The 71379-nt window shown below is 38.9% G+C and overlaps 4 protein-coding genes and 1 pseudogene across 10 annotated transcripts in view; 4 read left to right on the top strand and 1 right to left on the bottom strand.

Annotated features, from left to right (window-relative positions):
• The window catches only part of LOC146466420 (uncharacterized), a 12921-nt gene extending 615 nt beyond the window's left edge, over window positions 1–12306 (top strand). For 2 of the 3 annotated variants that reach the window (XM_085127380.1, XM_085127378.1), the window contains 6 exons: window positions 212–282; window positions 1165–1215; window positions 4377–4429; window positions 5741–5812; window positions 7150–10320; window positions 10862–12306. In XM_085127380.1, the coding sequence (XP_084983506.1) occupies window positions 7210–10311 (3102 nt within the window). In that variant the 5' untranslated portion in view covers window positions 212–282; window positions 1165–1215; window positions 4377–4429; window positions 5741–5812; window positions 7150–7209 and the 3' untranslated portion in view covers window positions 10312–10320; window positions 10862–12306. Of the gene's footprint in view, window positions 1–211; window positions 283–1164; window positions 1216–4376; window positions 4430–5740; window positions 10321–10861 lie in introns of all 3 variants that reach the window. The other variant, XM_085127379.1, reaches the window with a different exon arrangement.
• A 12288-nt stretch (window positions 12307–24594) lies between these two features.
• On the top strand, window positions 24595–29943 carry LOC146466418 (uncharacterized). The gene is made up of 2 exons (XM_085127416.1): window positions 24595–27695; window positions 28381–29943. Exon 1 carries the CDS (start codon window positions 24595–24597, stop codon window positions 25552–25554), a length of 960 nt encoding a protein of 319 aa, XP_084983542.1. The 3' UTR covers window positions 25555–27695; window positions 28381–29943.
• Window positions 26144–28009, top strand: LOC146466419 (tetratricopeptide repeat protein 28-like; annotated as a pseudogene).
• A 4770-nt stretch (window positions 29944–34713) lies between the features above and the next one.
• On the top strand, window positions 34714–52780 carry LOC146466417 (uncharacterized). Of its 3 annotated transcripts, XM_085127377.1 has the most exons (8): window positions 34714–34788; window positions 34879–34921; window positions 38166–38236; window positions 39251–39299; window positions 44426–44478; window positions 47165–47403; window positions 47644–50903; window positions 51607–52780. In XM_085127377.1, coding segments are annotated over exons 6-8 (3495 nt in total). In that variant the 5' UTR covers window positions 34714–34788; window positions 34879–34921; window positions 38166–38236; window positions 39251–39299; window positions 44426–44478; window positions 47165–47169; the 3' UTR covers window positions 51608–52780. The 3 variants fall into 3 exon arrangements, with proteins under 3 accessions (XP_084983503.1, XP_084983501.1, XP_084983502.1); XM_085127375.1 differs by having other exon boundaries at window positions 47165–50903; XM_085127376.1 differs by having other exon boundaries at window positions 39251–39306; window positions 47165–50903.
• A 2154-nt stretch (window positions 52781–54934) lies between these two features.
• On the bottom strand, window positions 54935–68987 carry LOC146466416 (uncharacterized). Of its 3 annotated transcripts, none has more exons than XM_085127360.1 (4): window positions 68800–68987; window positions 62458–63535; window positions 59572–61355; window positions 54935–58129 (listed from the first exon to the last, which is right to left on the bottom strand). In XM_085127360.1, the coding sequence occupies exons 2-4, from the start codon at window positions 63409–63411 to the stop codon at window positions 58027–58029; spliced, it is 2841 nt and encodes a 946-aa protein (XP_084983486.1). In that variant the 5' UTR covers window positions 63412–63535; window positions 68800–68987; the 3' UTR covers window positions 54935–58026. The 3 variants fall into 3 exon arrangements, with proteins under 3 accessions (XP_084983486.1, XP_084983487.1, XP_084983488.1); XM_085127361.1 differs by lacking the exon at window positions 68800–68987 and adding an exon at window positions 68432–68566; XM_085127362.1 differs by lacking the exon at window positions 68800–68987 and adding an exon at window positions 68079–68260.
• Window positions 68988–71379: the final 2392 nt, after the last annotated feature.

Genomic DNA, 71379 nt, shown 5'->3' with positions numbered 1-71379 from the left:
TCATGTTTCACCAAAAAAATGGTCACAATCCTTGTGTATCATGTGTAGTGAACGTTACCATAATTATCGTAAAACTCAGGTTCAGATTTCTACCCAGCCCTTTTACTTTATGATATACGCGTCGCCTGGTGTGATTTTGGAAGGCGAGTTATAAGATAATGACTTTACGAGAAACTTTTCATTTGTTTTTCTTCGAATGACTTGTTTGCAGATTCGTCATTTCTGTTAATTACGCTGGTTGAACCAAGTCAAAGAAGGATCCAGTTAGTAAAGCAGTGAATGGTAAGTCATTGCCTTATGATAAGAGATACAAACTATAAACTTAATGTCAATATATGTTTGTTTGATTCTGCTGCTTTACTCTATGCGCTATATATCGAGGAACTCACACAATTCCTCAAAATAACATCATATTCCACTAAACTTAATCTTGGTTGGTTTTAATAATTCACTTGTTCAAGGCAACTGAAATGCAATGTGCCAACTAGTTCGAAATATATTTTTATTCTTGTGGGCCTACGTCATTTTAAAGTAATATGTTGTAACATGCTTTAAAAAGAGCTGACTCTACAGAAAATGTATGCTTTTTAACAGATTTGATAGATAATTTGGCCACCGTAGAGAGATTCGAGTACTGAAGTTTCGAGCGTTAACCCTTTGTCATAGTAAATCACAGAATTGTAGGTTGTATGTGGTTTGTATATTGAGCGGTGTAACTACGCTATTAGTGGAAGCGTGGTAAAGTAGGAAAAGCGGAATCAGCGAGCGCTTTTCATTCCACGAATTCAATCTTGCTTTCCACGTTACCATGCTCCCAGCAATAGCGTATCCCCACTGCTCACTGTATAAACCATTTACAATCCACAATTCACTGACTCGCTCTGACAATGGGCTAACGCAAGAAACATCAGCACTCAATTCTCTCTACGGTGATGAAATTTCCTTATCAACTTCGTTGATAAACCAAACAAAAGTTCAACATTGCCTTGATGTTGTTTTTATTAACGAAAACGAAATTAAGTTTTCCCTGAATATTTTGTCTGTTTAAATTTCTGCAGTGAAGGGAATTTTCAGTTGGGCAACCAGTTCTTTTTTCGGCTGTAATATTTTGCTGCTGCTTCTTTAAGTTAAATCATAATTTTTTTGTTTTACTTTTATTTGTAGCGAGTTTCTGCCAAGCTTTCGTGACATTACTTCAAGAGGCATTTTATAATGGTGAGTTCACTCACTAACGTGTTACGTCTCAAAATAGTAAGTTGCGAGGGTTATTGACCAAGTGAGGGTATTTTGGAATATATTTTCCTCATGCTGTGTCCAGTATCATGTCAACCGAAAGCTCGATACGAGGGGATTATGTGAAATACCCGTGAGAGATAAGTCGACAACATGTTCATTTTTACAGTTGGTGACTTTTTCCTGAGAAAAATTCTTCGCCAAAAAAAAAAATTTGTTGCCTCGTGAGAGACCGTCGCAATTATTCACGTAACTTCAGCAGCAGCGAAAAGAAATCCTTGGTGACCTGCTTGAGTTTTTAAGACATCACCATTGTCAAAAGCAACTTGCTCGCCTTACTGCCAAATGAGGTCCAGTTTGTAAGGAAGCCTAAATTCAGAGTCTTACAACTGTAGCAGTCATTCCTGACAAGAGTTTTAATCAATGACTTAATTACGAAGGATATCCATGCAACCCGAATATAGCACCCACTTTTCTAGCCAGTAACGAGGCCGTAAACGATACGCTAGCGGGATAATGTTCTCAAATAAGGTTGAAATTTTACTACCATTTCTTTAAAGTTTTTTGAAATCTTCGGTGACCCTTATGACTGAGTGTACATCTGTGAAACTGTAAATATTCGTTCCGCAACGATGGATGTATGGACCCTTTTCATAAATGGCGCCCAAATTTGAATAACAATACTTGATTCATCCTAAGCCTCATATTCATGTGAAAAATCCTTTGTCTGGAAACATAAACACGAGGCTTAGGATGTATCAAGTATTGTTAATTAAATTTGGGTGCCATTTATGCAAAGGGTCTATTGATTGTACTGAATCATTTTTAGCTCTTGCAACTAAACTCTACTCGCCTTCTACAAGAACGAACAACCTTTAATTGGGCTAGAGTTGCTGCCTTTAATCAAAGGCAACTGTTCATTTTGCTGGAAATCTCAGAAATCCAGATTTAGTCGTAAAGAAAATCTATAGTTTTCTTCGTCAAAATGTAAGCACAAAATTTCGTGACACTAGAAAACTAATTCCTTTCGTTTTCGAAGGGGCAAATATTAAAAATGCGGAAAAGGTCACCTGTTATTCTCGTTAAGCCAACAACAGCTAGTAAATTCAGAAAATATAATTCCGTTCCTAAACCTTTCTGCGATTACAATTTTCAGCTAAAGCATCTGAAAAGATCAAACAACATTGGCTTAGCATTCCGTTTTATTAGTTACGTGGGATGCCCGCACTGCGTCAAGTTTTCAGTCGGGGAAGTTTTTCTTCCTTCGTTGTAGCCGCAAATGTGCATATTGATTACGCTGAAGGCCTGGGCGGATTTCGGTCGAGTTTCTTTGTCGTCGTAGTCATCGTAGTCACAAATGTGGATATTAAATTATTCCTTAAACCTGGAGGTCCAATCAAAATCCATTTAGTGCGTGTATGTCAGAAGGGAAGGAACGGAGTTTTTCTACCAGTGTGACGTCACATAGCCATGAAATCAGCGGCCATATTGTTTACAAGTTTAAGAGTCAAATATGCCGTTTTCAGAAAAAAAATTAACCCTAGTCAAGTGGTAAATAGAAAGTATAAGTTCTAAGAATCGAAATACTTGACAGTTCACGTCGAAGAAATCGGGTGTTGACTAACCATATTGTGTTTCGCGATGTGGAGAGAAAAAGGTCAAGCTTAAGTTTAAAACATTACTTGCGCTGCAGACTTTGTCGAACTGATGTCTTAACGTTACCGGAAATCCACTTCATAAAAAAATTAAAGGTTCCATTGTCAATTTTTACTTAAAGTTTTCATTTAGGAAAGCTTTTTGTCTGTTTATCTTTTTCTTTTTTATGAAACGAGGACGCTTTGTAATCTTACACTTACTGACATTACGTAACCAGAATAGAAAACATGTGTCAGTTCGGTCATTAAGTTATCATAACACAATCCCGGTATATTTATCATCACGTGAAGTCGTGCAAAAGGTAAAATTTACAATGGAGGACTTGGGAAGCAGGAGCATACATTTATGTCAATTTAACCTTTTGCAAGACTTCACGTAATCATAGATATTCACAGCACGTGAACAGCAGTGAAGTAGATCCGGACAAACAAAATGAAACTATTGTTAGGAGAAAGCCAATAACGACTGAACGTTTACCAAGATTCAGCCTTCTTATCTAACACCGGCTTCGGTTCTTGAGCCTAAAACTTGTGGGAATATCGAAAAGAATTCTTACTCTAACCGCTTGTAATTTAAGAGAAAAATATGTGGGGGCATTTTAAAGATATCTCGATTTATGCAAAGTAGGAACTTTTTCATTCATCTGCGCTTTATTTTAACTGTTTTCAAACATAAATATCATAAAATCGGAGACACCCATGAAGCTCAATATACATTTAGAATGTTTTTCTATGAGGAAAGAGCTTTTAACAGAAAAGACAAAGTGTCAAGTTTTATTTTTCCAGAGATATCGGTGAAAAATGCGGCAATAAACAAAATCACCCCGTAAAAATTGATTCATTGTTTACTTGAAAACGCTTTAGCAGATTTTTTTCTAATTTCACCAACAAGTTGTCTAGATTGAGTAGTTTAAATCCCTAAAGTTTCGTCATTAAGTGTCCGACTAGATTTCGAGATAATCGACAATGTTTAAAATGAGAGGCTTTGCGCTACTCTTGCTATGGTAACAGTTTTTGCTTGGAAACAGACGAAAAAATAAACTTTAATCCTATGTTGAAATCATGATAATTTTATAATATGAAGGAGATCGAAGTTGATCTTCTATGCAAGATTGTAATTTCAAAACTTTCACCCCACGTCCAAAAAAAACTGCCGCGAGCCTCCTTAAAAGGTACAATTTGTATTGCTTGTAAAACCTATTATTTTAGACCCAGAAAACGCAAAAGTGGCAGCTCCGTAATTATTCCTTTTTCCTCGGCCGATGAAAATTAAGGTTCGATACAAATCTGGTGTTGTAGGTATGAACTTCAGAGGCAAGAGTAAGGGTTCCTTTGAAAATCATATGGACGTTAGTAGTATTGTCGATCCTGTGGCCTAGCTATATACTAGGCTAACAGCCAGTCTACACAGGGCTAATAGTGCCACTAGCATTGGGAATAAACTCAGTAAACTAGATAACAGTTTGTTTTCAAACTTCTTATTTGCAGAGAGAATTTCTATCAAGCTTTCCTGACGTAACGCCCACGGTATTTTGTAAGGGGTGAGTTACACTCGATTGTGTTCAGCTTTTAACAGAATAATTTGTGAGCGTTATTGACCAAGAGCAAGAGAATATGTGATGTACTTTCCTCGACTATATTTGTCGAACGACAGAAAAAGCTGAGTCACTACCTTTTAAACGTAACGTCATCTTATCACGCTATACTTAAAAAAAAACTCTCCCGACACATTGTCACGCTGCATGCCAAACAGGCTCATATCTCAGTGTACATTTTCTCACATGACAGTTATTGAGACGCTTTTGGCTGGAATAGTGGAGTGTTTTCCTGGTGCGTGTCATTGAAATTATCAGGAGATCCTAAAATTCACGTGACAGGTACCGTGTAGTCCAGCTCAGGCCCCTCCTTTGTCTGTCACGCAACTCGCGCCATCGTGTTAGTGATTTTACATTTGAACAATTTGCGAAGACACGTCAAATTCTATGATGCTAAATTCGTTCGGATTTTCTTAAAAAAAGTGTGCAGTAAACGATTTTCAGATTCCAGTTACATCTGTTTTATCTAAAGTGGGAGAAACGCCTGAGTTTATTCCGGGAGAGAGAATATTTGATTTTCAAAAGAAAGCAACAACACTTTTGAAACATAACGCCATTGTGCCATGCTGTAGACAACACATTGAAGACGTGATCTCGCTTCTTATATGTTATATGGTACCTAAATTTGACTACCAGGAGTAGGAGAGAGTCTTGTGTATTCATCTGTAGTGATGATGTGATTGTCTGAGTTCCAGGGGACGGGTAATGCTCAAAGTCGATGTACTTTCGATTGTGTCAAGAACAAACACTTTATAATCGTCCCAAAATTGAACTGAAATCGGTGCACTGAAAACCTAAAAGCGACGAAATAGAGCTTCGAAAACGACATTCCCGCAACTAGAAAGTGAAGCAACCGATACCGGAAGACAAAGTATACCTCGGAAATTCGAAAATGAATTACATCCTGAAACTCGACTGAAAACAAAGATCTCGTTTATTTTCATTCCTTCTTAAAGGTGAAGGATTATTGTTTCATTTTTTTTATTATTTTTTTTTTATAGTTTTGATACAGCGAAGAAAAAAAACACTTTCTATTCATTCATACATTTTAATTATTTCAAAGTAGCCACGAATTTGACATCTTTTAAGGTCTTTTGCTGATTGTTTAAAGTTTCTATTTTTATACTTAAAAAATAGCGTAGCGACAACTTTATTAAGCTGGGACATTATTACATTTCGCCTGCCTAAGTACCACCATCCCGTTTACCTTAGGTCCTTGCAGTTGTAATTGTTTGTCTCTAAATAACTTATTTGCAGAGTCATCATCTCTGTTTATGGAACTCACAGGAACTGATTCCAAGAAGCCCTCAATTTAGAAAAGCAGTTAAGGTATGGCCTGGTATATGGCACATGCAAATGATTTACCATCGGGGCACCAAAGGGTTGATTTCGGTGAATATCTGTTCGAAAGGTCTTAAATCGCCTTAGAAATTTGGATTTAGTTGTAAGAAAAAAATTTGCAGTTTTCTTCGGAAAAATGCCAGCACAAAGTTTCGTAATACTGGTAAAATTATTCTTTTCGTTTTCGAAGGAGCAAATATGTCGTAAAAACGAGAAAAGTATACATGTCAGCTAGCATTTTCGTAAGCTCGTAAATTTGAGAAAAAACATTCCATTTCCTAAAATTGTCAGGCAACAAAACGATCTGGGAACACATGAGACCGTATTTTAAATATTGTGCTTAAATGTTCTCGTTCGTTGCCCCTGGTATGAGACACTTGTAGCTTTTAAAAATAACTTGTTTAACTCTTCTGCTTTATCACTCTATTGCACTACACACAGAGCAACTCGCTCTATTGTTCAAAATTACGTCATGTTCCAATAAACTCAATTTGAGGCCTTACTAAAAAATTAGCAGTAATTCACAGTCTTACATAACCAGGCATTTCTGATAAGGCATATATTCGGGATTTTACTCAATTTTACCATTCTCATTTATTCACCAAGCTTAAAATTTTCCATCACGTTTATTCCATTGCACGTATGCCACACATGACATTCCAATCCTAGCAGTATGTAGGATGTGTGTCCCATGAACCTAGTTTAATGCCCTTACCTCTCACGAGTCTCCTGTGGCTCAGTGGTAGAGCATCCGGGCTAGTAATCGAAAGGTCATAGGCTAAACCCCTGATTAGAGCACCCAGATTTTTTCCGGGCATGCCTGTGTCACTTACTGAATAATACATCATTTTCATTTATTCACCAGGCTTAAAAAAAAAATTCAATCCCATTTATTCCAAAGCTCACTTAGTTAGTATGTTTGTCAAATAGTTACATTTAAAAGCTTTTGTTTTTAGTTTGTCTGTTTTATTTCCACTTTGAAAGTTTTCAGACGCAGACGGCTATTAAATTATGCCACGGATGGGTTTAAAATGTTAATCAGCCAATTTTTCTCTAAAATCAATGACACGAGTTGAAACAACAGAACGCGCCTACGTAAATTTTCTTTTCAACAAAACAGACAAAAATATATATACTGTGAATCACTAAAACCGTTTTTACAAGGATTGCGTGTCAGTAGAATTATTTTGCGAAAATTGATATGGATTAAAATCATATTAGAATCGGAAAAAATGGGAATTTACCTTCGCAACATATACTTTCTGTTCTTCTAAGCCGAAATGGGGAATTTTCCTTTACTACAAATATACTTTGTGTTCTTCTAGGGTCATCCTTGGTGAAACCCTAATACATTTAATAGGAACTCCGATCATCATTCTTGCGAAATGTCGGATAAGAAGTCAGACGATTTAGTGAAGCACATGGAAGAGCTTAAAATCGCCAAGCAAACTGGTGATAGGATGGGGGAAGGACAGGCCTGTTTCAACCTGGGTTTGGCTTATGACAGTCAGGGTAATTTTCGACAAGCCATAGAGTATTTCAACCAATGCCTTTGTATCGCTAAGGAAGAGGGATACAGGGACAGGGAGGGAGCAGCCTATTGCAATCTTGGACGTGTTTACCACCGTCTGGGTAATTTTCAGCAAGCTATAGAGTGCCACAAACTGTATCTTAATATTGCTAACGAATTAGGAGACAGATCTTGGAAGGCATTGGCCTGTTATAATCTGGGAGTCGTTAATGACAGTCTGCACAACTTTGAGCAATCCATAGAGTATTACAAAGAGTGCGCTAGTATCGCTAAGGAAGAGGGATACAGGCGTAAGGAGGGAGAAGCCTATCGCAATCTGGGATGGGCTTATCACCGTCTGAGTGATTTTCAGCAAGCTATCAAGTGCCACAAACTAGATCTTAGTATTGCTAAAGAATTAGGGGGCAGAACAGAGGAGGCAAAAGCCTGTTTTAATCTGGGCGTCCTTAATGACAGTCTGCACAACTTTGAGCAATCCATAAAGTATTACAAAGAGTGCGCGAGTATCGCTAAGGAAGAGGGATGCAGGCATGTGGAGGGAGACGCTTATTGCAATCTGGGAGGTGCTTTTCACCGTCTGGGTGATTTTAAGCAAGCTATAGAGTGCCACAAACTACATCTTAGTATTGCTAAAGAATTAGGAGACAGAGCTGACGAGGCACAGGCCTGTTTTAATCTGGGAGTCGTTAATGACAGTCTGCACAACTTTGAGCAATCCATAGAGTATTACAAAGAGTGCGCTAGTATCGCTAAGGAAGAAGGATGCAGGCATAGGGAGGGAGAAGCCTATCGCAATCTGGGAGGTGCTTATCACCGTCTGCACAACTTTGAGCAATCCATAGAGTGTTTTAAAGAATATGCTAGCATCGTTAAGGAGGAAGGGGATAGGGCAATGGAGGGAGACGCGTATTGCAATCTGGCTAGACTTTATCATCGTTCCTGTAATTTTAAACAAGCCATAGAGTACAACAAACGCCATCTTAGTATTGCTATAGAATTAGGGAACAAGTGTGACGAGAAAGAGGCTTATGACAATCTGGGCTTAGCTTATAATTCTCTGGGACATCTTCCAAAAGCAATCGAGTACTACAAATTGTCTCTTCGTATAACTAAAGAACTGGGGAACAAGTTAGAGGAGAAAGAGGCGTATCTCAACATAAGCAGCTGTTATGGACGTATGGGTAATCTTCAAAAAGGCATAGAGTCCTGTGAACAACTTCTAAGAATCACCAAAGACGAAGGGGACAGAATTACTGAGGGGAGAGCTTTTGCAGAGCTGGGTCTTTTTTATTCCAAATTGGGTGATTTTGACCGAGCCACAGAATACACAAAACAAGGTCTTGCCATATTCAAAGAAGTGGGTAATAGAAATTTAGAGGGAGTAGCTTATGGCTATTTGGGCAGTGTTTTTCTCAAACTTCGTAATTTTGAAGAAGCAATTAAGTACCACAAGCTACTGCTTACTATTGCAAAAGAGGCAGAGGACAAACTTGATGAGGCCGACGCATACTGTTCTTTAGGTCATGATTATGAATGGTCGGGTTCTTTTAGTGAAGCTCTTGACTATTATCGATCGAGCGTGGAAATTTATGATGACATAAGAGCTCTTCTTCAGTCAGAAGATACATTGAAAATAAGCTTTCGAGAAAGATACCGCTGTGCGTACACTTCTTTGTGGAGAACTCTTGTGAAGAATGGAGAGACTGACAAGGCTTTGTTTGTTGCTGACAGAGGGAGAGCACAGGCCTTGATGGATGCTTTGAAAGAGCAGTATGGTGTTGACTCACTACCGTCCGCGTCAGGTAAACCTAAGGAAATGATTTCCTGCATGTTAAACAATTTAACCACGCAAACAGTTTTTGTTGCACTTGATGAGTTCTCCTGTACAATTATGTTTTGGTTGCTGAGAGGAGGCAAAGAGATTATCTGTAAAAAAAAGGAAATCGAATACGAAAGTTGCAAGTCATTAATAGACACTACTTTGAGAGACATTGGCGCAGGTGTTCGAGTCAAGTGCGACGATCGGTCAATGGAGGAGCTAAGAGATGACCCGCCGTCCAACAGAGAAGCTGCTGAGGAAATAAAGCAGCCACCGACTTCCACTGCAAATCCTTTGCGCCCGCTGTATGACGTTATCATTGGACCCATTGCAGACTTGCTTGAAGGTGACCAGTTAATCGTTGTTCCAGATGGTCCATTGTGCTTGGCCCCTTATTCTGCGCTGAGTGAATCGACCAAAATTCGCATTGTTCCGTCGCTGAGCGCCTTAAAGCTGATCACGGGTGCGCCTGAGGATTTCCACTGTAAGAGTGGGGCGCTGCTCGTGGGAGATCCATGTTTAGAAGAAGTTACCAACCTGATGGGAGAACCCTTTTGGGAACCACTACCATTCGCCAGAAAGGAAGTAGAAATGATTGGAAACCTTCTGAAGACCACACCCCTCATCGGAAAGAATGCAACTAAGGGAGAGGTATTACGAAGGCTCACGTCGGTTGCTTTGGTGCACATTGCCGCACATGGATGTGCTAAAACTGGGGAAATTCTTTTGGCCCCAAACCCAGGCTGGACATCCCGCATCCCTGACAAAGAATATTACATTTTAACAATGTCAGATGTACAAGCCGTTTGTCTGCGAGCAAGACTGGTTGTGCTTAGCTGCTCTCACAGTGGCCAGGGAGAAGTCAAGGCTGAGGGCGTGGTCGGCATAGCGCGTGCTTTCTTGTGTGCTGGTGCTCGCTCTGTTCTGGTATCACTCTGGGCGATTGATGACCAGGCCACCATGGAGTTCATGAAACACTTCTACCAACACCTGGCAGATGGAAAGAGCGCGAGTGTGGCTCTTCACCAGTCTATGAAATCTCTGCGTGAGTCAGAGCAGTTCCGGTCCTTGAAATACTGGGCTCCATTTGTGCTGATCGGTGATGACGTGACGATTGAATTTGGAGAAAAGAAATAGAAGAAGATGGTAAGTTAAGATTGTCCTTTACTTTAAAGGAGTTACAAGGCGTATTTTTATGGAAAACAAAGACAGTTTGCTGAAAAAAAAACAATACTTTTGTATTGTTTTATAATCAGATTGTTGAGAGCGATCATCAAGCCGATAAAGATTGCCTTCAAGGAAAAAGGTCTTTAAACGCAAAGGCAAAAGCAGCTTCTCCCGATATTCCATATTTTCTCTCATGCAACACCTTGCCTTCGCGATCAGTTTTTAAAAATTTAACCATAAGACCTGGAACAGGTGTATTTGGTTACGGACGGTTGCGGAATTAAAAGACCAAAAGTAGAGCTTATTATTTAGTTGATATTGTAATTCAAAGTGAACTCTTGTTTTCTTGAAAAGCAGATATAACTGCACCCTCCCCTCTTCTCCCCCTCCCTACCTTTAATATTTTAACCTCTTCTTCTTTTTCTGACAATCAAATGGAGCGCTTGACCTTAACTACAAACAGTTGTAAGTCAGGGCCTGCAAACAAGCGAAAACTAATCCCAGATCTTTTTTTTCACAGATATACCGCATCATTCTCAGGACAAGAAGGACCTACTTGGTGAGAAACTGATGCATTGATAAAGTCCACTTGGCTTGATGCAAATTATCACTGCGACTTGTATATAGTGTAAAACAAAACGAGGAGAATGCATTAACTGTTTCCTTTGCTGATTTCAGTCCTGTTTAATGTGGAGAGAAGATGTAAATACTTTTATGAAGTTTTCAACTATAATTTTTGATATTTTTAATGTAACAATAGGAAAACTGGACACATGAACTTAACCTTACGTTTAATTTTTGTAGTTGCTTAGAAATAAGATGCTAATATTCTAGATACAGTGTAGTTAGAAGTCATTGTATATATGTTTGGAAGGCATTGCTCACTTTGAGACAATATTCTTAAAAGAGTGTCATTTCCAGTGTTTTCAGGTGCGGATGTAAACAATGTCATATTCCCCAAGTGATAGGGAATGTTTTTTTTTTTTTTTTTTATGATACATCTTAGTCACAATGATCGTGCATATCGTTGTATGGTCTGAGCCCCTCGTGGGTATACAAACTAAGTAAGTTAAGTAAGTGTAAGTAGATAAAAATCCTCTTTCAATTTAGTGTCGAGAGTAATCTAGGATATGCTCTATGATTGATTAGCAAAACTCCCGCCATTTTCTCATCCAATAACGAGCAAGAACAAAAACTCAGTAGTGACTGGCTCGCATTCGTTTTCCCGCGCTTAACGTCTGTTACATGTATTTGCTTAAAATTCTGATTGGTTCATTTGGCTTTTCACATATTTTATGATTGATCAGAGCAATTACCTTGGGATTGTTTTTACGACACTCAATTGATAACTGCTCTATAAAGTCATTATAGAGCAGTTGTGTTTACGCGATACCAGGATGACTTTCAAACCGGTGTATATTCGTTTCTATCCTAACGGATAGAGATTCTTATTTTTGTACGAAAACTCATTCCGGGCGGGGTCATGCAAATGTGACATCACTCTTTCATGTTTCTATTACCTTTCAACACCTCGATACAGGATGAATCCTATATCGTTATTAAGCCTGCCCTTCTTAGTGCGGTGTTAGCAGGCGTTCAAGTCGTTACCGGAATGGAGGTCTTACTGGTATCGTATAAACCGCCTCATTACAGAGCAATCAGTGTAGCGGAAAATAAGTGGGGACATTTGTAATAAAATAGTGAAATTTGTAAAACGAGTTTGATCTGATAACATTAGAATTGAACAATTTGTTAAGTTCTTGATGTTTTTCGTTGAAGACCTCCAAAGCCATAGTTAGATTTCCTCCTTAGACAGACTCGTACCCAGTCGCTGTTTTGTGCATGTGGGCCAAGAGAAGATTGGATGCGAGAGTGGATTGAGGCGCTTCTCAATCCACTTTTGATCCAGTCATCTCTCGTCCCACAAACAAATGAAAAGTGACTGGGTACAAGTCTGCTCTTTAACGCAGTGAAGAATAACAGAGTTGATAACTAAAGGTAAATTGGCCACTGTAAAGAGTTTCAAGTGCTAACGTTTTGAGTGTTAGCCCTCCATCATTCCAATGACGAAGGGAAAACGTTCGAAACATCACAAAAGATAAACGCTCTTTGCGATGTCTAATTTACCTTTAGCTATCAACTCTGTTAATAAACCATACATTCGTTTCTACTCCCCACCGACGCAGCATCCCAGTTTCTTTAAGCCTGATTTACACGTACGACGCAAACACAAGCATAAGCACAAGAATAAGCACAGAAACCTACGTGTAAACCGGTGCGACGCAAGCATAAGCGCCTTGTGCTTGCGCTTGTGTTTATGCTTGCGTCGTTCCGGTTTACAGGTACGACGCAACCACACAAGCATAACCACAAGCACAAGAGAATGAAACAATTTCCATCGTGCTTGCGTCGTTGCGTCGTATGTGTAAACCGGGACGACGCAAGCATAAGCACAAGCGCAAGGAAAGGAAACTGAAAAACAGTGTTAAATTGTCAGCGTACATTCTAGTTACTCATGCGTTGCCATTTTCCGCCATGTTGGATTCAAATCTCGCGCGAACAGGCAACCCGGCCTCGCAATTGCGCCAAATTTTTATGCTTCTGCGCTTGCGTATGTCACCTTATGCTTATGCTTATCGCACATGTGAACATCCTTGTTTTTATGTTAGTGCTTATGCTTATGTTTGTACTTATGCTTATGCTTGCATCGTACGTGAAAACCAGGCTTTAGAAACTAAATCCCCTTTTGGAGAATAATTGGCTTGCTCATAAGTCGAGCTTATCAGCTTATCCTCGGCGAGAAAACAAAAAAAAAACCAGCCTTTTAGGACGGTTTCTCCTAATACAAAAGCATTTTTGCACGGTTTGACTTTGCGTAGAAAAATGACGATACGGTAGTCGACTTAGAAAGTAGAGAGTTTATCGGAACAAGTTATTTTAAGGGAGGTGGAATAGCAAAGCTGTTCAGTATCGTTGCCGGATAGCTATTTACTGCAATGCGAACAGGAAGTAGTTACATATGAACCGGTTGTGTAACTTACTCAATACTTTATTAAATATAACTAAAGAAAAATCGTCCAGGTGGACAGTAGCCGAACATTTTTCTTTCAAGCTTCAAGGCTAATAAATCAGGCTGTTAAAATTTTAATTTTTCCTGAGCTTTCACTAAAAAAATAATGACGTTAACCCGGAAGTTTCTAAGCCAATATCAGCCTTTCTTTTCTACAGTCTACGTTATGCCCAATTGCAAGCTAAGCCAAAAAAGGCGTCTATTCTCGCAGGGAAGCCAATACTATACCGTGTAGCAGACGTATTTCTGATTTTGTCGAAAATGAAGCGATCGAATACAAAGACGTAAGCTTTCCGTAGGTTTGAAACCTACAGTCGAAAATGAAACATCTTGAAGATGGAAAACAAAACAATCATTTTTTTTAATTCGTTTACAAAAATCAGACATTTTCTTCTAGGGTTTTCCCCTCTCCTTTGTAAACAGATCCTTTGTGAATGAATGTATAAATGAAGTTTCAAATTAAATAGAAGAAAGATCCTCGCAGTTAGCGCGCAACCTAAGCAGTTGCGACAAGAAAGCCTAAAAGAAAATTCAGGGCTGAATTTTTTTCAGGCTTTCTTTTCGCAACTGCTCAAGTTGCGTACTTCCCGCGAGGACTTTTCGTTTATTTAATCTTTCATCTGCAGTTCAAATATATGATGTTTCATTTATTCATATTCAAAAGAAGTTCCCTTAGATTCCGCGCAGCGCGCAACATGCAGAGATGGGCTGCTACATGGAAGTGATAAAATATATATTAATGATGACTTGTTCATGCCAAGGATTGGGGGAATGCAAAAAATAAAAGCATTCGAAAACGAAAAACAATGTACTCAAAACTCGATCGGAAATCGAGGAGTCGAAAACACTAAAACTTAAAAACGAATCTTCATCCGGCCCTTCTCTGTTCCCTTTGTTAATTATATTTTAAATCTACGCTAGGAATAATGTACACTCTTTCGTTGATTTAAATTATTTCTAAGTAGCTGAGAATTCACTAAAAAGTTTGAGGGTTTAAACTTTCTGTTTCTCTGTGCGGTGACGCAATTGCGATAGCTTGATCGGTGATGATCTAACAAAGCTAAAAATAAAGACTTCCGCTAGTATTCTATAAAAAGACTCTCGTTATGCATAATCTTCGCATTTGTTTTAGACTTAAAGAGTAGCCGCAGTTTTGGTTTAAACCTAATTGTAAATTATTATCAATGTGTTACCAGAAAGCTCCTAATTGTTTGATGAGCTTTCATAAAATTATTACATTAGCACGTAAGTCTCTTTTGGAACAAACGAAGACCGTCAACTAATCAAGAGGTAAGTAATAAGTTGGTAGACAGTGTAGGATTAAGTCAACCTTTTATTGCCGTTTAACGCAGAACATGGTCACCATCCTTGTAAATAATTAGAATTGTACGCAACCATTGCCGTAAAATTCTACCCAGCCCTTGTACTTTATGATATGCGTCGCCTGGGGTGATTTTGGAAGACGAGTTTATATGACAACTATTCATTTGTTTTCCTTCGAATGACTTGTTTGCAGATTCGTCATTTCTGTTAATTACGCTGGTTGAACCAAGTCAAAGAAGGATCCAGTTAGTGAAGCAGTAAATGGTAAGTCATTACCTTATACAGATAACAGATACAAACTATTCACGTATTATTTTTCAAGTTGGTTTAACTCAGCGACTTTACTCTGTGCACTATATATCAGGGAACTCGCACAATTCCTCAAAATAACATCATGTTTCACTAAACTTAGTCTTTGCTGGTGTTTTAAAGTGACGCACTTGTTTAAGGCAACCGAAATGCAACGTGGCAACTTATTCTAAATAGAGTTGATCATAATAGATACTTTGGCCATCGTAGAGAAACTTGAGTGCTGACGTTTGGAGGGTTAACCCTTCGTCATAGCAATCATGGAGAATTAAAGGCTGCGTTTCGTTTATTTATTATATGGCTGGCTCCGCGAGCGGGCAAGATGAGTCAAATCCTGCGCTGTGATTGGCTAGCCGAGCGGGCAAGATGGAGCTATCTTGCCCGCTCGGGATTACCCGTTGCCCGTCCGCTTGGCATCGAAAGTTTATGTATCAGTCAATTCCAAGCGCGATCATCCCCCCCCCCCCCCGGGCAACCCCCGGGCATTTGACCCCTGTTCGGCTCCACATAGTGGGGCATTTGACGCGAATAGAAACCCGACCCATCGCCTGCCATACGGTCCGCGCGTCTGAAATTTAAATCAACCAATCAGATTTCAGCAACGGGTCAAAACTGAGTTTTCATACGTCATTGATATCTGCGCTCTGTGATTGGTTGTGCCAAGCAAGAGAAATTACATGAAGTGTTTATTGAAAGCGCAAGAAAAATATTTAGCCTGCCATGGCGTGAAGTGTTGTTTTCTGTTTCGTCCTTTTGATTTTACCAAGTTCACGACGTAGCACGGCGACTATAAGTATTGATCGATTTACTGCGTCGTTTTGTTTTCGGTTGAAGCACCTCATACTGAGACAGTATGAGATCTTCGCCGCGTGAGGGTCACAGTGAAGACTACGACGCTTTGGCCGACTGGACTCGTCGTACAATTTATGGACAGCTTTTGTTTACATTCTGGTTTTGAAATATGCTTTTCAAATTGTTCTTACATTTCTGAGAGACTGATCTCGCCGGGAAGGAATTGTAGTGTTTAGGGATACAAATTCCCGACCTGTTTCTCTGCTAGGTAACAACGAGTATAAATCTTTGAGAGTTTTCAACGTCCTCTGCTTGCAATCCTCCTGCAGCACTTGTATTTTAAAGCTCAAAAAGTGGCTATTGTCAGTGTCTGTAAAATGTTGAAACGCAGCCCAGCAATAGCTCGGAACGGAATAAGAAGGCCATATCGATCAACTGTGGACTGGACTCTTCGCTCACCGACCAACATATGTGATTTCATTATAATTTATTAAATAATTTCATTAATTAACTTACTAACTTTATGGCTAGTTTTATTGTCATTTATTGTCCCTATATTTTTTGTTTTGGTAATTGGTGATCTGTCTCAGTATGAGGTGCTTTTACCCTAAAATTTTACGGATTATTCTTATGGCTATTTTAGATATTTTTTACTTTTTATTTACCGATTTGTGCCATTAAATCAGGTTATAAATAAAGAAATTATATAAATTGAATAACATTGGTAAATGTATTGCCAGCCAGATCCATCACCCCTTAGACAGGGTGCCTACTATTGTTACCGCGCAAACAATAGTAGGCACCGAGATACTTGGGTTTCCTATGGGTAGTGCTCTCTAATACAGGAATATTTTTGCGCAGTTTAAAACTATTCGGAGAAAACAGAACTGAGCAAGTGCTCTTGGTATCCCATTGCATTTAAAATAAAATGTTTGCAATTGGTGGAACCCCAAGCATGAGATTGAAAGGAGGGAAATAGACCCCCCACACACACACATTTGAGCTAGAGTAAGAATTTATGGATGCCAAACATCAGACACTTTTATCAAGTTAGTGAAGGCCATGAGCAAGAGGTGGAAGATACAATGTAGGGCGAGTTTAGATAGGGTAACAAAGAAACAGCCAAAGTAAAAAGCCAGACAAAATATTAGAAGGAAATGCACGCCTGTGAAAATTCAATTTTTATTAACCGATTGAATAATGAAAAAATGCCCTGAATAACCTATTAATTTATTTATTATTGTTATTTTTTCTTGGTTCTTGTTGACTTTGTTTTCAGGGTGTTTTTTCTCTTTCTTAGTTATATGGAGCAGTTGTCAATTGGGACCCAGCCCTGTTACTTCCCCCTGCCATACCCCTCCTTCTTTTGTACGTTGTTTTTGTTGTTTTTTTCTGTATATTTTGTTGGCTTCTGTGGCAATTCAATGAAAATAAGCAAAACTAAATAAGAGAAGAATGACTTTGGCAATTACAAAGAGACTCGAAACAGTAGATGCAACACAGTAAATGGCCAAACATAAATAGATCCCATGTGATTGATAACATCTACAGTATATTTTATTGGATGAGGGATGGTAAACAGGAGCATGTGGAGAAAGCTACAATCAGTTGGGAGGCCTAGAATGAGGTTGATGGGAATACTGGCTATGAGATGAATGTGTTAGTTGTCATAGCTCCTCTAAGTAGCTTTTGTGGATAAGTACTGAAGGATATATCCTTGCAAAATTCCATCAAGGACCTTTCTGAAAACCACGTTAAGTGACCGGAAGCTTTCTAATAAAAGATTATTATTATTATCATTATAATAATAATAATTATTATTATTATTATTATTATTATTATTATTATTATGAAGTGCCAAGAGTTGTCTGGACATGTAAGATTGATAACAATAATTATTGCTGAACACTTATACTAATATCAGTTAACATAATTTGGTTTTCTTTGGTGTTGGCTTTAATAATGAGTAACAACAAAAACCGTTCAAAAACTCTGGGTCAAGAGGAACATATAATAATTGATGGGATTTAGAATTTTTAAATTTATTATTCTTGATTTTTGAACAATCTGCAGTTCTATGAAGTCTACTTGTCTGACAGGTGTGTAAAGTTTCAATAATAAGGGAAATAATGCGAATTTAGGGCTTAAACTTTATACTGTTTTGAATCAGGGTTTGGATTATCTTCATAAATCTGAATAACAAGAACAGGAATCACGTCTAAATTTATAGGTGAAATGTCTAAATGTAAATAGGTGAAATTTTAACAACTAGCTACTAATTAACTACTAACTAGCAATAGAGTGATTTGAAAGTCTGGCCCGCCTAGATTAGCACTCGCTACCTGCGGGCCAGTTCACTACCTTGTTCTTCTTGGTTGGATTTTTGAATTTAAACTTGAAACTCAGAGCAAGAGGTAGATATTTATAATATTTTAGCAAATATGAGAGGTACATGTTGTGCGAACTCAGTTCCCAAATCTGGCCTGGAAATGTCTGTTGTGAGACTCAGATTCTCAGCTAAAAAAGAAAATGACGGCTTACTCGCTGATAACTCACAACAAGCTCGGGGCGGTGATTCGAAAAAAGTGAGTAATGCATGCTATCTACCATTACAACCAAATGAAAAATAGAAATTGAAACTTTTTCGCGGATACATCATAAAGCCGCAAACTAAATTTAAAAAAAATCATGCGTATACAGTCGTGTAAATAATTTTATTCTGTTTACTTGTATACATATTTATTAATTTATTTAGTGCTATATTTTATATTTAAACGCATAGAATAGCGCAAACTGTTTAAGGAGTACCTCATTTAAAAAGCACTGCCCGCGTCGGATGGCCGCGGTTGTCAAGGTTTTTCGCTCTCCTTCTTTTTAACGCTGTGAGGTGTTATTCCCTAAGTGAAGCTAAGTGGCTGTGTGGAAAGTTCCAGAATGCTGGGGAAAGGTATCTAGTGGTTTCCCGTTTGCTTTAGGATGGAGAAATAGGCCATTTGCGAGAACTCTAGAGCGGCTGGAGCGGCGATAAACAACAAATTCGATAGTATTGTCATTTAGTCCACAGTGAAGTGTCACTTGCTAATGACGTAGGATAACCAGTTTTGACTGCCGCTCGTACTGCGGGCTCCGTATGGCAGGCGGGCATTTGACCCGTCGAAAAAATGTTAGTCAGCGGTCGCGTTTAAAAATGATTTGTATTCCATGTAAGCCATTTAATACTACCATAGAGAAGCGCTCCAACAAATATATCTGAGATTGTTTTTGGCATGGCGGGGTTACATATTGCCCTTCGCTTCTCATTTTCAGTGGTATGTCCAAGTTCCCTCAAGCTTCGTTCTCGCTTTGCTCGGCGTTCGAAGCTCGACTTGTTGGCATGTCTAGGTTTCATAACATAGTGTCTTTTATTATTGTTCTTGTTATCACTGTTTTTTAACAAACCGTTCACAGTTCTACTTGTAATAGAAATATATATTCCTGAAGTGAATGCCCTTTACATTTTTTTTGTGATAAAGTTGCATGCTTATAAAATTATAGGTAAACGTAAACGTAAACGCCCATTGTATTGCAACAAGAGATGATTATCATCCAGTTTATTTAATCAATGCGTAAACTATTTAACAAATCATGCAGTCAAATATTTTGCGAAAAATGGACACGTATTTGCAAACTTCATGAACATTTAATATAAAAGAAAAGCGAGTATCGGTACATATATCGTTAAACTCTCTGTTTGCTGAGTTTCATATGTGATGTTATGCATTATCTTTAATAATAAATTGTTTTAAATTTATGAATGTATCAATTTCGTTGATTTTTATATAAATAGAGCTAGCAAATACAAAAAAAAAACCAACACGATGACTTTTCAGCCCCAACCAGTGGGGCATTTGACCTAGAAATCGGCCGTTATAGGGGGGAATTTGATCAGGCATTTTTAAAAAAGTCAAATGCCCGGGGGTTTGCCCGGGGGGGGATGCTCGCTTTTGGAATTGACCCAGACATTACTCCCAACAGCAATGCGGGTTTTCTTCGATTTTCTCGTTGTTTTGGGGGAAAACGCTCACTAAAAAGTTCGGTAAACTCTCAACATTTACCTAAAGGAAAGGAAAGAGAATGGAATCGTCCTGGTGTAGTGAAAAGTTTGTTTCAGCTACAATGAATGTGAGTTGAATCGGTGAGTTGCTCTGCGTGTAGTATTTTAGATAGAATTGATTTTGAAAAACTTATTGTCTCAAGTCGAGTGCCAAATTGATAAGTTCTCTAGGTTTGCAATGACTGTATTTAAATCATAGCGTAGTGGAAGTTGCGGTTAGTGTTTACAGCAGTTCAGAAAAGTATTTTTTTTAAGTTCGCCGAAGAAGCTCACGTTTTTAATTTAGCCGCGTCTTGCTTGTTGTAAACAACAAAATCTTGTCAAAGTTTCGCCCAGTTTTCTGATTTATCTGCTCTTTTTTTGGCTTATGTTTGCATATAATCTCAAAATCTATTGTTTCATTCAAGAATTAATGATTGGAAGCCGAAAACTGTGCAAAAACTTTTATTATTTACGCCACCGCGCGATCGGCTGAAAATGGCGAGTTTGCCGGACTCCAGTATTCAAATCTTCCCGCTCATGCGAAAATGTAAACTTTTCGTTCTCAATAATTGTATGCTCCCTTTAAGCCATTATAAAGTTAGAACCCTAAGATAACTTAGGTTTCCTTGTTTTCCACGATTACATGCTAATCCAAAAATGCACTGAAAATAAATCTTGCACCGGTCGGCTAATGAAGAATTTCTTTCCGAGTAGAGCAGTTTCATGTCGTGTTTTGTTTTGTTGTTGTAGTTTTAACTTGATGGTAAAGCCATACAATAAATCCTTTATTGACCAAGCTTGTTCGGTCAAGATGGCTGGATATTGGCCTTGTTCTTTTTTTGCGTTTTTATGGACCTCGACTTCGTCTCGGTCTATAAAAAAGCAAAAAAAGAACTTGGCCAATATCCAGCCATCTTGACCGAACAAGCTTGGTCAATAACGCATATATATTGAGCAGTGTAGCTATGTGTAGAAAACGCGGAATCAGCGAGCGCTTTTCATTCCACGAATTCAATCTTGCTTTCCACGTTACCATGCTCCCAGCAATAGCGTATCTACACTGTTCACTATATAAACCACATACAACCCACAATTCCGTGATTCGCTCTGACGATGGGCTAACGCCCGAAACATCAGCATTCAAATCTCTTTACGCCGGCTAAATTACCTTATCAACTCTGTTGATAAAGGAAACGAAAGTTCAGAATATTGCCTTGATGTGGTTCTTATTATTAACGAAAACGAAATTATGTTTTCCCTGAATATTTTTTTTTTAATATTTCTACATTAAAGTGAATTTTCAGTTGGGTAACTAACCCTTTTTCAATTGTAATATTTTGCTGCTCAGCTTCTTACATTTAAATCATATATTAGTTCCCTTTTGATAATTTATTTGCCTTTATTTGTCGTGAGTTTCTGCCAAGCTTTCCTGGCATTACTCCAAGAGGCATTTTTTAAAGGGTGAGTTTACTTTTTAATGTGTGAATTTTCAGTTGGGTAACAAACCCTTTTTCGGTTGTAATATTTTGCTGCTCAGCTTCTTACATTTTAATCATATATTAGTTTCCTTTTGATAATTTATTTGCCTTTATTTGTAGTGAGTTTCTGCCAAGCTTTCCTGGCATTACTCCAAGAGGCATTTTTTAAAGGGTGAGTTTACTTTTTAATGTGTTAGGTTTCAAAATATTAAGTTGCGAGGGTTATTGACCAGGAGCAAGAGTATTTGTGATACATTTTTCCCGTGCTACGCACAATGATGTTTAGCGAGAGCGGGATAGGTCGACATCATGCTCATTTTACAGAAAAAACGAAATTTATTTAATAAAATAATAATAATACGTTGCCTCGTGAGACCGTCGCAGTTATACATGTTCACAATTTCAGCTGGGAAAAGAAATCCTTGGTGACCCGTTTGAGTTCTTTTAAGACATCTGACTCTTTGCGATGTTGAAATCTGTGAGTTATTGAGCCGAGTTTGGCTGTCTTAGCGCAGCGTCAAATTCTTGGTGCATGTCTTTTGTCGTCCTTAGTCGATCCAGATCCCATAAAATCACGTCCCAGTCACTGTCCCGTTGTGTTATTCCAATTTGGAAAACCTGACACACCCTTTGGTGCCAAATGCCTTCGGAGTTTCTTAAAAGTTGGTAATAAAGGGTGTTAAGCTTTACAGTTTCAAGCGGGAGAAACGTTTGAATTTATTCCGGGAGTGACAACATTCACAAAAAGCAAAAAATGGCTTAGTCAACATTTTTTAAACATCACGCTATTGCGGTACACAGTAGTCAACACATTGAACATGTGATCTCATTTCTCTTCATATGTCACATGGTACTTAGGGAAGGTAGGGTAAGTGGTCTAGTTTTATCCCCCTTGGGCAGCCCTGAGGGTTTGCTTGTGTGACGCCAGAGTGGGAGGGGGGGGGGGGGGGGGCGAGGGGTGTTATGCAAGGAGATGTACTTCGTTATTCTAAATTCGAAAGCAAAGCCCGTACTAAAAGCTCATGCGGAAGTGAAGAAATGAAGCCTTGAAAACAAAGTTCCCACACCTAAAACTGAAGCACCCGACAATGAAAAAGGAGTTAGGTACGTCAAAAACTCTAAAATGAATCACCAGGAATTTTGCAACTGTAGCAAAGAAAGGCCTGCAACGCCAAAACAAAGCTCTCGTTTATCGTTTATTCGCTCACAAACATCAACCGTTCGTGTGTTTATAGTTTTGCTAAGGCACAGTTCAACAATGACATTTCAACCTTTTTTCCTTCAATTTAAACCAGTCTTGTTTTGTATCGGCTAATTAACCCCATCTGATATGTGTGCTTCTATTAAAAAGCGACATAACCCATCCTTCTTGTAAACAAACCCCTTGGGAATGAATGGCTAAAGGTCCGTTTAAACGGTTTCAACATTTGCTTCAAAATCCGTTCAACGTTTTTTTGAACGAATGTTTAAACCGTTTAAACGGGCCTTAAAAGTAGTTTCAGTAGATTCGTAGGTGGCTACATTGCGCTACTGTCTCGACTTCATGATGAGGTTTTTGTGAATACGACCTAGGGGACGGGAGAGAGTCCAAACCGAAGCACACGAATTCAAAGGCCTAGGCATTCACTGAATGACCGTGACTCGAAGGCTGGCAAGGCAGCCAAATACTATATGTCTCAAAAACGAAATCGCAGCCAGCTTTTTGTTCCCCTTGTCTGTTTTAAAAGTCAATTCGCGAGGAATAATTCCTAATCATTCTATAATTAAGGTCTTTAAAGTTTTTGTTTTTATACTTAAAAGCTGATCGAGCCAAATATAACGACAACTTATAAGCTGTGTGGTATCTTATTAAAATACACCTCCCCAAGCACTTCCTTTGTTTCCTTCGGGTCTCTGCGGTTGTAATTGTTTGTCTCTAAATAACTTATTTACAGAGTAATCATTTCTGCACTGCTGAAACTAATTCCAAGAAACCCCAGTTAAAAAAAAAAGACAGTGAACGGCACAACCTGACGGTAAATCATTTGCATCTGACCTAACCGGGTTCATTTCGGTGGGTATTTCATCAGATGGCCTTAAATCGGCTCAGAAATTCGGATGTAGTCGGAAGGCGAATTTGCAGCTTTTATCGGCAGAATGTCAGCTGAAAATTTTGTAATACTAGTAGGCCTCGTTGCTTTTGTTTTAAAAGAGGCAAATATGTAGTTAAAACTGCGAAAAAAGGTCGGCTACCACTTTCCGCGCTAACTGATCAACTCGGGAAAAAATTTCTCTAACTTAAATTTTCAGTACCCAAACAGACGAAACGATGTGGGAGCGCAGGAGACGAAATTTTAAGTGTTAGCTTGGTCTAAATTGTTAAATACCCTTGATATAAGACACTTGTAGCTTAAATATCTAGTTTCACACTGTTGCTATACTCTGTTGCGCACTATGCACAACGCAACTTGGTCAGTTCGTGTAAATCACATAATGTTCCATTGAACTTAATTTGCGGCCTTACTACCAACCCAGTTCCTAGTATCTGAGGAACCCAAGTTCAGGGTCTTAATTTGACTTAATTTTACTTGATGTTATCACCGTGGTGTTGAAACGATTCGCGTTTGCCTTATGTTCAATAATCTTCACCTTTTCTTCTTGAAATTAATGTGCACTGCTACTTTGATTGATTGATTGATTGATTGATTGATTGATTGATTGATTGATTGATTGATTGATTGATTGTCTGTGCAGTCCATGAGTATGCAAGGGAGTAAGTAATAATGCGTTAAAAAGCACGATTAGTTAGTCAATCAGTCAGCGAGTTGCTTAGTTAGTTGGTTAGTTAGTTCGTTCGATCGTTCGTTCGTTAGTAAGTTAGTAATTTGGTTAGTCAGTCAGTCTGTCAGTAAGTTAGCTAGCTATATAGTTAGTTAGTTAGTTAGTTAGTTAGTTAGTTAGTTAGTTACTCTTAAAAGCTTTTTTTTTTCAAAGGAGATGTGTATTGTATAACAAATTGTTTTACAGAGATTCCGTGTTAGTAGAGCTTACTAAATGTGTTTTTTTTTATAACGTTAATGAATTAAAATCATACTAGAGTCAGCGAAAAGTCAACGAAGGAGAAATTGCCTTCGCTAAATGGAACCTCGCAAACTTTCTTTTTTGTAGGTACGCCCTTCCAAGAGAGCCGTACATTTGACACAATCTCTGATCATCACCAAAACCAAATGGCGGAAAGAGAGTCAGAAGACATAGTGAAAAACATGCAAGAGCTTAGCATTGCCAAAAAAAGGGGTGACAGAGAGTGGGAGGGAAAGGTCTATTATCAACTGGGTAGTACATACTTCAGTTTGGGTAATTTTAAAGAATCTATAGAGTATCACAAACTACATCTTAGTATTGCTAAAGAATTAGGGGACAGGTCTGGGGAGGGGGTAGCCTATGGCAATCTGGGCATTACTTATAAAGTTCTGGGTAATTTTAAACAAGGTATAGAGTGCCACAAAATGCATCTTAGTATTGCTAAAGAATTAGGGGACAGGAGTAGTGAGGCAATAGCCTGTTTCAATCTGGGCGGTGTCAGTCATAGTCTGCGCAACTTTGAGCAAGCCATAATGTATTACAAGCAATGTATAACCATTGCTAAAGAATTAGGGGATAGGGATAGGGAGGGAAGAGCCTATTGCCATCTGGGCAATGTTTACAAAGGTCTGGGCAATTTTAAACAAGCCGTGGAGTACCACAAACTACATCTCACTATTGCTAAAGAATTAGGGAGCAGGGATGCAGAGGGAATGGCCTATGGCAATCTGGGCTTTACTTATCAAGGTCTGGGTAATTTTGAACAAGCTATAGAGTACCACAAACTACATCTTCGCACTGCTAAAGAATTAGGGGACCGGAGTAAGGAGGGTATAGCCTGTTTCAATCTGGGGATTGTTAACGAAAGTCTGCGTAACTTTGAGCAAGCTATAGAGCATTACAAAGAATGTATAAGCATTGCTAAAGAATTAGGTAACAAGGCTGGGGAGGTAAGAGCCTATAACCATCTGGGCAACGTTTACCAGGGTCTTGGTAATTTTAAACAAGCCGTGGAGTACCACAAACTACATCTTAATATTGCTAAAGAATTAGGGAGTAAGGCTGGGGAGGGAACAGCCTATAGCGGTCTGGGCAATGCTTATTAAGGTCTGGGTAATTTTAAACAAGCCGTGGAGTACCACAAACTAGATCTTACTATTGCTAAAGAATTAGGGAGCAGGGTTGGGGAGGGAACAGCCTATGCCAATCTGGGCAGTGCTTATCAAGGTCTGGGTAATTTTAAACAAGCCGCAGAGTACCAGAAACTGCATCTCAACATTGCTAAAGAATTAGGGAGCAAGGATTGGCAGAGTAAGGCCTATGGCAATATGAGCATTACTTATCAATGTCTGGGTAATTTTAAACAAGCCTTGGAATACAACAAACTAAATCTTAGTATTGCCAAGAAAATAGGGAACAGGGATGGGGAGGGTAAGGCCTATGGCAATCTGGGCTGTGCTTATTACAATCTTGGTAATTTTCAACAAGCCGAACAGTGCTGGAAACAACAAATCAGTATCGCTAAAGAATTGGGGGACAGGGATGGTGAGTGGAGAAATTTGTTAAACCTAGGAACTTTTTTTTTTCGACTGGAGGATTTTGAACAGGCCATAGAGTACACGAAACAAGGTCTTGGTATACTGAGAGAAGTAGGCAACAGGGATGGAGAGGGAAGTGCTTATTGCAGATTAGGCGATGTCTATGCCAAGCGTGGTAATTTTAAAGAAGCAATTAAGTACCACAAACAAAGCCTTAGCAAAAGAGGTAGGGGACAGGGCTCAAGAGGCACGCGTATGCCATTTACTAGGTCATGATTATGACTGGTGGGGTTCTTTGGATGAGGCCCTTGATTATTATCAATCAAGCGTAGAAATCTATGGTGACATTAGAGGTCTACTTCAGAAAGAAGATGCGTGGAAAATAAGCTTTTGAGAGGTTCACCGGTGTGCGTACACTGCTTTGTGGAGACTTTTTGTGAAGAATGGAGAGACTGATAAGGCTTTGTGTGCTGCTAAGAAAGGGCGAGCACAGGCTTTGGTGGATGTTTTGAAAGAGCAGTATGGTGTTGAGTCACTACCGTCAGCGTCAGGTGAACCTAAGGAAATGATTTCTTGCATGTTAAACAATTTAACCACACAAACAGTTTTTGTTGCACTTGATGAGAACACAATCATGTTTTGGTTACTGAGAAAAGGTAAAGAGATTATCTGTAAACAAAAGGAAATCGAATACGAAAGTTGCAAGTCATTAATAGACGCTACTTTGGAAGACAGTGCCGCAGGTGCTCGGGTCAAGTGCAAGAATCGGTCAATGGAGGAGCTAGGAGATGACCCGTCGTCCAACAGACAAGCTGCTGAGGCAACAGAAAAACCAACGACATCTTCTGAAAATCCTTTGCAACAGCTGTATGATGTTATTATTCGCCCCATTGCAGACTTGCTTGAAGGTGACCAGTTAATCGTTGTCCCGGATGGTCCATTGTGCTTGGCTCCTCATTCTGCGCTGAGTGAATCAATCAGAATCCGCATTGTTCCGTCGCTGAGCGCCTTAAAACTGATCACAGGTGCGACTGAGGATTTCCACTGTAAGAGTAGGGCGCTGCTCGTGGGAGATCCATGTTTAGAAGAAGTTACCAACCTGGTTGGACGAGCCCTTTTGGGAGCCACTACCGTTCGCCAGAAAAGAAGTAGAAATGATTGGAAACCTTCTGAAGACCACACCCCTCATCGGAAGGAATGCAACTAAGGGAGAGGTATTACGAAGGCTCACGTCGGTTGCTTTGGTGCACATTGCCGCACATGGATCTGCAGAAACTGGGGAGATTCTTTTGGCCCCAAACCCAGGTTGGACATCCCGCATCCCTGACAAAGACTGTTACATTTTAACAATGTCAGATGTTCAAGCTGTTTGTCTGCGAGCAAGACTGGTTGTGCTTAGCTGCTGTCACAGTGGCGGTGGAGAAGTCAAGGCCGAGGGCGTGGTCGGTATAGCGCGTGCTTTCTTGTGTGCTGGTGCTCGCTCTGTTCTGGTGTCACTCTGGGCGATTGATGATGAGGCCACCATGGAATTCATGAAACACTTCTACCAACACCTGGCAGATGGAAAGAGCGTGAGTGTGGCTCTTCACCAGTCTGTGAAATCTCTACGAGAGTCAGAGCAGTTTTGGTCCTTGAGGTACTGGGCTCCATTTGTGCTGATCGGTGATGACGTGACGATTGAAGTTGGAGAAAAGAAATAGAAGAAGATGGTGAGTTAAGTTTGTCTTATACTTTAGAGGAGTTAAAAGGAGTATTTTTATGGAAAACAAAGACAGTTTACTATAAAAAAAGCCCAATAGTTGTCAGTGGAATAAAAGTAAATTTTCTGTAAAAATCATTTCAATAACCAAGCCTTCCGCTGTTCATTAAAACAAGGATATAATCAGTTTGAGGATAGCTTCGTTACCTTGGTGAGGAGTGTGTACAATTTGTTTTGTTTTGATTCCATTCGCATCTTCAGGTTGAGCAAGCCTGTTGCGAGTTTGTTAGTCAGAGTGCTGACAGCGATGATGAAGCCGACTGATATTGCCCTCGAGTAAGCATATTGCTGAACACAAAAGCACACATGCTTGGCTTTCAATATTCAACATTTTGTCTCACGCAATATCTTGCATGCCTTCGAATTTCAAAAGTTCATCCCTAAAACCTAGAACAGGTGTAGTTGATTATGGACTGGCGGAAGACCAAAAGTGAAGCACATTATTAACTTGATTTTTAAATTCAAAGTGAACTCTTGAGATCTTGAAAAGCAGATATTACTGCCTCCTCCTCCTCAACTCTTTATAATTTAATCATCTCTTCCTTTTTCTGGAAATCAAATGGGGCACTTCACCTTAACTACAGAAACTTGCCTCCAAAAAAGCAAAAACTAATCCCAGATCTTTTATTTCACAGAGATATCGCATTATCCTCAAGACAAGAGGGTCTTACTTGGTGAGAAGCTGATGCATTCATAAAGTCCACTTGGCTTGATGCAAATTATCACTACGGCCCTGGAGTAATATATAGTGTATTCATCTTAGATCCAAAAGATAAGAAAAACGGAAAGTCAGTAACAGAGGACAGAGAAAGAAAACGAGGCGAATGTATTGAGTGTTTCCTTTGCTGATTTCAGTCCTACTTAATGTGGATAGAAGAACATGTAGATACTTTTTTGAAGTATTCAACTATATTTTTACTAGTTTTAATGTAACGTTAACTGAGAAAACTGGACACATGAAGTTAACGTTACGTCTAATTTTTGAAGTTGTGTGAAAAATAAGATGCTAATATTCTACATACAGTGTACTTTGAAGTCACTGTATATATTTTGTGAAGGCATTGTTCGCTATGAGACAATATTCTTAAAAGAGTGTCATTTCCAGTGTTTTCAGGTGCGGATGTAAACAGTGTGATTTTCCCCAAGTGATAGAGACTATGTTCTTTTTCTCAATGATACATCTTAGTCGCAATGACTCGGTCTTGCATATTGTTGTATGGTCTGAGCCCCTCGTGGGTATACAAATTAAGTAAGTTAAGTAAGTACAAGTAGATATAGAGCCCTTTTCAATTGAGTGTCGAAAGTAATCTACAATCATCGAAAAAACTCTTGGGAAGGTTCCAAAGTTCTGCCTCGATTACACTTTCCTCCCCTCCCCTGTTTCAATGTTGAGCTTAAAAAGTCAATGTTGACACGTATGTGGATTGTTGGGAATCCAACATTGAACAGGGGGGCAGGGGGGAAGGGGAGACGACAAACAAAGGCCTAAACATGCGAAAGTAATAAATGTGCCGATGTCAATAACAGATACCCACTTTCTGTAGCCTTCTTGAGTAACCTTCCTAAAAAGAATTGTCGTTGATTGTAGGATATGCTTTGTGATTGGTTAGTAAAATTCCCGCCATTTTTTCATCCAATAACGAGCAAGAACAAAGACCCAGTAGTGCCTGGCTCGCATTCGTTTTCCCGCGCTTGGCGTCTGTTATATGTATTTTCTTAAAACTGTGATTGGTTCATTGGGCTTTTCACATCTTTTGTGATTGGTCAGAGCAATTACCTTGGGATTGGTTTTACGACACTCAATTGATAACGGCTCTATAAAGTCAGTAAGTAAGCTTCTTGTGTTTATGTGAAACCTATACGACTTTCAAACCGGTTTATATTCGTTTTTATCCTAACGCATTGAGATTCTCATTTTGTACGAAAATTCATTCCGGGCGAGGTCATGTAAATGCGATATCACTGTTTCATGTTTCTATTAAGTTTCAACACCTCGATACAGGGTGAATTTGATATCGTTATTAAGCCTGCTTTTGTTAATGCCAGGTGTTAATGCGGTGTTAGCAGGCGTTCGAGTCCTTACCGGAATGGAGGTCTAACTGGTATCGTATAAACCGCCCCATTACAGGACAATCAGTGTAGCGGGAAAAAAGTGGGGATAAAATAGTGTAATAAAATAGTGAATATTTGTAAAGCGAGTTTCATCTGATAACATTAGAATGCAACAATTTGTTAAGTTCTTGATGTTTTTCGTTGAAGGCCTCCAAAGCCACAGTTAAGTTTCTCCTAAGACAGCCTCGTGCCCAGTCGCCATTTGATGCTCGTGGGGCGAGAGACGATTAGATACGAGTGTTGATTGAGGCGCTTCTCAATTCACTCTTGATCCAGTCCGTCTCTCGTCCCACAAACAATAGCGACTGGGAACAAGTCTGCTCTTCAGCGCAGTCGAGAATAACTGAACGAGTGTTTGGTTTATTAACAGAGTTAATAACTAAAGATAAATTGGCCACTTTAATCTTTATCTGGATTCGCTCTGACGGAGGGCTAACGCTCGAAACGTCAGCACTCGAATCTCTTTACGGTAGACAGTTTACCTTAAGTTATGAACTCTGTTGATAAAACAAATATTCGTTTCTACTCTCCACCGACGCAGCACCACAGCTTTTTTAGAAACTAACCCCTTGTAGAAAATAACTGGCTTGCTCAAAAGTCGAGCTTACCAGCTTTTCGTCGGCGAGAAACTGAACATAATAAATCCAACGCCTTTTAGGACGGGTTTAGCTAAAGGCCGGAATCCGGAATCCGGAGTACAAAAAATGAAAATTCGTCGACATGAAAATTTCAACGATGGTTAAAGTTACTTGGGCAGTAGCTTTTATAGCTCATAAAAATTATAACATCAGTCAGGAGCCCACTGAAATTTTCAAAAGTTTTCTTCAGATTTCAATTGCTGCAGTTATGCCTATGGATTTCATTCTAAGGCATTCCTTGGGTAAAACATTAAAACACGCCAGAAAGACACTCATCTATGTATTTTAAAATATTTTCAAATACACGGAAGCGAGAAATCAGAAGACTTTTTATTTTTAATTTTTTTCTTGCTTAGTTAGAGGGCAATACATGTATTTTAAACTGAATGTTTCTGTCAATGTTCGAACTCTCGGTCATTGCGTTTCGCCCATTTTCCAGCAGTGCCAAAATTCAAACAAATCCTCATACATGTACAAGACTGGCATTTAATAGAGCAACAACCATTGCTCAAAGAAATCTACAAAGACGCGCCCTCATATGTCAATCAAAGGTATACTCGTGAGAGCTAAATCATAAAAAGGGCTAAAACACGCGCTAGGGAGTCGTCCAGGCCTGTCGCTGTTGTACAATGTAAAACACTTTGATAGCAAAATCTGCAAATCCTGTTCGTCTACTCGATTCCTCTATGCCACACATTCTACGAATATTCATCTTCACCTGGGTTGTTGAACAATCCAATGGTAATTCCAGGGTGCGTTTTTTTGGGAGAATCCGAAAACAGATTTGTGATCTCAGATCATTCGGATCAGGCGGCATCAAAGGAACAGGATTCGTCGGTTCCAATAAAGATCTTACTCGATTCATGCAGAGTCTTTCTCGAGAACGCCAAAATCGAGCAAGCAAACGAAAGGCTCTGTTAGCAGGGTGGATCCGAATGATCTAAGATCACAAATCCGTTTTCCGATTCTCCCAAAAAACGTACCCCCAGTTTACAGTTCTTGGTGTGTATGGCAACATTTTGAGTAGAAAAGCACTTAAGGACGGTGCCTACTTTTGTTACTGCGCATACGTTCTGCACATTTCGAGATAGTCGAGTTTCCCAAGGGTGGTGCCTTCTAATACAGTTTAAAACCATGCTGAGAAAGCAGAACTTAGCAAGTGCTCTTGGTATCTAAAAAGAAAACTGAGGGTAACCATGCATTTTCAGAGATAATTAATCTTCAATTTGCGAAAAAATGCCATACAATGCTTTGTATTTCAGCGCTTTTTAGTATTATTTGGCTTAATTATCTACAAAAATTGCGTGGTTACCCCGAATTTTCTTTTTTGATTCCAATAGCCCTTGCTATTAAAGATCTGCTTTTCTCGCATAGTTATAAACTGCGTAAAATTACTTCTGTATTAGTAGGCACCGTCCTCAACTTCCACGACAACAGTGCGAGTCTTGCAGGACAACTCTGCTCCCGCCATCGCTCCCGCCATGCTCTGCAGACTTTTGGCTTTACACGCACGGCTGTACACGTTGACCGCAAATCGGTCGGAGGAAAATAAAAGGTGCGGACCGTGGCTAAACATGCCAAAAAATGGCACTACCAAGGTGCTTGAACACTTTTTTGACTCTCTCAACCCCTGGAAATAAGTGATGTCTCGACTGGTCATGGTTACAAAGTATTTATCCCATTCCCATTTTTGACATTTTTTCCATTCCCAGTGACCAAATCCCAGACCCAATGACCTAAATCCCATTTTCCCAGGGCAAAAACAGGCCAATCCCAGTTAATGAATACAATAAAATCTGCAATTCCACAGCGACAAACCAATGAGTGGTGCCGGATCACTTGTAGACCTGGATCAGCAAATTATCTCAAATACAAAATATTAACGGCAGACTGATCCCAACGGCGGAGGTGACGAGCTTGATAGAACAAACAAAAAAAGCTAGAATAACTGAAATATATTTGTTTTTTAAAAAAAAAACAAATTTTTGCCCGATATTTCGGTTTGCAATACAAACCTGCCTCGGGGGCTGAACAAAAAAGAAAAGTGAGAAACATAAAAGGATCGTTACAAAGAAGATTTAAAATATAAAATACATGACAATGATTGGTTGATTAGGACTAAGTTACAAGTGTGAGACATGTCATTGGCGTGTTTCGTCACGTCTATTTATACCAAGAGGGTGCAATGTTTTAGCTTTGTTGATTAAATGAGCTTCACGAGCCTTTCTAACTGAGTCACGTTTGCTGCGTATAAGTTCAAGCGGGATTAGTTGGACGTCGTTGATTGAGTGGCCAGGTTGGTTGAAATGTAGCGAGACAGGAGTAGGGTTGAGTAGTTGATGGTGATTCAGGATAGATCTGCGATGTTCCCCGAAACGTTCATTAAGTTTGCGCTTTGTCTCCCCAATGTATTGGGAGTGGCACTTCTTACACTGACAGTAAATAGATTACCCCTTCAGGCCAGGACCCTCTCTTTTAGCACACGCGGTCAAATTGAAAGCTCGTGTTTGGCTAGCCAAACATTTCACACTGGATAAGATTTTTACTTGCTCGATAAATCTTGTGAATGAGAATGATTAGAGTGATTAATGTTAGTTCTTATTATATGCTTTCAAGAGAAAATTTAGATCAACTTCATAGCATTCATTCATTCATTCATTCATTCATTTATTTATTTATTTATTTATTTATTTATTTATTTATTTATTTATTTATTTACTTATAGATTTATTTACTTAAGGTTACCAGGGACCTTCAGAGGTTTCTCGGGTCCAAGCAGTGTAGCGCGTCCGGTTTAAACTGTACATACCCAAACCCCTATATCAAATTAAACCTTGTAGAGCTGGCTATCAAACTATACCAAGAATTTTGAAATAAAATGAATTGTCGAATTTTTCACGACCTCTATTTGCGAGCGTCCGAATCACCTTTCGAAAGCTACAAGTCAAAGCGAAGTTTGTTTTTCGCTAATTTAATTTGCTCCTCAGTTTCCAGACCCAAAGCGCTAAAAAAACGTGTCTGCGTTTTGGCATATTCAATTCCAGTGAAAAGTTACAGAACATTTTCGAAAGAGGTTTGAAAAAATTTTGAGTTGTCATACAAAAATCGCTCTTGGAGAAAAAATATTTCGAAATAAAAAATTCGCAGGCACTTTTTGTTGTTCATATGTTAAACTAGCTGCTGTCCAAATTTGAAGGCAAACGAATAAATTCCCTTTGAGTTTTAGCGCTTTGAAGTGGCTCCTCCAAGTGAAAAAAATTTATTCGAGAAATCAGCGCTAAAAATTCGGCAATTCTTTTTATTTCAAAATTCTTGGTTTAGTTGGATAGCCAGCTCTATAAGCTTTAATTTGATATAAGGGTTTAGGTATCTACAGCTTAAACCGGACGCGCTACATCGCTTGGACGCGAGACACCTCTGAAAGTACCGGGTAACCTTAAAGATTTTTTGGCGAAAAGCGACTTATACACTTACAAGAGTTTTCTCTTATTATTGCTGCTATTTTACGAAAAGAGAACTGAGTGAATATTGCACTATTTATTTTAATATGAGAGTTCAAAACCCAGTCATCACAACCGTGAAGGTCGAGACACTTGCGACATGAAGAGACTGAAAACCCCTCTTTGAAGCACTATGAGTGAGGAGAGGCTGTGCTCTCTGGCAATACTCTACATACACAAGAAGAATGTGGGCTTTTGAGTGCATAGTGGATTTTCTACTCTTGTCAACTCCTTTGGAGACTACACCTTTTCGAAAAGAAAAACTTTTCATGGATTCCCCTAGATAAATATTGAGTTAAAAAATAAATAAATAAATAAAAAAAAAAATAAAATAAATGTAGTTTCCGAATTTTCCTGTCGTATAGGGAGACGTCTCGCCCCTTTCCTATAGCCACATTTACAGTTTATGATACACAAGTCCAGTATACACTTATAGTTAGCGTTTTTTCATACTTTGATTTATGAAACTTCTCAGGAAAAAATGGAAAATGGCGTTTCCGAGGCACTAAACGTAAAACTTTTCTGGGAGAGCATGCCCCCACACCTCCCTAGAGGCTCGCGTCTTCGGCGCTCGTTTCACTACGCCTTCCTTCCTGTGCTTACCTAAACGGGAAAACCACGCTACGCCCTTGCTACTGTGATTGGTCCAATTTGCTCCCGTGAACCTTTGCGAACTTGTGGTCGCATAAAGATCAAGGAACAAGGCATTGTGGTTAATTTTGTGCGCACCACAATGCAACGCACTGTTTTGCTTTTTCCATTTGGACAGGGTAAGGGACGGAGAGAAATCGAGGTGAGTATTTTGTCGTTTTGAATGCCCCTGATTTTGCGAAATGTTTTTACTTCGTTTATATTTTCTAAACTGCATCTCTTTTAATTTCAGAACGCAATATATTTTCAGTTTTAGCGTCAGGGATATCCTCAAGGTAAGAATAAATGAAAGCAAATTCTTGAAAGTTGTGTTGTTGATTACGTATCTGCGTTGATTATTTACAACTTTGTTCACTCGCAAGCACTCAAGCTACGTACTTGCACTATAATTTGAACACAGCCTCATGCGAAAAGCAAATAATGCATACAAAGACTGTATTTGTAGAGGAATGATGCATGTTTAGCAGTGTTTCAGAACTGTCGAAGCCAGCTGCGCCAAAATCGCTGAGACAGCGTATTAAATAAATACACTGTGTCAGCAGATAAGTGAAATACGCTGTGTCAGCAGATAAACTGTCTCAGCGATTTTGGCGCAGCTGGCTTCGAGAGCTCTGAAACATAGCTAAACATGAATCATTCTTCTACAAATACAGTCTTTGTATGCCTTATTTGCTTTTCGCATGAGGTAGTGTTCAAATTATGGTGTAAGTAGGTAGCTTGAGTGCCTGCGTTTTGTACTCCAATCTTGTGATTACATTTTTTGCAGCAGGAAAAAAATGCATTTTAGCTCAGCTTAAGTCATGAATATGTGAATAACATAAGCATCTTAAATGTCTAACTGGATGTTAGTCGTTTCAAATGACATGCTTGACATGCAAACAACATTTCATTTTCTTTCAGATTTTTATTTGTGCAAATCATTGTATTCACTGCAAGGTCATCGTCAGTTTACTTTTATTAGTTTTCCATTGCTTGCTTTGGTGTAAATTTTCACGCTTCCTTCTAAACTTGATCACTTGGTGCATGTTTATACGCCTCGTTCCAAACTTGATCACTTGGTGTGATGTTTATACGCCCGAAAAAACAAAAGTTAGATTCATTATCGTACCAAAAAAGAAGCTGTTTTCAGCTTATACTCGGGCCTTATTTGACTGCGTGGTGCGTAAGCTTACAATCTTTTGGCAGTGATAACCTCCAGCGTCGTTAATTCCCCCAAAGTGATAGATACAGAGATATAGTGAGGCAATAAGTAACCACCAGATAAAATTGTATTTCTTGCAGTCAGAATGAAATACAGGGAAAACAACATTTGTCATAAACAAATAGACACATAAACAGATTAAGTTTCTTCACGTCTGTTCAAAAATTCTTAATGACTACTTTAAATCATTTCTGTCCAAACCTGTAAATATCCGGACTTGAACAATGATGAGGGAAAATGCTTGCAAAAGTTTGCCTTTTAATACAATGCCAGTGATCACCACAAGATTTGGTAGAAAGCGTAGAACACTTTGAATTGAATGTGGCCTTCACATGCACAACGATCATACCAGAAATTGCTGTTAGCGTCATCAATGCTCGGGGTCATACAGATATTTATATATGACTCTCGGTTCGTATTGAAACATAATCAATGTACACATGGTTTCTGTCTCCAAATCAAAGGTGAAATTAAAGCCCGGGAATTAAAGCATGCCAGTATGAAGCACAAGGTATTCTCCTTAACAAATGCTTTCCCCTGTATTTTACTCGCACTGCAAATAATGTAATTTTATCTGGTGGTTATTTATTGCTTCACTATTGGTACATGTATATCTCTGACTCTGTATCTATCGATTAACACATAAGACTTCGTGTCATGAGTTACGTTGTCGGTCGCGTTCTTTGCAGTCCGGCCGTGAGGTGCCGGGTTATAATTACTTGGGATGCCCTAAGGGGCATACCGTGTCTAAAATTGGGGTCTGGACCATCGTGACCCCCAAAAATATTCTAAAAATTTGAAAATGCGACCGAAAACTTAAATTGTGTCGTCCGAGTACAAAAAAAGGCCGAGAACTTAACTCGTGGCCTGAAGTCTTATCTCTCGGCCCATCGCGACCAAAAAGATAAAAGAATTTGATAACGTGACCAAAAACTTAACTCGAGCTGCCTTACGGCCCGAGTAATAAACAAGTACAACAGGAAACAACAACAATTCAAATGTCCGATATTTTTAGCATTGTAGCTGTCTCACAGGCTTTGTGTAAACACTCTAATAGAGGGCATTTTAGGAACGCTCACTACTTAATTAGTAACGGTAACTGTGTAAGTCAGAAGTCTGTTTCACCGTTAAGTAAAATGACACCACTTGTAATTGTATATTTAACGGTTTCGAAGTTCTTAAATTCCACTCGATGTACAACTGGTTCATAGCAGTTTCTTCGCGGTAAATTCTCAATCTTTTTTCTCCGGAGGTCATTTAAACGAAAATGTGGAATTTGTAAAGGTGAAAAAGAAAAGTCGGAAATTCCTGGGGGGAGGAAGGGGGGGGTCTTCAAAGAACCCCCTGGAACGGAAATTCAAGGGGGTGGTTGGGGGGTATGGATATTTTCTGGAACCACACAATGTACCGGTATAAAAGAAGTTTCGTTAGATTCACAGCGTGAAACATGCGGAGATGAGCCTGCTGCCTGGCAGTGATGACGAATACTTTGAGGACGACTTGTTCATGCCAAGGAATGAGAGAATGTAAAAAATAAAAAGCATTCGAAAATGAAAAAACACAGTGCTCAAAACTCAAAAACGAGGAACCGAGAACACTAAAACTCCAAAACGACTCTACATCTCCTATCCTGTTCTCTTTGTTTTATTGCCAATCTACACTAGAAATAATGTACACTCCTTTGTTGATTTTAATTATTTTACGTAGCGGAGAATTCAGTGAAACATTTGAGGTTTTGAGGTTTAAGGTCTTCAGTTCATCTTTATGTTTTTGTGCATGGTGATGCGGTGATGATCTAATTAACAAAGCTAAAAATATGGAAGACTTCTGCCAGTATTCTATAAAAAGACGCCTCGTCATGCATAATCCTCGCATTTGTTTTAGACTTAAAAAGTAGCTGCAGTTTTGGTTTAAAGCTAATTTTTAATTATTGTCAATCAATATGCTACCAGAAAGTTTGTAATTTTTTGATGAGCTTCCATAAAAATATTGCATTAGCACGCAAGTCTCTTTAGGAACCAACGAAGACCTTAAACTAATCAAGTGGTAAGCAATATGCTGGTATTCAGTCAGTGTAGGATTAAGTCAACCCTTCATTACTGTTAATGCAGGAAATAATCACAATCCTTGTGAAGAGTTTGCAATGTACAGTGTACACAACCATTAACATAAAAATATGATTCACATTTCTATATACCCAGCCCTTGTACTTTATGATATACATGTACATCGCCTGCTGTGATTTTGGAAGGGGAGTTATAAGATAACGATTTTATGAGTAACTTTTCATTTGTTTTCTTCAAATAACTTGTTTGCAGATTCGTAATTTCTGTTAATTACGCCTGTTGCACCAAGTCAAAAAAGGATCCAGTTAGAAAAGCAGTGAATGGTAAGTCATTACCTTATATAATATATAACAGATACAAACTATTCACTAAATATTTATTAATAATAAATATAAGTTTAACTCTGCTGCTTTACTCTGTGCATTATACATCTAGGAACTCGCACAATTCCTCAAAATAGCATCATTGATAATTATTCCACAAGACTTAATCCTGGTTGGTTTTAATAACACACTTTTTTAAGGCAACCGAAATGCAACATGGCAACTAATTCTAAATATATTTTTATTCTTGTGGGCCTATGTCTTTTAAAAGTAATATGTTGTAACATGTTTTTAAGTGAGCTGACTGTACAGCAAATGTACATGTGTAAGAAGGTTCATATCAACATAACTGTTGTGATGCATTGGTGGGGAATGGAATTAAACGAATGTTTGGTTTTGTGAACAGATTTGTTATAGATAATTAGGCTGTTGTAGAGAGATTCGAGTATTGAAGTTTTGAGCGTTATAGTTACCCTTTGTCATATATAGTAAATCACAGAATTGTAGGTTGTATGTGGTTTATATAATTATTTAGCAGTGTAGTTCACTTCAAGAGTGGAAAGATGGTTACATAAAAAACATGGAGTCAGCGAACACTTTTCATTCCACGAATTCAATCTTGCTTTCCACATTACCATGCTCTCAGCAATAACGCATCTACACTGCTCACTATAAAAACCACATACTAGTTACAGTTCCTTGATTCGCTCTAATGAAGGGCTGTTACGCTCGAAAAATCAGCACTCAAATATCTTTACGCTGGTGAAATTTCCTTATTAACTCTGTTGATAAACCAAGCAAAAGTTCAATATTACCTTGATGTTGTTCTTTTTATTAACGAAAATGAAATTAAGTTTCCGCTGTATATTTTGTTTGTTAATATTTCTACAGTGAAGTGAATTTTCAGTTGGGTAACCAACTCTTTTTTGGTTGACACTAATATTTTGCCGTTGCTTCTTAAATTTAAATCATATATTAGTTTCCATTTGATATTTTTGTTGTTTTTATTTATAGAGAGTTTCTGCCAAGCTTTTCTGGCATAACTTCAAGACTGAGGCATTTTGTAAGTGGTTAGTTCACTCACCGACATGTTACGTTCCAAAATATTAAGATGCAAGAGTTATTTATCCAAGGCCCGGTTGTTCGAAAGCCCATTAGAGCTAGTCCACAATTAAAAGTTAATTGAGGTTTTCATCTTGTGCATTAAAAATGGTTTAAAGGCTAATGTCAAGCTAAAGCTAAAGAAAAGTCTAAGTCAATACTAAAGGACAAAAATCGTTTGGAAGAATCTTTATTGATTAGTTATTAAACTCGGATCAAAATTCACGTTAATCCAGGATTAGCTTAATCGGGCTTCGAGCAGCTGGGCCCAGGAGCGAGGGTATTTTTTGATATATTTTCCTCGTGCTGACTGCCCAGTGATGTCAACCAAAAGCTCGATACATGCCTTTTGGTTTATTAGTAATATTGCACTAGTCTGCCTGTAAAGTTTTCAGTCAGGTATATTTTTTTTTTCTTCGTCATAGCCACAAATGTGCATAATTACGCGGAAGGCCTGGGCTGACCGTGTTGAAATTTCAGTCGAGTTTCTTTTTCGTCATAGTCATCATAGTAACAAATCTGCACATTAAAGTATTCATTAAACCTGGAGGTCCAATCAGAATCCATTATCTGCGTGTATGTCAGAAGGGAAGGGAAAGAGGTTTTCTACCAGTGTGACGTCACATAGCTGGTGAAATCAGCCATATTGTTTACAAGTTTTTGACTTAAATATGCAGTTTTCAGAAAGAATACTAACCCTTTTGAAGCGGTGAATCGAAAGGATAAGTGCTAAAAATCAAAGTACTCGACAGTTTAAATGGTGGAAATTGGACAGTTCAAGTTGAAGAAATTAGGTTTTGACTAACCAGATTGTGTTTTGCAATGTGGAGAGAAAAAAGGTCAAACTTAAGTTTAAAACATTACTTTTGTGGCAGACTTTGTCGAACTGATGCCTTAACCTTACTGGAAATCCAGTTCAATAATTAAAATAAATTGAAGGGTTGATTGTCAATTTTTACTTAAAGTTTTCATTTAGGAAAGCTTTTTGTCTGTTCATCTTTCTTTTTTTTTCCTTTTTTTTTTTTTTGTAAAACAAGGACACTTTGTAATCTTACACTTGCTGACATTACATAACCAGTATAGAAAACGTGAGTCAGTCTCGTCAGTAAGTTGTCGTAACCCAATTCCCGGTATGACTACCAGTGGCATAATGCAAGGATACAGCCGCCCAAAACAACACCACGCCATCTTTGTGACTCATACTATATATTCCATTAGCTCAATCGTGATGAGAGGATACGTTTCCACCAGCACTTATTGCTAAACTAACACCAATGCCCATAGGGGTCTTATTTAAAGCAAACAAAGTGTTACACATCAACTTATTCTAAATATATATGTATTATCTTGTGTGCCAAATTATGTAAAAAAAGTGCTGTAGAATGCTTTCAAGGGAGTTGACTGTAGAGAAACGGATTTTATCACGTCGGCAAAGTTTAAAGTTGTCTTAATGCTTCTTCTACTGCACCAATTGTTATTAAGGAAAACGAAATTTAAGTTTACTCTGGATTATATGTATTTGTTTGCCAATACTAATACAAAGAAGTAAATTTTCAATGGGCGATTCCAGAAAATATTCATACCATACCACGGACGGCTTTTAGGATTTCCGAAGGGGAGGGGGCCGGGGGTTCACGATTATGGAATTCTGAGGGCATGGGGGGGGCTATTGCGCGTTTTTTAATCAAGGAAATGCTGTTTTTGAAGTTTTGTTTCGAAAGATTAAAGTACAATCAAGCATAATTATGTGCAGCGTACTGGTAGCGATCCTGCGTGTTTCCATTCTCAGCTTGTGAAACAGCGGCCGAAAAAGTCGCCATCTTTTAGTTTCGCTTACATCACTGTTTATTACTGGGTTTAGTGGACAGGTATTCCAGTCATCTTTGAGAGGAAGACACGGTAATACAATTTGAAATGAAGAAAACGTGACATCGCCTTTTGAGGTTCGATACGATGATCTCGATATGCAAATTTGTAACGCTACGCGGAAGATGTAAACAAAGTCTGCTTTAAAGGCAAGCGAGCGGCCACTTTGAAGTTTCCCCGGTTCCTTGACGAATTCTACCGTAGACGATGTACGTTTTTAAAAAAGGAAATGCTTTTCCCGAAGTTTTCATTCGAAAGATTCAAGTACAATCAAGTATAATCTTGCGCAGCGTACTGCTTGCGCAGCGAAGATATTTCAGAAGCGATCGTGTTACATTCCGCGAAAAAGCCGCAATCTTGTCCACGTGCTCCGGCGTAAGAGTCGATCGATTGGAAGGCTGCTCTTGTATGAAGGTTAATGACTGCTACTTTTTTCAGTAACATTTTGTAAATATTACTGGGTTTAGTGGACAGGTATTCCAAGTCATCTTTGAGAGGAAGACACGGTAATACAATTTGAAATGAAGAAAACGTGACATCGCCTTTTGAGGTTCGATATGATGATCTCGATATGCAAATTTGTAACGCTACGCGCAAGATGTAAATAAACAAAGTCTGCTTTAAAGGCAAGCGAGCGGCCACTTTGAAATTATCTACTTTATCCAATCAGATAAAGTAGATAATTACTAAACAGCAACGATGTATGTTTACTCGTGAGGGACTCGGGCACGTGGAATCGAACATTCAAGACGCGCATCACATATCACTGATAAATTTGCATTAAGTTGTTTTCAATGTTGTTGACAATAGGTTTTCTCCTTCCTCGCTATAAGAGTTTGAAATAGTTAATACTAGGTATTCGTAATGTGGTAATTGAAACCACAAGTTTTCTCTTGATAGTGCCTGGAATCACAGATACAATTTTTGGTTCAGAAACTGAAGCCGACTGAAGCATGCGAGGAGTCCTGGGATCCCAGACATTCTATGGATTGTGTGCGTGTATAAAACAAGGGGTGAAAAGAAATAATTTTTGTTTTCATCCAATGCGTTGTTCTAGTTTCCTTCTTTTCTTAAAGGAGTTGAATAGCACAAGAAAACAAAGAGGAGTAAAACTGCCGTAAATGGTGTTTATTATTATAGCCAAATTCGGACTTAAAAGAAGTTTTCACAGCCTGGCCTCTAGCGGTAGGTTTTTCTTGTCGCTGAAGAGTAAAGCTTGTCGCCTAGCGTCGCTAGATCACAGCCCTGAGGAGGCATAAATTCATGTTCTTTTGTTCATATAGGCGTTGCTAAAGTCGAAAATGTACTTCCCAGAAAGACCGGAAATTCTGAAGGGGAGGGGGGGTTCACGATTATGGAATTCTGAGGGCATGGGGGGGTAACGCATTTTGGAATTTCCGAAGGCAAGGGGGGGTTAAAACATGGAAGCTGTCCGTTGTTGGGTATGGATATTTTCTGGAATTGCCCAATTGGTTAATCCTAGTGAAAATCTTTTTAAGATCCTTGAGGATCTTTAAAGATCTGCATTAGGATCTTTTGTGGATCTTGATGAGGATCTTTTAGGATCTTGATGCATATCCTCAAAGATCTTGTAGGATCTTACAGAGATCCTCGATGTCCCTACCAAGTCCCTGCAAAGATCCTTGGAGATCCTTCAGGATCTTTGCAGATTTTAAAGATCCTTGCTGGAACCTGAAGGATCTTAACAGGACCCTGAAGGAACTTCGAATAAAAAAAATGTGAAAATGTTTTAAACGGCGCATCAGAATAATCTTATTCAACCTGTAGAGAATAATAAATTTGAGGATCATTTTAGTGCAAGAATGGAGATTTTTCGTTAAATCAGAGCAAAGTGAAAAGTGTTTTAGTTCTTTCCACAAAGTGCAGTGTCTTAAATTTAATTAGTGAAGTGTCGGCATGAACTTTAAATAAAAAAGGTGAAAATTTTTTAATCTGCGCATCCGAATAATCTTATCCAATCTGTAGAGAATAATTTGACGATCATTTTAGTGCAAGAATGGATATTTGCCTTTTCAGACCCCCAGGAACGGGCACCCTTTGCCACCTTACATGGATATTGCCATAGTAACTTCTTACAAGCTTCACACGATTGATCAGGTTTGGTTCCTACCTGGGCGGGGGGGATAATGAGTTAACGCCCGCGCGCTTAGCGCCGGCACCTGGGATTTGAGTAGGACGCTCGAGTACAAAGACTTAACGAATGCTTGCCAGTTCTGAAACCCAACAGCACATTGTTGGGGCTATTCTTAACGAAATAAATGGGAGAAACGACCAAAAAATACAAGAGACTACTTCAGTGTGAGGAATTCAACTTTACTTGAGATAAATGTAATCTTTATTAATTTTAGTCGAAACCCATGTTTCCTATAGCCCATGCAGGAACTTTCCAATTTCCGCCATTTTAAACTGTCCAGTACTTCTTAGAAAATACTCTTGATTTACTTTCTCAAATGGGGTTAATTCTGTTTTTAAAAATGGCATATTTCAATCTTAAAGATGTAAACAATGTGGCCGCCAATTTCAGTGAAAAAACCTTTTTACTGATTAGTGGCTATGTGATGTCACACAGATAGGGATGAGTCTATCAATTGTCCCCTCCCCACTGACATATGACAAGATAATGGTTCTGATAGGGTTGTTTTTGTTAAAGACAATGAGAACTATAGAGCACAGAAGTATCCCCTCCAGGAGAGAACAGAATTTAATTCAGGTTCAATTAATAATTTATTAATTCATATTTGCAGTTTTGTGACTACAATGAAGAAAAAAAAATGATGACGACGAACAAATAGAAACTGACCGAAACTTCGACATGTTCTTCCCTGAGGGCATCCCACGTAACTATTTCGGATGCTCTACCACTGAGCTACAGGAGACTTGTCGGAGCTAAGGCCATTAAACTAGGTTCATGGGACAAATATCCTGCATACTGCTAGGATTTGAATGTCGTTGAGTGGAATGTGTGAAAGAAATGTTTTTAACCTGGTGAATAAATGAGAGATGTATCTTTTCAGTCGATCAGTGACACAAGCATACTCGGAAAAACTGAGAAAATCCGATTTCTCTCAACAGGAGTTGAACCAAAGACCTAGCTATATACTAGGCTAACAGCCAGTCTGTACAGGGCTAATAGTGCCACCAGCATTAGGAATAAACTCAGTAAACTAGGTAACTGTTTGTTTTCAAATTTCTTATTTGCAGAGAGAATTTCTGTCAAGCTTTCCTGACGTAACACTAACGGCATTTTGTAAGAGGTGAGTTATACTCAATAGTGTTAAGCTTTTAACAGATTAAGTTGTGAGGGTTATTGATCAAGACAGTGTGCAAAGAAAGTCGTGTCCAATAGCCTAGGGCTAGTGGATTTTGTGATTGCGCTAGTGGATTCTGACCATCACTTGCCTGACGGGCAAGTGAAGTTTTTTGGGAATCAAAATTAAAAATTTACTGTAAGACGTACGTTTTTAACTTTCGGGTAGATTTATGTGAACAGAAAGCCGTTTATCAAGCTGATTTCACAAAGGGAAATCTTTTGAAAAAAGTGTCGCATTACATTTCATGCTTGACGTATAAGTGCGTGAAATTTTTCCTTTGTAGTCTTGTCCACGCAATCTTCAAGCAAAAATAATTTGAGACATGACTTAATTACTCTGGCTAAATAAGAGTTATTTCAAAGAAAGCTAGTTGTCTGTATTTATTATGACAGATTGCTAAGTGGGAACCTAACTACTATACAGGGGAAAGCATTTGTTAAGAATAATACCTCTTGCTTTATACGGACACTTTGATCCTTACGTTTTCACTATTAATTTGGAGACAGAAACCATTTCTACATTGATTATTTTTCAATAGTATACGCGAGTTAGATCCCCTTATCTGTTGCCCAGCGCCCAGCGGGGTGATGACGTTGTCGCAGAGTAATTTCCGGTATGATTTCCAGTAACACAACGATAAAATATCACGCAGCCCCTCTGAATAAAACCATTCAATTATTTCAATTGCGAAGGGAGGATAGTTTTTAAAAATCTGCGAAGCATACAATAGGGAATAAATGGGGCTACATTACGCATCACGTGAAAATGCTATTAGGGGCATTTTGTTATTTTTACACGGGATGCCTGCAGGGCAGACCGTGTCTAGGTTTCGGTCTATCTTTTTTTTTTTCTTTTTTTTTCTTCGTCGTAGTCACAAATCTGCATATTAATTTATTATGCGGGATGCCCTGAGGAGCAGACAGTGTCGAAATTTCGGTGGTGTTCCTTTTTTTCTTCATCGTAGTCGTAAATGGGAATCTTTCAATTATTAACTTGTTTTACATTTATCAAATTCAGTTTTCTCCTAGAGGGGATATTTTTGTCTCCTATCGTCCTTATTGTCTTTAGCAAAAACAGTCTAATCAGAATGCAATATCTTAGTGTATGTCAGGAGGGACTGGAGGAGAGTTAATTACTATTGTGACGTCACGCCCTCATTATTTCTCGGTGGAACTGAAAAGGCTTCTGTAGTGACGTGGCCATATTGTTTGAAAGTTTTAGATTGAAATGTGCTGTTTACAGAAAGAAAATTAACCCTTTTGAAGCGGTAAATCAAAAGAATAACTTCTGAGAAGCACTCGACAGTTAAAACGGTGGAAATTGGAGAGTTGTTTGACAGTTGTAGAACCATGATGAGAGGAGAAGAGGTCATTGATAAGCTAAACACATCACATCACTTTGTCGAATTGATGCTTAAATGTTACTGGAAATCCACTTCACAGAAAGATTGAATGTTTGATTGCCAATATTTACTAAAAGATTTCATTTAGGAAAGCTTTTTGCCTGTTTTCTTTCTGGCTTTTTTTTTTTTGGGGGGGGGGGGGGGGGAAACGAGAACAATTAGCAATCTTACACTTTTATTAAAATTACATAACCAGAATAGAAAACGTGAGTGAGGCCATGTGTGTGGTCGCAATTTGCGGTATAACGATAAGTAGCGTGACAGAAGGGAAAAGGAAAAATCCACTATCTTTGTGACTCCAACTATTTCATCAGCTAGTTTTATTAGATAGTTTAAAAAATCTGTGAAGCATACAATGGTAATAAATGAGGCCACATTAAGCATCCTGTGAAAATGCCATTAGGGGCATCTTATTTATTTACTGCCTGATTGAGCAAACGAGTGAGTTATAAAGTTCACGTAGAATGTATCAGAGCACTTGGATTATTGTCCGAGTGTGCCTGTGTCACTAACTGAATAATACATCATTCTCATTTATTAAGGCTTAAAATACTCATCACGTTTATTCCATTGCACGTATGCCACACGACATCCTGGCACTCCTAGCAGTAATATGCAGTACGCAGGATGTTTGTTGCATGAACCTAGTTTAATGGCTTTAGGTTCCACGAGTCTCCTGTAGCTCAGTGATAGAACATCCAAACTAGTAATCAGAAGGTCTTAGGTTCGACTCCTGATATATAAGACCACTAGGGTTTTTTTTTTTTTCGAATATGCCTGTGTCATTCTCATTTATTTAACGGGCTTAAAAAATAGTCCATCACATTTATTCCAAAGCTCACTTAGAATGTTTGTCGAATAGTTACATTAAAAAACCACTTTGAAAGTTTTCAGACGCAGAAGGCCGTTAAATTATGCCACAGATGGGGTTAAAATGTTAATCAGCCAGTTTACTCTAAAATCAGTGACACGAGTTGTAACAACAGAACGTGGTTACGTAAATTTTCCTTTCATCATAACAGACAAAAAGTATATATATATATATATATATATATATATATATATATATATATATATATATATATATTGTGAATCACTGAAACCGTTTCACAAAGATTGCGTGTCAGTAGTGCTCAATTTTGTGAAAACCATTATGGATTAAAATCATACTAGAGTCGGAAAAAATGGGAATTTGCCTTCACAACATATACTTTCTTTTCTTCTTAGCTAAAATGGGGAACTCCAATCATCATTCTGGCGAAATGTCGGATAACAAGTCAGACTGTTTAGTGAACCGCTTGGAAGAGCTTAAAATCGCCAAGCAAACTGGTGATAAGATGGGGGAAGTACAGGCCTGTTTCAATCTGGGTTTGGCTTACGACAGTCAGGGTAATTTTCGACAAGCCATAAAGTATTTCAACCAATGCCTTTGTATCGCTAAGGAAGAGGGATGCAGGGGTGGGGAGGTAGCAGCCTATTGCAATCTTGGAAGTATTTATCACCATCTGGGTAACTTTCAACAAGCTATAGAGTGCCACGAACGACATCTTAGTATTGCTAAAGAATTAGAGGACAGAGCTGGGGAGGCATTGGCCTGTTTTAATTTGGGCGTCGTTAATGACAGTCTGCACTACTTTGAGCAGGCTATAGAATATTACAAAGAATGTGCTAATATCTCTAAGGAGGTACGGGATAGGGCCAGGGAGGGAAAAGCCTATCGCAATCTGGGAAGTCTTTATCACCGTCTGGGTGATTTTCAACAAGCTATAGAGTGCCACAAAGTGCATCTTGATATTGCTAAAGAATTAGGAGACAGAGCTGAGGAGGCATTGGCCTGTTTTAGTTTGGGCGTCGTTAATGACAGTCTGCACAACTTTGAGCAGGCTAAAGAGTATTACAAAGAGTGCGCTAATATCGCTAAGGAGGTAGGGGATAAGGCCAGGGAGGGACATGCCCTTAGCGGTCTGGGTAGCACTTATTGCAGTCTACGTAATTTTCAGCAAGCTATAGAGTGCCACAAAGTGCATCTTGATATTGCTAAAGAATTAGGGGACAGAGCTGGGGAGGCATTGGCCTGTTTTAATTTGGGCGTCGTTAATGACAACCTGCACAACTTTAAGCAGGCTATAGAGTATTACAAAGAGTGCGCTAATATCGCTAAGGAGGTAGGGGATAGGGCAATGGAGGGACATGCCCATAGTGGTCTGGGTAGCACTTATTGCAGTCTACGTAATTTTCAGCAAGCTATAGAGTGCCACAAAGTGCATCTTGATATTGCTAAAGAATTAGGAGACAGAGCTGAGGAGGCATTGGCCTGTTTTAGTTTGGGCGTCGTTAATGACAGTCTGCACAACTTTGAGCAGGCTAAAGAGTATTACAAAGAGTGCGCTAATATCGCTAAGGAGGTAGGGGATAAGGCCAGGGAGGGACATGCCCATAGTGGTCTGGGTAGCACTTATTGCAGTCTACGTAATTTTCAGCAAGCTATAGAGTGCCACAAAGTGCATCTTGATATTGCTAAAGAATTAGGGGACAGAGCTGGGGAGGCATTGGCCTGTTTTAATTTGGGCGTCGTTAATGACAATCTGCACAACTTTGAGCAGGCTATAGAGTATTACAAAGAATGCGCTAATATCGCTAAGGAGGTAGGGGATAGGGCAATGGAGGGAAAAGCCTATCGCAATCTGGGAAGTCTTTATCACCGTCTGGGTGATTTTCAACAAGCTATAGAGTGCCACAAAGTGCATCTTAATATTGCAAAAGAATTAGGAGACAGAGCTGCGGAGGCATTGGCCTGTTTTAGTTTGGGCGTCGTTAATGACAGTCTGCACAACTTTGAGCAGGCTATAGAGTATTACAAAAAATGTGCTAATATCGCTAAGGATGTAGGGGATAGGGCAATGGAGGGAAACGCCTATTGCAAACTGGCTAGACGTTATCATCGTTCCGGTAATTTTAAACAAGCCATAGAGTGCAGCAAACTACGTCTTGGTATCGCTAAAGAATTAGGGGACAGGTGTGGAGAGAGCGAAGCCTATGACAATCTGGGCGACGATTATGAAAGTCTGGGACATTTTCAACAAGCAATCGGTTACTACAAATTGTCTCTTCGTATAATTAAAGAACTGGGGAACATGTTACAGGAGACAAAAGCATATTTTAAAATGATCAGGTGTAATTCACGCCTGGTTGATCTTCAACAAGGCATAGAGTCCCGCAAGCAGCTACTCAGTATCGCCAAAGACGTAGGAGACAGTAGTGGTGAGGCGTTAGCTTTTGGAAGTCTGGGTGTTTGTTATTTCCAATTGGGTGATTTTGACCAAGCCATAGAATACACAAAACGAGGTCTTCATATCTTCAAAGAATTGGGTGATAGGGTTTCAGAGGGATTTGCTTATGCTTATTTGGGCAACATTTTTCACGAACTTTGTAATTTTGAAGAAGCAATTAAGCACCACAAACTACAGCTTAGTATTGCAAAAGAAGTAGGGGACAAAGTTCAGGAGGCAAGTGCATGCTGTTCTCTAGGTCATGATTATGAATGGTCGGGTTCCTTTAGTGAAGCTCTTAATTATTATCGATCCAGCGTAAAAATTTTTGATGACGTAAGAGCTCTTCTTCAGTCAGAAGATGCATTGAAAATAAGCTTTCGAGAAAGCTACCGCTGTGCGTCCGCTTCTTTGTGGAAAACTCTCTTGAAGAATGGAGAGACTGATAAGGCTTTATGTGCTGCTGACAGAGGGCGAGCACAGGCCTTAATGGATGTTTTGAAAGAACAGTATGGTGTTGAGTCACTACCGTCCGCGTCAGGTGAGCCTAAGGAAATGATTTCCTGCCTATTAAACAATTTAACCACACAAACAGTTTTTGTTGCGCTTGATCAGAACACAATCATGTTTTGGTTTCTGAGAAAAGGCAAAGAGATTATCTGTAAACGAAAGGAAATCGAATGTGAAAGTTGCAAGTCATTAATAGACGCTACTTTGAGAGACATTGGTGCAGGCGTTCGGGTCAAGTGCGAGAATCGGTCAATGGAGGAGCTAGGAGATGACCCGCGGTGCAACAGACAAGCTGCTGAGAAAATAGAACAACCACCGACCTCCACTGCAAATCCTTTGCGCCCGCTGTATGACGATATTATTGGCCCCATTGCAGACTTGCTTGAAGGTGACCAGTTAATCGTTGTTCCGGATGGTCCGTTGTGCTTGGCTCCTTATTCTGCACTGAGTGAATCAATCAGAATCCGCATTTTTCCCTCGCTGGGCGCCTTAACACTGATCACAGGTGCGCCTGAGGATTTGCACTGTAAGAGTGGAGCGCTGCTCGTGGGAGATCCATGTTTAGAAGAAGTTACCAATCTGGTGGGAGAGCCCTTTTGGGAGCCACTACCATTCGCCAGAAAGGAAGTAGAAATGATTGGAGACCTTCTGAAGACCACACCCCTCATCGGAAGGAATGCAACTAAGGGAGCCGTATTACGAAGGCTCACGTCGGTTGCTTTGGTGCACATTGCCGCACATGGATGTGCCAAAACTGGGGAAATTCTTTTGGCCCCAAACCCAGGTTGGACATCCCGCATCCCTGAGAAAGAATATTACATTTTAACAATGTCAGATGTGCAAGCCGTTTGTCTGCGAGCAAGACTGGTTGTGCTTAGCTGCTGTCACAGTGGCCAGGGAGAAGTCAAGTCCGAGGGCGTGGTTGGTATAGCGCGTGCTTTCTTGTGTGCTGGTGCTCGTTCTGTTCTGGTGTCACTCTGGGCGATTGATGACGAGGCCACCATGGAGTTCATGAAACACTTCTACCAACACCTGGCAGATGGAAAAAGCGCGAGTGTGGCTCTTCACCAGTCTATGAAATTTCTACGTGAGTCAGAGCGGTTCCGGTCCTTGAAGTACTGGGCTCCATTTGTGCTGATCGGTGATGACGTGACGATTGAATTTGGGAAAAGAAATAGAAGAAGATGGTGAGTTAAGTTTGTCTTATACTTTTGAGGATTTAAAAGGAGTATTTTTATGGAAAACAAAGACAGTTTACTATAAACTTACCAGTGGAATAAAAGCAAAATCTCTGTAAAAATTATTTCAATAACCAAGCCTTCTGCTGTTCATTAAAACAAGGGTATAATCAGTTTGAGGATAGCTTCGTTACCTTGGTGAGGAGTGTGTACAATTTGTTTTGTTTTGATTCCATTCGCCGCTTCAGGTTGAGCAAGCCTGTTGCGAGTTTGTTAATCAGAATGCTGACAGCGATCATAAAGCCGACTGAGATTGCCCTCGAGGAAAAATATTGCTTAACACAAAAGCACACATGCATGGCTTTCAATATTCAACATTTTCTCTCACGCAATATCTTGCATGCCTTCGAATTTCAAAAGTTCGTCCCTAAAACCTAGAACAGGTGTAGTTGATTATGGACTGGCGGAAGACCAAAAGTGAAGCACATTATTAACTTGATTTTGAAATTCAAAGTGAACTCTTGAGGTCTTGAAAAGCACATAAAACTGCCCCCTTCCCTCTCCTCCCCTTCCCTTTCCCTTTATAATTAAACCATCTCTCTCTCTCTTTTTTTTCTGACAATCAAACGGAGCACTTCACATTAACTACAGAAACTTGTAAGTCAGAGCCTCCAGAAAAGCGGAAACTAATCCCAGATCTTTTATTTCACAGAGATGCCGCATCATTCTCAGGACAAGAGGGGCCCACTTGGTGAGAAACTGATGCATTGATAAAGTCCACTTGGCCTGATGCAAATTATCACTACCACTTGTATATAGTGTAAAACCAAACGAGGAGAATGTATTAAGTGTTTCCTTTCCTGATTTCAGTCCTGTTCCATGTGGAGAGAAGAACATGTAAATACTTTTATGAAGTTTTCAACTATAATTTTTAGCAGTTTTAATATAACATTAAGACAACTGGACACATGAACTTGACCTTACGTCTAATTTTTGTAATTGTGTTAGAAATAAGATGCTAATATTCTAGATACAGTGTAGTTTGAAGTCATTGTATATATTTTTGGAAGGCATTGCTCGCTATGAGACAATATTCTTAAAAGAGTGTCATTTCCAGTCTTTTTAGGTGCGGATGTAAACAGCATGATTTTCCCAAGTGAGAGAGACTATATTCTTTTTCTCAGTGATACATCTCAGTCGCAATGATTCGGTCGTGCATATTGTTGTATTGTCTGAGCCCCTCGTGGGTATACAAATTAAGTAAGTTAAATAAGTATGAGTAGATATAGAGCCCTTTTCCATTGAGTGTCGAAAGTAACCTAGAATATGCTTTGTGATTGGTTAGTAAAATTTCCGCCATTTTCTCATCCAATAACGAGGAAGAACAAAAACCCAGTAGTGCCTGGCTCGCATTCGTTTTTCGCGCTTGGCGTCTCTTACATGTATTTTCTTAAAACTGTGATTGGTTTATTGGGCTTTTCACATCTTTTGTGATTGGTCAGAGAAATTTCCTATGGATTGGTTTTACGACACTCAATTGATAACGACTCTAAAAAGTAAGTAAGCAAGCTTATTGTGTTTACGCGATACCCGTACGATTTTCAAACCGGTTTACATTCGTTTCCATCCTAACGGATAAAGATTCTCATTTTTGTACGAAAATGCGATATGACTGTTTGTTTTACTTATTTCTACATACACCCTGATACAGGATGAATCTTATATCGTTATTAAGCCTGCTTTTGTTAATGCAGTGTTATCAGGCGTTCAAGTCGTTACCGGAATGGAGGTCTAACTGGTATGGTATAAACCGCCCCATTACAGAACAATCAGTGTAGCGTAAAATAAGTGGCGGTATTTGTAATAAAATAGTGAAATTTGTAAAACGAGTTTGATCTGATAACATTAGAATCCAACCCGAATTTGTTAAGTTCTTGATGTTTTTCGTTGAAGGCCTCCAAAGCCACAGTTAAGATCCTCCTTAGACAGACTCGTACCTAGTCGCCATTTGATGCTCGTGGGGCGAGAGAAGATTGGATAAGTGTGTGGATTGAGGCGCTTCTCAATCCACTCTTGATCCAGTCCGTCTCTCGTCCCACAAACAATAGGGACTGGGAACAAGTCTGCTCTTCAGCGCAGTCGAGAATAACTGAACGTGTATTTGCTTTATTAACAGAGTTAATAACTAAAGATAAATTGGCCGCTGTAATCTTTATCTGGATTCGCTGTGACGGGGGGTTAACGCTCGAAACGTCAGCACTCGAATCTCTTTACGGTGGCCAATAGGCCTTATCACGGTTTTCGACGCCATTTTGACGGGTAGGCAAACAAGCTTGAAATAAGTGTTTGTATGGAAATCCGATGTCAAATAATTTTCATAAAACATCGCTTCCGAAAAATTCATGAATTGGAAACTTTTGGCACTAGAAAAAGGATTTTAAGAACAAAATTAGAGGGATGTAGCTGTGACAGAAAGCGTCCAGTCGTGTTTTGAACTTTCCATACATTTGTCTGTATAGCGAACCAGCCGTGAGCTGCTACTAAAAATAGTTCGCGGGAAAAAATACAGGGAAATGTATGGAAAGTTCCAAAGTTACAAGCCTGTTTGCCTACCTGTCAAAATGGCGTCGAAAACCGTGATAAGGCCAATTTACCTTTAGTTACCAACTCTGCTGATAAACCAAACATTCGTTTCTACTCCCCACCGACGCAGCACCACAGTTTCTTCAGAAACTAATCCCCTTGTGGAGAATAATTGGCTTGCTCACAAGTCAAGCTTATCAGCTTATCCTCGGCGAGTAAACAAAATAAATCAAACGCCTTTTAGAACGGTGCTTCCTATTACAAAAGTATTTTTGCACCGTGTGACTTTGCGGAGAAAAGTAGATCTTAGTAGGGGCTACTGGAATCCAAAAAGTAAATTTGAGGTTAACCCCACCCCCCCCCCACCCCCCGCCTTTTTTTTTTTCAGAGACTAAGCAGCAATAATTGGCTAAAACTGTAAAAATGCTTAACATTATATGTTTTTCTCTTCAAATTGAATGTCTAATATCTCTGAAAATGTGTGGTTTCCCGTAATTTTCGTTTTGGGTTTAAACAACTCTTGCTAAATTCTGCTTTTTCGGAAAAGATTTAACCGGCGCAAATCCGGCGTTAGTGGGGTCACCTCGATAATACGGCCAAATTCTCTTGACCCGTTGGTGACAGTATAAACGGAACTCTACTGTACTCAATTTAACTTTTTGTCGGTGAATCCCTGGGGATTCTTCGTAAGGGTTTCCATTCGCGCCAAGGTCGACCAATTTTGACCTTCTGTGGTGAGAATGGTGCGACAACACCTTCACAAATACAAAAGAATTCAGAACATTAAGAAAAAGAAATAACTTAATTCTTGATAGGAGTGACTCGTGACCTGTTCTTGTGAATTTTGGAAACGAAAACACGAGAACTTGAAAACAGTTTGTCTAACTTTTTTCAAGTTGCAGTCCATTCTAATCTAGCCTATCTGTGGCCAGAGACATTCATCGATAGTATTAAAACGCTGGAGTGACATTCTATAAAGGGCGATTTACACGGTACGACTTTGTCGCATGCGACAAGCTTACGACAGGCTTACGACACGAATTGTTTCGTATAGATCAAACCTACAACTCGCTTACGACTGCCGTGTACGTCATAAAAAATGTCGTAGGATTTTACTGTCATAGGTATAGGCAATGGTGAATGACGAGAGTTGTGTGCGATTTTTTGCATGACGAGAGCAGCGCGAGCTCTACAAATCACATGCAAACTTCCGCTTATATTATTATTATTATTATTATTATTATTATTATTATTATTATTATTATTATTATTATTATTATTATTATTATTATTATTATTATTATAAACCCCCTCGGATATTAAGCCCCTCTGTTTATAAACCCATCTAAAACCCCTGACGAAGTTGAATAAGCCGGCCCAGGGCTTATAAGCGGCAGTTTACGGCATTTTCAGGGATATTTCATACTGAATCACTCTAAAGCACAAATGCAGAGTAATTAAAATCTTTCCTTTTTATTGAAATTACAATTACGTATTTATTATCTCCTTATGTACAATATACCAAACGGCAATACTAAATCAAAACCTGTTTCAGAAAGGAAATAGTTTAAGTCTTATCTCTGTTTCGCAATATACAAAAGTCGCAACACCGAAATTAACTCCACAAAATTCTGTTAAAGTTTCTCGTTTTTATTATAAACTGCCACCCTGCTAGTAACCTTAAAACAAGGAATAGCTTTGATTTCGAAACAATTCGACAGAGGGGAAACGATAAACAAACCCGCTTGTCTTTTCTTTTGCTTGTTTGTTGGCTTATTTTGGCCTGCTCTTTCACTTTGACGATAAGCAAAAGCACAGGTCAAAATAATTTTTAAAATTACAATTTACACATTACATTTTGTCGGCCGATTTCTTTTCTGTTGGTGCAACGTACAATGAAAATCGGTCTGACTGAAATAACGGCCACTGATTTTTAAAATCGGGCCTATTTTCGCGCTTTCACTCAATAAAGTTCAAATTGCGCTCAATCGGCCCGATTACAGTCAAGTCCCTTCATTGGGGACACCCTGAGTTAGTTAGTGTCCTTAATAGCGTGAGTCCGTAATAGCAAGAATTTTCAGTCAAACGTCTGCAAGTTATTTTTGCCCGGGATTTAGCTGTTGTCCGTAATAGCGAGGTGTCTGCAAGGCGAGAGTTGACTGTAACGGGTAGGTGTAAACTAGCCTTAACCTTCATCTACGTTTTCAGAATGATTCTGTCGTTTTTGGAGTATGACAAACTAAACAATGTACTACCCCGTCTTTCAGTTATTTGTTCAATTACAATTCATGTAAGCCAAGCCTGCGTTCAAGTGTGAACTGACGCAAGTTGAGACCTTTCCCTTCCAAGGTATTTTTTTTTTTCATGAACTTAGGTGTGTTTTCTTTATGAGCTTCAAAAAGGGGCGTTTATTGAAGAGGTCATTTTCGGAGCAACTCTTTTAAAAAAATGTCCATTGTTTACTGGGCGCCTTTGTTCAAGGAAATGGGATAAATATACTGACTTAGCTGTTTAAATAAGACAGGACACCTTTAATTTTTTTTAAAGATAGATATCGTCTAATTAGCTTCTTCTTTTGATATCATTGGAGGACAAACGTGTTCTGGAAGGGGAGCTATTCCATGCTTAAACCACTTTTTATGCCTTATGAATCTCTTTATAAATACACTCCAAAATGGAGTCGTGTCTATACAAACATGTAAAATGTACAACACTTACTGTAAACTGGATATTAATCAAATGGATAAATTTCTATTTACCATAATTGTATTAAAATAATGGGATTCTTCTAAACAATTCCAAGAATTTTAAATATTAAGCATATGAAACTATGAGCCAATAGAGCGGTTTTGAACTGTGCCGCTAAACCAAAACCAAGGTAATTACTCTTGCCAATCGAAACAGATGCAAACAACGAAACGAACCAATCAAAATTCGAAGGAAATTCACGTGACCGACGCCAAGCGCGGGAAAATAGGCGTGCGACAAAGTCACGATTGATTTTGGTTTCGTTTCTCATTGGTTGAGAAAGTGACGACAGTTTTGCTAGCCAATCACAATGCGCAGTAAAACAAACCGAAGCCAACACGAATCACTTTCGACACTCATTCAAAATCGCTCTATAATTCACTTTTTCTCAACAGCCGTCTCACCATATCAAAGTGATGAAAGACTGCCACTCGTCTAGAGAAGCAACGGCTTATTTATTCAGCAATTTTGACATCTTAATTTTTAGCTTTAACTATAGCTATATATACAACTTTTTGTCTCATGAAACCCCTTTTGCAGGGTATCAAAGATAAACTATCCAGGCTGGCACATCGTGTAGCCAGTAACATGCTTCATTATCGTCAAACAGTCAGAAGATATGGCCAAATGTGATGAAAGCAAAAAGTATAAACTTAAGAGACGAAATAGAGTTCCATCGGACAGAATGATCATTTGTTTTCGGTACGGTCTCTCTCAAAATCGAAATATTACTTAATTAACTGTAAACACGCTTCCATACTTGTAATCCAGGCACTCAGCGGTTGCTCGAAAAGCGGATAAGTTAATCCAGGGGGAAAATGACTGCATAGCGGATAAAATATACTCCAACCAATACATTTTATCCGCTGGATAAAGTTATTCGCTCTAAACAACAAGGGCTAGGCGTAGCAACTAACTATAAATTGGTGATCTAAAATCATGGCATAAGAACCTTTTATAAGTTGCTCTGATGACGGATTTAATTTACATGTAGCATAGTGTTTTGAAGTGGATATCGCATGAAGATGAAGTTTCGGATATAAAATTGTTCGCAAAGGTAATCGATTGTAGGATCTCTTTTAAAAGAAATGAAACCTTCCTTGGTGAGATTTATACGTCACGTTCGCTGCATTAGTGTAAATTTTTACAAGCGAATATATTTTACTTTGTGGTAATTCCACAATGCCTCAATCTAGAAAAAACCCGATTTGCAAGAATCACCAATTTTGATGGAGGCAAATTAATGGTAGATACATAGAAACCCTGGAAAGCACCGATAAAATAGACCCCGTTCCCACATGGGTGCCTACTTAACTGTAGAGATCAATCCAAATTAGATCAATGCTACAGGCTTCCAATTTATTGATCGATCTGGTGTGTGTGGCCTGTTCCAAGCCGTAACTGTGTGTCTTGTATAAGAGAGTGAAATAATTAGGTCGGGAGACGAGAGAACGGGAAAGTTCTTTCGGCTGCTCCTCGTTTCTTTTCGCGCGCGCAATTTATCCCGCCGCTCTCCACCGTATGAAAGCCTAGGATAGGCTATATGGCGGGCAAAACTTTGTTTTACCTAGACTGAACTGTTTCTTCTATACGAGAGAACGAGAAAGTTTACTCGCCTTTTCCTCGTGTTTTCGCACGCGTAATTTTTCCCGCCACTCTTAGTCCACTATCGAACACCTGGGACAAGCTCTCTCATGCACAAAACTTTGATTTGAACTAGACTGAACTGTTTCTTTTAAAAGCCACCGAAGCCCCTCGCACCTTTAATGTAATGACGCTGTACAATGCAGTGATAATCTTATCACACCCAGTGTTCATGAAGAACCTTTCCTCCTGGTTTTCTGTAACCTACTACTTGGAATGCTGCTTCTGTGTTGTCTTGCACGCCAGTGTTGTCAGTAGGTCTGAAATATAAAATGAACTCGGCGTTAGTCCCTTAACAGCACCATGCCCTTTCTTTTATACCATAAATAGTGAGCTTACGCAACAGGACGGCTGAGGGAAGGGGACGGTGAAATGTCGTTGTGTGACCAACATGACATCTTAGTACCTTCAAATTTTTAAGCGATTTGCGATTTAAACTGGTGTTCTCTCATCAGCGACAACCTGGAAACTACCAGCGGTAGGAACGTTGCAATCTAGAGTCATGAAAACGTGGCCGTCACGTTGGTCACACAAGCACAATTTGCCGTCCCACCACATCAGCCGTCCTGTTGCGTAAACTCGCTAATACCTCTTACTAACCGAGTTCGAGGTCCGTACTGTAAGTTACGGACCGAGTTTGTACCCGTTGATTCGCGCTTGGGCCATAAATCAACGAAAAAAAAAAAAACGAGGACCCGTAACTTACAGTACGGACCAAGAAAACGAGGTTACTACTTGATATCTATTATATCTCTGAGGTTAATCGGGCGCGCGGAAAAGGAAACAAGTTGAAGTTTAGCGGGCCGTACAGTGAAATACGGCCCGCAAAATTGACCAATCACATTCTGAAACTAACGACCCTCGTTACTTTCGGAATTAGCAGCCTTTGGGGATCGCTACATGTACTTTCGGGATTTATTAGCGGCCCCAATTTTTGACGTTACTTTCGGAATTTTTCGGTATTTGAGAGCTTTAGAATCGCGTTTACGGCAAACAGCAAACGCGAGATTCACGTTTATGTCAGTTTCTAGAAAAATGTATATATAACAGTACACAGATGAGAATAGTTCAAATAGACCTGTATCACGCGGGGCCATGTCAAGTCTCAGGAGAAAAAAAAGCTTTGTTTTCGCACGGCAAGCCTCGCACTGAATTCGCGTCTGGGCGAGGTTTGCAGTGCGAAAACAAAGCTTTTTATTCCCCCAAGACTCAACGTGGCCGCCGAGTGATAAGGGTCCATTAATTCTGACCTTTGATGCAAATGCAAAACTACTCAATTTTACTGAGAAACTGAACACAGCGAGGGGCGAATATAGGCTTAACAGCCTCAAGCCACTAACATAAGGATAATCTACATCACAGACATTGTGTATGAATGGTCTTCCCAATCAAGCAACAAAAATTTCAGGAAATATACAATGTAAACTTGTCTTAATGCTTTTCTGATGATGTACATTTAAATAATTTCTTTGAAATTACAATACATCACTGTGATGTTAGTCTAAAAGCAGCCTCTTCTTTTTTTAAGGATAGAATGACGAGCGAACTGGTCACGCGAAAATTGTCACCCGCGAGGAAACGCGCGTCGCGTCACCTCGCGGGAGCAATTATCTCGCGCGCGTTCGCGTTGTTCGTTCGCTTCACTGGGATTGTTCATTGTCTACTGTAATGTTCACAGAATGAAACTATCAATGATAATTACCTCGTTTCTCTTTCTGCTGGTTTTTGCTCTTCAATTCTTCTTTCATTTCTGTTCCGTTCATCATCTCTCCATTGATTGTAACCAGAATCACGCCTAACAGACGCAGGGCTCTGATCACGCAGTGTGGATGCAACATGTACAACAGCGAAATCCCGCTTTGGAGGAGCGGACGACACTTCCGAAGCTACAACCCTGTACTCTGAAGACACTGCATTTGGCACTTCTTTGTTACGTGGTGGTTTGCCATATTCAGATTCGTAGCTTTGGTGATCACTCGCGGCATCACTATCAATACTTGACCTCCGTACTCGAAAATCAGACGTGGGCCCATTTGCTACAGCCTCACGAGACGAAGGGCTGTACTCTCTACTCTGCCTTTTCGTGCCGTTGTTTCGAGCTCGCTGGGACGGCCTCGACAAATGCTCCAAATTCACATCAAGACTTGGAATCTTTTGCATTTGAACGGCTACTGGTGACAGCCTGGGAGGTGATTGAGATCTGGTGGGAACCTCAAGTCCAAATTTCTTTCGTATTTCAATGTTCTCTTTTGAGAGCTTTTCAACTCTTTTCTCGAGAGTTCTCTTGGTGCGAGAAAGTTCTAACGATTTCTCCATTGCCATATCATTAAAAACGGCATTGGATTTCTCCAATTCCTCCATGGCCTTTGCTGCCTTTTCAGTATTCTTCTCGGCAACCATCCTGGCTTCCTCTGCTTCTCGTAAATTTTGTTTCGTGAGTTTCAGTTCTTTCCTCATCTCATCAACAGTAATTCTCAAGTTCTGCAGTTCAGATCCTTTGGCTGTCTGAGACTGCAACACAGAATTCATTTCTTCCTCACTGTTTTTCAACCTCGCAGAAATTTCTTGGACTTCAACTTGAAGCCGTTGTTTCTCTTTCCTCTCGTTGTCGCAGGCCGATGAAAGCTCCTTCTTCTGTTCCTCAAAATTCCTCTTCAACAATTTCACTTCATCATTTTTGGACGACAAATCTTGCTGTAATGCTATTGACTCTCCCTGAACTCTTTCAACTGTAGCTTCAAACGCCTTGCAGCGATCTTCAACAGCCTGTTTCTCTGATAATGTCCTTCGCAGATTTTCATCCTTTTCAGAGCTACTTTTGTTAGCAATTTCAAGTTTCTGAGCAAGATCATCGTGGAAAATTCTCAAATTTGAATAATTCGCTTCCAGTTCTTCCTTCTGTGACTTAACTTTAGTAAGGTCCTGAACAACTCCCTCGAACTCTTTAACTCTTGATTCAAGCTTAGTTTTCTCCTCACCGAGCGCTTCAATGTCATTTGCCATTTTTCGTTTTTCATTCGCAGTCTTAGCAACTGTTTCCGAAAGTGCTTGACATTCACTTTTTAAGTTAAAAATATCTTTCTTAAACGCTTCGACTTCGTTGGCTTTTTCTTCGTTACCATTCTCATTTTCCCTCTCCTTGTCTTTCTTGCTTTTCTTCTTCTTCCCATTTTCACTTGCACCTGCTTTCAATTTTCCCTTCTCTTCCCTTTCTTTCTTTAATTCATCTTTTAAAGTCTCAATCTCTTTTTCTGCCGCTTCCAATGATTCATGAAGTGAAGACGTTTCCTTGTTCAATTTCTCAAGCGCTGACTTCAACTGCTGGCCATTTTCAGTAGTTTTTGCTGCTCCCTGTGTGGCAGAGCATTGATCTTGTAGTTTCTTGATCTCAGTTTCCAACTGATCAATTTTCTTGTTCAATGCATTGTTCTCTTTCTCAAGAACGGCACACTTCTTTTGAGCTTTGGCAAGATCCTCTTGAGATTCCTAATAAAAAATAAATTTAAATAAAAAATTAGCAAATGATGACGAGAAAACAAGGCTGGCACAGTCGTTGTTGGTGTCATGTGACTTGTGGCTCATCCTTGTTCTAACAGTCTAGCCCTATAATTGCAATGTAAACAATGAAACATCTACATCGAATATGCTGTGCAGCTTGGTTTCAATTGTAACAACAAGACGAATTTCACACAACAATGGAAGAAATGACACCGGAGCAAATAAATAAGTACCTCCAAACGTTTTATTTGTTGCCAACAAAGCAAGACAGAACTTGCTACAATAAGATATCACTTACCACTATTTCGGCGGCACGGATAAGGATATGATCACTCAAAGTGAATATTCTTGATATTTTAATAACTTCTTCCCAGTAGTTTTGTATGACAAGTAAGGGGACAATATAGGGGAATTTGTTCTTTGATATTTAGAGGTTAATCTACTTTTAAATTTCCGACCATTTGTTGGTATATTGACAAAAATAAAGTAATTTTTTGGTCTGCTAGTTATTCAGCTTGTCTGGTATATACTAAAATAATTTTAAGTCACCTCACTGTTGGTGAAAGTGGTGGATATTTACCTCGCCGCAATACACCATCATTCACACACTATTCACCTCCACTTCATGAAAAACTGTAAACTAAACAATGGCCCAAAAGAGCAAGAGTTCTGGGGATGTGACTGCTTTGAAACGCGAAGGTCGTACATACTCAGATCCGCAGGACCCTACTGTCATGTGGAAGATAGCAGAACTGGTTCAATCCCAGTCTGGAACCTAGAGCTTTTTCTTTAAATAACACTTTTGATGTGATATTGACATAAAACAAGAGGAAGAGTGTTTGAACCATTAAACATTTAATTGTTGAAGAAATTCAGAGGCCAAATTTTATGACAATAATCACTTTTCCAAACCTCCTGCACGGCAGTCATTTCCATTGTTTTCTCCTCATGAATTATTAATGACCTTGAGAAATGATGAGTATCACATCTCTGTCATTTCACAAAACAAGTACATCATTCTACATCTACACAAACGAACATTATTTTTATCAGTACAAAGAGAAAATGATACACGTCACTTTTTTCTTACCTTCAGCAGGAGGTTATTTGCATTCCGATCCCCATTCTTTTTCAAACTTGTCTGTAAACTATACAGTTCTTCCTCAAGGTCTTCTCTATCAAACTCAACCTGTTCCTTCTCAGCCTTTAGTCGTTCCGCTTCCTTTTTTAGGCTCTCATTTAGCTTTTGCATTTCACCCACCTTTGACTGGCACAATTTCAACTCTTTAGCAACGTTTTCTTCAGACTCTTCCGCCATCTGAAGTAGTTTTTGCAAGTTAGAGTTTTCGTCATGCAATAATTCTAACTCTCGAGTCATGAAATCTGACGGCAGATCCCCGTCGTCACCATCCCGTCCTTTAATTTTGAGCTTTTCATTCTCCAAAGTCAAAGTGTTTATCTCAGCTTTTAAAGCTAAGGTTTGCTTTTCCAGATCAGGAAATTGACCGTCAATATCATCGTCATTCTTCAAATCACCTGAACCACCCAGCACCATTTTCAAATGATTGACTTGGTCACGAAGACCGTCGCACTCCTTCTTCAGAGCTTCTTTCTCAAGTTCCAGTTCAGAGGAGTTTAGCACATGGTTCTGAATCTCGGTAATTGTTTCCTCAATATCCTTAAACAAATTATTCCTCTCCATTTCAACAGCAGTCCTTTCCTCCTCTAATTTACTGGTATTAGAATAGTGATCCTCAATTTCCGCAAGACTATTTTCTATTTCTTGGACTAGCCGATCTTTCCGCATGACAAATGGCAATCCCTCGAAGTCATCCACGCCATCTCCATTCTCAAAAACATGCAATTCATCTAAGTTCTGTAATGGACTTGAAGTACGGTCACCAAGAATCAGATCTCTTTTTTTCTGTTTTACGCTATCACCCGAGGAAATGCCGTGATTCAATGGTACAATCTGCTTGGGCTTTAGAATCTTTTTGAGGGCAAGAGAATCAATGGGCGATCCATTTCTCATCTCTTTCGGCATGCTAATTCTACGCAGGATTTTATCCTAAGAAGGGTTTTCATCAGTCACGAGTCCGGCTGGACAAGGATTACTTGAAGTGGAATATTCTGAGCTTGTTGTGGAAACAAATTGAATTCTGTCACAGCTGAAACAAAAAGAGGAAAGAAAACAACTTTAGAAGATTACCAAGCCATTACATAAAAATTAATTCAATTAACAACTCTTTAGAACTGAACTCCCTCAAAGGAAGATTATTCTAATTGTAACATACATCTACTGTATAGTACAGAAGAAACTGTCATATATGGCTATACACAGGAATGGCTAAGTGACTGCTTAAAAAAGGTTGCACAGAAAACACAACAAAATCAACATTTGATATACCGTATTTTCTCGATTAAATGCCAGACCCCGATTAAACGCCGGCCTCGTTTAAACGCCGGGTCAAAACTGCTAATTTTTAAATAAACGCCGGGGGCGTTTGTTCGAGGTACCAGCGTTTATTTGCATCGAGCCAACAAGTAGAGATATTAACTACAAAAGCACTGCTATGACACGTAATGTATGGTAACAAGTACTTAACCAACAAGTCTGGCGTAACATTAACTGCGATGTATGCTGTACAACAGAAAAAAATTGAAAATATATAGCAATGTTCACATTCCTGTTGTTATGACTGAGGCAATCTTGGGTCTGTCAGGTCGGATCCAAGGGAGAAATCGTCCCGCCTTGACAAACTGCGCAAGGGGTCTCAAAGAATGTAAAATAATGAATCAACCTAAAAAATGACGAAAATTTTACTTCATATATATACGCCGGACCCCGATTAAACGCCGGCTTCAAATAAACGCCGGGTCCCTGAGGCCAAGTTTTAAATAAACGCAGGGGGCGTTTAATCGAGAAAATACGGTATCACATTTCGTCACTTAAGGACGGTGCCTACTATTGTTACTGTGCATACGTTCTGCACATGTCAAGATACTCGGGTTTCCTATGGGTGGTGCCTACTAGTACAGGAATATTTTTGCGCGGTTTAAAGCTATACGGAGAAAGCAGAACTTAGCAAATGCTTTTGGTATCTCAAAAGAAAATTGGGGTAACCATGCATTTTTCAGAGATAATTAAGCTTCAATTTAGGAAAAAATCCCATACATTGCTTTATATTTTGGCACTTTTTAGAAATATTATTGCTTAATTATCTCTGAAACATGCGTGGTTATCCCCAATTTTCTTTCTGGATTCCAATAGGCCTTGCTAAGATCTGCTTTTCCCGCATAGTCATAAACGGCACAAAAATACTTCGGTATTAGTAGGCACCGTCCTTAAAGGGACAGTATCATGCTATTTTTAGTAACACATTGAGAATCGAAAAGACCCTATTCGGTTGATAGCAGCCAAGAAATAATGACCAAAATTCCATTAAAAGACTATCAGAATTTGCAAAGAATCTATCCATGGATATTTTTGAAGAGATGACCAAAATAAAAGTGGGTTCAAATTTGAAAATGTCGGGACGACGTTTTCAATTTTTGCTGTCGTAACACACTAAAAATCGGTTGTACTATATTTTGGTTCAACCTTTCGTCTCAGTAGAATCACTATTAATAATTCTTTAAATTAACGATTTAGAAATTAATTAACACAGCGTTCAAAGTTTAAATTCACAAAAGTGCTCAGTACAGTACTTAAATCTTTCACATGTACCGGTACTCGATTAAGAAACTGCAACAATAAAATGGTATTACGAGGGAGAACATAGTTCTCCTTTGTCATCCCACTTTACCCTTCCAATTTCTTAACCACAATGATTTTGCAACGCTTGCCCTTAATGGCAAGCGTTGCAGGTCATTAGAAAGAGGCATGCAAATTGCCCTGGGAACCTTTAAACTGTATGGCCTTCTCCATAATTAATGATATCATGAGGTACATGTAGGTCCTTGAATAATTTGCTGAGAAGACTTTCGACAACAAAGTACATGTACAGCCAAACATTAATTTCTGGCAATTTAATGATTTGTGAATTAAAATAAACACATAATTCAATAACTATTACCGTGAGAGTATGATCTGAAAACATTAAAAAACAACTTAAAAATCCCCACACGGGTTGAAATTATTTTTATTTGAATAATGTAAGCATGTTAAGAAAATGTATGTTTGTTGATGGCTTCTGGTTCGTCATTTTGTCACTGTCAGAAACTAAATGTATCCTTGTTTCTGGCAGATAACAATTGAAAATTTATTGTGGTGTGTAAATTTACACTTGTAATTACCTATTTCAACACAATGAAAGACGCTGGTTTTCAAAGATGTCTGTTATCAGGCGACTGTACTGTAAAATTATTCAAATTGCTTGTTTGCAAGTTCACTGTTGGTCCAATATTGCATATAATAAAAATTAATTGTTGTGATCACAAGATTATCATATTTTTTGTGTAAAGTGAAACCAATAGTGCATAAAACATTAATTTTCTGGCAATTTAAAATTTTGGGATACTGAATGTCAGAATTTATTCAAAGGATCAACTTCACTGGCTTTGCAGATAGCAAAATTTTGATATTATAACAATATTATGACTGTAAATGCAAACCCAAACAACATTGAAAGCAGGTAAAAATCACTCTACCAGGATAAAAAAAAAAGTTGTCAGAATTTACATACATGTTTGTCAAAGTATTAAAGCCTGTCTTTCATATGATTGCAAACAAAAGGCTCTCACAAGATCACAGAAATTGCTCATGCTTGATTGCAAATAATTAATGACCACAAAGAAAGCTCTGTTCTTATATGATAGGAAAGGATGCAGAATGATCGCAAAATAAAGTGAGCCATTTTACCGGCATACGTTTTCCCTGTACTTACTTTTAGACGGTAGAAATTATACATGTCGATGTACGAATTATCTGGGATGCTTTTTGATCACACAAGCACAGGACATTAATTTGATTTACAACTGTATTGTGATTGGTACCTGTAGCTCTGCTGATTGTTTGCAGACAATCACAAGTGAACGTAGAAGTTTCCGGCTTTCACTGAAGTATTTTAAGCAGCTTATTTTACGGTCATGTGGAAACCACAGCTTAAGAATTTTTATTGTGAAACTTCAATCAATTGGCTTGTTAACAAAATCTGTGTGATGGCAAATATACAACTGACAGGGCAGATAGATGAGTGATTGATGCACAGGGGCAAAACACTGGTGAAAACTTGTTATCATAATTTGCCCCCCACTTTTAAACACACCTCCTTGAAATAACAAGCCTGTTGAACAGTGTGGAAAAATGCCTTGGGGGTTTAAAGGACAAGAAAATTCACCCTCTTATTCTCAAATTTATTTAACATTTCTTGGTGCCTGAATCACTTTCCTTGTTTGCAGAATTATTGAACCTTAAAAAACATTTAATCTCTCGTGAGAAGCCACCTTTGAATTCAAGATCAGGATAGGAAAATTTAGATGTTTGTGGCAGATTGTCAGCTACATGACTGTACAAGAGATTCTTAATACTACAAGGCGTGTGACTTAGGCATGATCCCCACGGAATTTCATGAATTGGGTGTACAAAGGATACACGTACAAATGCGGTGACTAGGACATTGATCTAATGTAGACTCCCACCATGGCAAACACCCAAGGAAATACAAAATTGGTTGAGAATGTGGTTCAACTTCGAATATAGCCAGCAGAAAATTATTGTAAAGGATACCCAAGGTTATTGGAAAAAGAGTTCAACTTTTTTAGGTACACTGAATGTAGTTCAGGATAACTAATGTTCAATACAATAATACCCAGGCATTTATTTGACTTCAATAGTACATGTGTACACCATGAATCTGTCAGAACTTGCCACTTCATGTCCAAATGTGATATGGTTTGTTGATGGTCATTTAATACCAAAACTTTCACCACCTCTAGCTAATTTTCTAAAATAATAAAAAAGCTGCAGATGCAAGATGGACAATTTTCACAGATACTCCTTGTCAACTATGGAATTCTGTAATATAATTAGGCTTCAGCAATAATGTTTACCTGCCATGATCTTAATAAATCAAACATATTTTTCTATATCAAATGAAACCATAACGCTATTCATGACCCAAGCTACAAAATTTCCCTGAATCGAATAAAATAATTGGAGTTTTCTATAATTCCAATATGTGTTATATTTTTATTCATTAAGTTTAAATTCTGAATAATTGAAAGGGTAGGTTGGAGAGGACGCTGAACAAATAAAAAAATATTTATGCAAGTCCAATTTAGTTTCAAGAAATACACACAAAATAATAGGTTAGTCTCTCATCGATTCAATAATTTTGAAGTGTTATTATCATCGATGCACAGAAGTAAAACTCGCTTCATTTGAAGTAGGACATTTTAAAATCGTTTTAGTATACAGAGTAATTAATTTGTTATCGCAGCCGCTAATTTGATGGTGATATTTCATGTGTTATAAATGCCCATAGCTTTTGTAAAAGAACCTCGAATTGAAGCTTTCGTTGAGTGAAGCAACGCAACTAGCCAGCAAACAAACCTCGGGACGGGATATTAACTGCAAGATCCGATATCGCATGACCATTTCGGTCCGTTTATGGTGTAATAAGACAAAATCGGTTTATCTGAAAGATAAGCCGTCAATGAAGATAGCACTGCAACTAACGGCGACTGAAAAGAAAATGTAAACTCACTTACACAGCGACGGCAGCCCCAGTTTGCTATTAAGCTTAACTAAAATAAGCTTACATGCAGACACCGATCTCCTGCGATCATCAATAGCGAAACAACACAACAACGTAGTCCTTAAATCAAAGATTTTCGCAGTTTCATTGGACAAAAGACGATGCGTCACAGTGTAGGAGGAAACGGAAAACGGTGGTGTTAACAATTCTTAGGCAATATAAGCTTAATACTTTCCTGTACGAAATTTCCTTGCACGACTGACCTTCCATGTACATGTCACGAATCAACATGTCCGTTTCAGGGGAAATTTTTTGGAACCGCAGGTTGAGCAGTTTCAAGCCGACTTTTACTGCAGCTAGACTTACCGTAGTTTACACATTGCACTTGCAAGTATACTGGACTTTTTCCATAAGGGTTTTAACTCACTGCGACGAAAACTTGAAGAACTTTCTTGAGGGGACACGTTTATGAATCGGAAATGACGAAACATGATCTCGGATGAAGGCCTTACGTCGAAGACCATAACACACATCAACACGACAGCGTTTTAAGCTTTTGATAGAAAACATACATGATCTAAGCTACTGACGTTTTCACAAAATCGGTTTGCGCCAAAAATCAAAGTTTCCGGATAAATTAAAATTTTGATAAAACTTGTTTGACCAAACTAGATGCGTTTTCTTGTGATAACACGACCACAGACCGTGTTGAAGTAGTTAAGATACAAACTCACCTTGACCGCGAAAATTAAACTTCTGTGAATTAGAAATTCACCCTTAGTCCCTTCCAGTAGTTACAAGCCAACTTGTTTAACTCTCTTAGCTCAAATTCCGTAGGAAAGAACCAGTTTACGGAAAATTCCAGTACAGAGTAGCAATTTCAAATCATACTCAAATTTTCACGGACCGAAATCTACTCGGTTCCGAACCCCAAACACTGAATTGCGCTCTGATTGGTCCGCTCTGAAACTAATGAGTTGTCATTGGCTATTTGCAAGATAAAAGGCGTATAGGAAACCATTCAAATGCAGCAAGCTCTATAAAGGTGCCTTTTGTTCAAAAACACAACAAAACTTAATTTGGCAACACTGGTGAAATTTTAATTTAGATTTCAAAGTATAGATAATGAATCTTTTGAGAGAGGTGTTGCGTCGTCCTTTATCAGCGGTATTGTATAAACAATTCTGAGAACAAGGACAAAAGCATTTCACGCATCACTTGTCATCTAAATTCAAGAGGTTAGGAAAGTACTTTTGAATTCTATTGGGGTGGGGGTTGCCGGTGGCCAAAAAAATATGAAAACGAAATTTCTCCATAACACATGTATATCAGCAACCTGACAAGCAACTTTGTGGACTGAACGAGAAATGTTGACGAATATCGTATTAATCAATCTCTAGTCTACGCTGGTGACATTATGTACCGCTAAACTCACTTGGAAGGCTTTGCCCAAAAGGGGTACCGCCTTTTTCAGGCTGAAGGTATATAAAAGGGTAGTGATTTCACAACCTGGGGTATAGAAAAGAATAGGAAAGCTAAATCCGTCATTTAAGTATTTAAGGACGGTGCCTATTCAGTCTAAAGAAGTATTTTTGTTTTGTTTATGACTATGGGGGGAAAGCAGATCTTAGCAAGGCCTATTGAAATCCAAAAAGAAAATTGGAGGTAACCACGCATTTTTTAGAGATAATGAATTATGCTAAAAAAAAAAAACAGTAAAATATTAAGCAATGCATGGCGTTTTTTTTTTTTTCTAACTGAAGCTTTATTATCTCTGAAAAATGCATGGTTACCCCAAATTTTCTTTTTGAATACCAAGAGCACTTGCTAAGTTCTGCTTTCTCTGCACAGTTTAAACCGCGCAAAAAATCCCTGTATTTATAGTAGGCACCACCCATAGGAAAACCGAGTATCTCGAGATGCGCAGAACGTATGCGCAGTGGCAAAAGTAGGCACCTATCCTTAACAGGACCTTTCAAAGTATCTTGCACAGATCAACCAAAAAGAGATGTAGTGTTTCTATTGTAGGTATGTGAAAGGGATACCATTTTCTATGGAAGGTATATGAAAGAGTTGCCTTTTCTGTGAAAAATGGCATATAAAAGGGTTAGGGTCTGGACCTCAGGGCAGAGTCTAACCCTCCATCTCCTAGAATGGCTGGAATGTCAGGGCAGAAAAACCGACATTTACGTACTGTATGAGTGGTGGAGAAAATGTAAGTTGAGGGAACTTCTCCTCCCGTTTTTTTCTTGCTGTCCTACTTTGCTTACCAGTTCAAAAAATGATAGCCCTGTCTTTGAGAGACTAACCTATGAACCCCTGATCCTCAAGGAAGGGAGAAGAGAGACAACAAAGTGTGCAAGGCAGACGCATGAGCTCTCCACACTTTCATCTCATGCCCACAGTTGATAATCCTGGAACCCTCATCTCCTTGCCTTTTGCTGTATGCCGAACAACACAGGTTACCAATAGCCATAATTATCATAATTATCAGTGAGAACTTCTCAGTGATGTGTGGTTCCAGAAAAAATCAATACTCCCCCATGGACGGTTATTGAAGGGGGGCAGGGGGGGGGGGGATCTCTAAAGCTTTTTATTATTATTATTATTATTATTATTATTATTATTATTATTATTATTATTATTATTATTATTATTATTAATTTTTTTTTTTTTTTGACATCATGAAACTAAATTGAAATTTCCAGAGGAGTGGGGAAGGGGCTTCAAAACAAAGAAGCCTTCCATGAGTGGGGAGGGGAGGGCAATATGGATATTTCTTGGAAAAAGCATATGACATTGCAAATCAGGGAACATTGTTTTAGAGTCCCAAATGGCAGGAAATGGACTTGTTAGCTATATTTAGAAGCATGGTCAAGGAGTCTGATTTGCAGAATCAGAGAAATTAACAACTGCAGCTTAATGTAAGGGCGTGACATTAGTTATCCAGGACCTTCACAGTTCACTACTTTGGTGACCTAACCACTCAACCACATTCCCTCCCCAGAAATTAGAAACTTAACCAAAACAAAACAACAACAACAAAAAAATTAGCCCACATATTGATGCCCAGCTGTCCACAATGCAAGCCCCAGAAAGATTTGTGGAAGGAGACTTGTCTTGCCATTTGCACCATCCCTGACATTATCCTACAAAACAAAGACTGCAGTAATGGAACAGGAGGTGGGATTTTCCAAGGTAGTCAGCTCAGAGTGTGGTCAGGACACAATGAACTCTGGCAGTTATTAAAAAGTTCTCCTTTTTTCTAGTGACTATCTTGTTATGTGTGTATGCAGCTTTTCCTTACCTCCCCA

This window comes from Pavona decussata, unplaced genomic scaffold (assembly GCF_977016875.1).
Source record: "Pavona decussata unplaced genomic scaffold, jaPavDecu1.1 SCAFFOLD_144, whole genome shotgun sequence".
NCBI classification, from domain to species: domain Eukaryota; kingdom Metazoa; phylum Cnidaria; class Anthozoa; order Scleractinia; family Agariciidae; genus Pavona; species Pavona decussata.
This window is presented reverse-complemented; position numbering and strand designations above follow the sequence as displayed.

What these genes read in the sequence shown, in the direction of transcription:
- LOC146466418 (XM_085127416.1), top strand. Translation starts at nt 24,595, where the DNA reads ATGGCGGAAAGAGAGTCAGAAGACATAGTGAAAAACATGCAAGAGCTT.
- LOC146466417 (XM_085127375.1), top strand. Translation starts at nt 47,170, where the DNA reads ATGGGGAACTCCAATCATCATTCTGGCGAAATGTCGGATAACAAGTCA.
- LOC146466416 (XM_085127360.1), bottom strand. Translation starts at nt 63,411, where the DNA reads ATGCCGAAAGAGATGAGAAATGGATCGCCCATTGATTCTCTTGCCCTC. An exon ending in CAAATAACCTCCTGCTGAAG is followed by an intron (nt 61,356 to 62,457) that starts GTAAGAAAAAAG and finishes ATTTTTTATTAG; the next exon opens with GAATCTCAAGAGGATCTTGC. An exon ending in CCAGCAGAAAGAGAAACGAG is followed by an intron (nt 58,130 to 59,571) that starts GTAATTATCATT and finishes TTTATATTTCAG; the next exon opens with ACCTACTGACAACACTGGCG.